The 72,089-nt window shown below is 36.1% G+C and overlaps 3 protein-coding genes across 4 annotated transcripts; all 3 read left to right on the forward strand.

Annotated features, from left to right (window-relative positions):
• The first annotated feature begins 5,561 nt into the window (after positions 1-5,561).
• On the forward strand, positions 5,562-23,139 carry LOC104114941 (N-terminal acetyltransferase A complex auxiliary subunit NAA15). 2 transcript variants are annotated; one of them, XM_009625498.4, is made up of 26 exons: positions 5,562-5,733; positions 8,305-8,383; positions 9,555-9,637; positions 9,746-9,895; positions 10,738-10,853; positions 11,976-12,081; positions 12,965-13,036; positions 13,114-13,229; positions 15,495-15,627; positions 16,073-16,150; positions 16,231-16,284; positions 16,386-16,456; positions 17,239-17,293; positions 17,384-17,479; positions 17,693-17,821; positions 17,946-18,028; positions 18,113-18,343; positions 18,788-18,920; positions 18,997-19,104; positions 19,503-19,634; positions 19,887-19,943; positions 20,108-20,205; positions 20,325-20,383; positions 20,477-20,588; positions 20,692-20,792; positions 22,351-23,139. In XM_009625498.4, the coding sequence occupies exons 1-26, from the start codon at positions 5,683-5,685 to the stop codon at positions 22,545-22,547; spliced, it is 2,700 nt and encodes an 899-aa protein (XP_009623793.1). In that variant the 5' UTR covers positions 5,562-5,682; the 3' UTR covers positions 22,548-23,139. The 2 variants fall into 2 exon arrangements, with proteins under 2 accessions (XP_009623793.1, XP_018632751.1); XM_018777235.3 differs by lacking the exons at positions 5,562-5,733; positions 8,305-8,383 and having other exon boundaries at positions 9,722-9,895.
• A 9,513-nt stretch (positions 23,140-32,652) lies between these two features.
• LOC104114942 (auxin-induced protein AUX22-like) lies at positions 32,653-36,057 on the forward strand. Its single transcript, XM_009625499.4, has 3 exons — positions 32,653-33,192; positions 33,732-33,825; positions 35,634-36,057. Exons 1-3 carry the CDS (start codon positions 32,856-32,858, stop codon positions 35,740-35,742), a joined length of 540 nt encoding a protein of 179 aa, XP_009623794.1. The 5' UTR covers positions 32,653-32,855; the 3' UTR covers positions 35,743-36,057.
• An 11,203-nt stretch (positions 36,058-47,260) lies between these two features.
• Positions 47,261-49,547, forward strand: LOC104114943 (auxin-responsive protein IAA1-like). The gene is made up of 5 exons (XM_070177815.1): positions 47,261-47,712; positions 48,329-48,519; positions 48,639-48,750; positions 49,061-49,122; positions 49,256-49,547. The coding sequence occupies exons 1-5, from the start codon at positions 47,456-47,458 to the stop codon at positions 49,300-49,302; spliced, it is 669 nt and encodes a 222-aa protein (XP_070033916.1). The 5' UTR covers positions 47,261-47,455; the 3' UTR covers positions 49,303-49,547.
• The last annotated feature ends 22,542 nt before the right edge of the window (positions 49,548-72,089 follow it).

The following is a 72,089-nucleotide window of genomic DNA, read 5'->3' on the forward strand; positions in this document are numbered from 1 at the left end:
CACATGCATCCCGTTCTTAAGTTAATAGAGATTTTAGTCCTTTTTCTTAGTCCTCATTTGTTAGGTAGAATATTCACAAATAATTTTTAATTTTTCTTGAAATTTTAATTTGTTTTAATTTTAGATTTTCTTTTTCTTTTATCAAACAGACAATACTATACTTGTTTGTTTAGTAGAAAACAAACACAAGAATGCTGAACAGTATACATTTTTTCCCCAACGAGAGCCAATCCTAAGATCTCAATAATGTAAATTCATTTATTTCCCTTCTTATGTAAACAAATGTGATATTTATCCCATATGTTTCTTCAACAGGCTTGAAATCAAGAAAGAAATAAAAAGTTTTACATGGTTGAAAGTGGTAGGAAAATGAGAATTCAAGAATTATATTTATAAAAATTATTTCAGGTAATTAGTTTAAATTGAAAGTGAACTAAAATATAAATAAATTTGTATTTGCGTTAATTTAGAATAAAATATTATAGTAATCAACTTCTTTATAATGTTAACAATTTTAAGGATATTTAAGTCATTTTAATAAAAAGTGTTTAACAGTACTTTTTACCAAACAATTCAACTGCTTTTTCAGCTTAAGCTTTTTTTATCCAAACACATAACTATTTATTTATAAAACAAACTCTGACACCTAAAAAGTGCTTTTAAGCACTTATTTGTACACACAACGTACTTTGTACATTCTGAGAGCCCGTATGATTGGATTATTGGAAATATAATCTCAAGCAGAACCATGATGATCAAACATACTATTATTTGTTCGAAACTTGAACAAATAATAACTCAAGACGTATGCTCAAGCACGCATTACTTTTGCATGACGTATGCACAATAACTCGTTCCACACGAATATAAATAAAAGTTTTTGCGATGTGTCATCTTATAGTGAGTGTAGATGTTGCATTTTCATACAATGCTTGAACCCCTTGATTATCAATTTGAAAAACTCGAGGCAGATGTTCATCTAATTATTGATCTTATCTTTCTTGAGATTTTATTTATTTTTGGGTCAAATTGGTCTGGGCCCCAAAAGCAAGCCTCAATTTCTTCTTTCCCCCCTTATTTTCTTGTTATGCTCGTTTTATTTTTTAAGTGTTGTTAGGAAGGAAACTTAGATCCCGTTTGGCCATAAATTTAGGCAATTTTTATTCAATTTCTTTTTTGAAAATATTGTTTGTTCATGAAATAAGATCAGTTTTTGATTCCCAAAAATTAGTTTAGGGCAGTTTTTTGGTGAATTTTTTTCATACACTCACAAAATTTAATTTTTTTTCAAATAAAATTTATGTTAAAACACATATTCAACTTCCAAAAAATATTTTTCAATATAACTTTAAAGACTCTTTTTTCAAGTTTTAACCAAATCTATATCCAAATACTAGCTTACTATCACTTCATTAGTTAAGGAAATTGAGACCATTTGAGAGCACGGAAGACCATTTGAAAATAAACTCCAAATTTACCCATTTTGGTAACATCCTTTTTCAGCTACCCATTTGAGTAAACTAGGGGTGGCATGTGGGCCGGGCCCGGTCTTAAGTAGGCTTCGCAGGTCCGGTCCTAAGTGGGTCGGTCCTAAGCGGTCCCGGACTTCGCGGGCTTCTTGTTGGAACCAGTCTGGGACCGGGACCACAAACTAACGGTCCCGGGTTAAGTGGGTCGATCCCGGGCCTAAGTGGGCCCAAGCGGGCCTAAGTGGGCCCAACAGATACTTTCTATTTTTTTAAAAAAATTTATACAAGTTAGAGAAAAAAATGGTAATAAAAATATCTAAGGCAATTTGTAAATTATATTATAGAATTGTCACCTATATATATATATATAGAGAGAGAGTAAGATGTATATATAGTATAGTACAATATATATTATATTATACTATATATACAGCTTAAGATATATAAAAAGACAAAAATATTTTAAAGAGATATTCAAAGCAATGCTTTATAATTTTATTATAGCATTAAATAATTATGGCAATATCTTTCTTGGTCTTCCTCCCCCCTATGGAATGAGCACAATAAGGTGCTAATACTATCATTGAGAAGAAAAAGAAACTAATCAAGATGTGCCAAAATATAAGTTACATATTAATTTACATGGTATCTCTTACAAATTTCATAAATCCTTCAAGGTCCGGAGGAATTTTCGTTGGTGTTGGCGAAAAAGAAGCTTGGTCATCACCGTTTCCAGGCGAAGCATCATCCTTCGCAAGTTCAGCTAGCATTTCTTCTTAAACTTCGTCTACCTCTTGTTGTAATTCAGCAAGTCCAAAATTTCTTCTTTCCGAACGGATCCAAACTCTGAAAAGTACTGATTTTTCTAAGCTCTCCTTCATAGACGCTCTATAATCACCGAGCTGAAGTCTTGCTTGACTGAAAGCGGTCTCTGATGCCACCGTTGAAGCTTGAATAGTTAAAATATCTCGGGCCATCCTTGAAAGAATCGAAAAGTATTTTTCTTTGTCCTTCCACCATTCCAAAATATTAAAGGAGCCGTCGGGATTCACTTCCTTAATTCACTGTGGCAAATAAATTTCAAGCTCATTTAGTTGTGAAAAATCACTAGTACTAGAACCTTGAGAACCCTGAACCCTGCCCAAGCACTAAGTGCTCTTACTCCCGCAGTTCTTTTAGATGATTGAGAACTAGAAGAATAATGAGTTGGAATGTTTGGTCTAGCATGATCTAATGCAACTTGATAAGCACTATAAATTGTTTGAACATTTATTTTAATTGAGGCTATTGCGTCCGGAAGTTTAGACAACTCCTCATCTTCAAGTGCTAAACCATTATAAACAGTTTCATACTAAAATTGAGGACCTCCTAATTTCATAGTAGGATTTAACAATGCAGCAACACCGTAAATAGGGAGAATAGGGAAAAAATATTTTTTAAACTTTTTTCTCATAGAATCAATAGCAAGTTGATAAATTTTCCCACCCTGTGAAATATGATCAAATAAATTTGCAAGTCCTGCAATATAAACTAAACAGTTATAAATAGTAGGATAATATTGCCCAGAAAATTCATTTGTAGCAATATGAAATTTTTCTAAAAAATCTACAAGCATTTTAACACTAGCTCAATCCGCATTTGTAAGGTGCTCATCATCATCACTTACATGAGCATTAAACGTTGAGTTTATGGGGTTTCTATATTCATATGCAACATCTAAACTTTCATACATGTAATTCCATATAGTCGGACAAGGTTTAGGAACCTTTCTTTCTCCTAGGCCAAATTCATCGCATCTTTTAAAATATTCTCTAAGTCTACTTCTATGGTTTGAATAAAAAAGCCAATTAAGAGCCATTTTAACCTTTTCAATTTCAACATTTAAAATTCGCATACCATCACCCGCAATTAAATGGTAACTATGACAAATACATCTAGCATGAAAAATATTACTAAATGCAGGACTTAGTGTAGTGGTAAGCAAGGCTACAACATGTGTGTTACTAGTAGCATTATCTATTGAAACTAACATTATTTTATCATTAATGCAAAAATATCTACAAATATCCGTAATCATGTTAGAAATAAACTGCCCTGTGTGACGTGAATTAATTATTCTATAAGCAATAATGCGCTTTTGCATTATCCAATCCTCATCAATCCAATGACTGGTAACAGTAAGGTAATCACAGTCATTACCACTTCTACCAATATCAGTTGTAATAGCAACACGACAATTTATATGAGTAAATAAATAGCGCAAATATTGTTCATATTCATGTTTATATTTATAAATATCGCTCTTTATGGTTGTGCGAGGAAAACCTTTATAAGTAGGATTATAAACTTTTCTAATATAATGCACAAAGTGAGGGTTAAAAGGAAAACTATAGGGTAAGCACATAACAGTAACCATGTTTGCCAATTCTTCCCGATCTTTTTTTGGATCATAATATAAAATATCACCGGTAACAGTGTTAATTCCCGGTTGAAATTGATTTGATCCGGTACTAAGGTCAGCCTGACTAGGTGCACTTGTCCCCTCGGCCAAAACTTTCATACGAAAATATCTAGCTTTATCTTGAGGGTGTAGCAATATGTGTCTAGTCAAACTCCCCGTCCCCCCGACTTCCAACATATTTAAAAACTAACTCTTTGCCACAAGTTTTACACTTAGCCCTATTTTTTTCTCTTAGTTGAGTAAAAAATGGCCAAACAAGAGATGTTTCTGCCAATTTAGAAGGTTGTCTAGAAAAAGTAGGGGCAATAACATAAGGGTCAAACGGGGCATCATTTGAATTATTATTAGTTGGGTTAACTTCAGGAGCAAGACTAGTGGGTGTATCGTCATCCGGTTGCGTTTCATCAAAATCTATTTCTTCATCATAATTTTCATCAATAGTTGGATTACCATAAAGAACATTCATATATTCATGGTTTAATTGTTCACCGGGTGCAATATTATGGCAAAATTGACTCTCGGTAAATTGTAATAAACTATTATCGCTATCAAGAATAGGAGGTGTAGGATGGGTAACAGGTTTGGGTCGGGGAGCCGGGGGAAGTGGAGGAGGAACAGATTGGCCACTAGATTCACCACTCTTGGATTTTTCCTTATTTTTACTAAATATTTTTTTTAAGGAACAAGCCATCTTAATTAATCAAGCAAAGTAAATAAAACAAACAAAACTATAATATTAAAACTTAAGAGTTGGAACGAGTTTACCGAATTGACGAACAACTTATTGAAAATTAATTATCGTTGAAGACTTGAAGACTTGAATACTTCAATTCACCAACTTCACAATTTTGCACAAAATGTAACAATTAAGTAAGCAATTATAGAAGAATATTATAGAGAGATTGATGATTGTATGAGAAAAATGAAAGAATGAGGGGTATTTATAGTTGAAAATAGGGAAAAAGTATAATTATAAAAAGTTTGGGATTAAAACAAAGTTTGGGGGGTTAAATGACTATTTTGGTAGACCAAACGGCTAGTTTTTAAATGGCCAAACGGTCAATTTCTTTTTTCTTTTTAAAAATTATCCGTTGGGCCCGGATAGGCCCGTTTAGGACCGCTTGAATCGACCCACTTCTCAGCCGGTCCCGGTCCCAAACGGTCCCGGTCTCGCGGGTCTCCCTATAGGACCGGCCCACTACCTAGCCCACCTCTCCACGGTCCCGGTCCTATTCAGTTAGGACCGTTTAGGCCCACCGCCCATTTGAGCTTGCGGTCCTGGGCCGATCCCGGTCCTAACCGGCCCACATGCCACCGTTAGAGTACAACAACAACAACAACAACCAAGTATAATCCCACTAGTAGGGTCTGGGGATGTTAGTTTGTACGCAGACCTTACCCCTACCCTATGATAGAGAGGCTGTTTCCGATAGACCCTCGGCTCCCTCCCTCCAAGAACTACCCACCTTGCTCTTGGGGTGACTCGAATTCACGACCTCTTGATTAGAAGTGGAGGGTGCTCACCTAGAGCAAACTAGTGAACTTCCAAACTAGTGTAAAATTGTAAAGTAAATTCTCCCAAGAGGTAAATACCGCAATTACTCAAATACCCCCTGCGGACTTCCCTACCAAGCCCGAGAGCTGCAACTTGACTATATCTCTCTCTCAGTAGGGTTGCAGCAGATAAACGCCACCATCTCCGTTCTACTTTCTCAATTCAGTCTCACTCTCTAGAACCTTCGCTGTTCAACAATGGGTGCTTCGCTTCCTCCTAAAGAGGCCAACCTCTTCAAACTCATCGTTGTAAGTTCTTCGATTCTCTCACAAAAAAAATTGTTTTTTAATGGAGGCTTGTAGGTCGTATTCACTTTAATTCAATTCCTTTGTATTACTTCCAGTTAAAAATCTAGTTTTTATGCTAAATTACTTCAGTGGCTGTTTTACTATGACGATTGCATTTGTATCTATTGATGCTGTTTATTGAATTCTGACTTTTTAAGAGCAGGAAGCATTTGAGTTGCAATGCTAAATTAGGGACAAATATGGATTCATTTGGTCCAACATACCTTTTTGGGAGGAATCTCTACTATACTGACTAGGCATGTCATTACTATGAGGATTCATGATAAATTGACTCCTTTCATGCTAACTGTCAACCTACCACAATACTCCTCCTTTATCCATCCAAGAAATTTATAAGTTGCATTAAGAAGTAACAAATGAAGCTCAAGGTGTGTCTTGAGGCCTAGAACCACATGCATGGTTGTGGAATGAGGAGTTAGCGCAGAACTACTCAACAAAAAAGAGAGTGGAATATGAAGTTACTACCAACAAAAGAAGGCGATTCACAAAGTTGGACTATCTTAGACGACTTGTACCAAAAGTTACGGATGCGGAAAGGGAAGAAAGAAAATGTATTAGCCACGGATGCGGAAAGGGAAGAAAGAAAATGTATTAGCTAGCACTAAACTAAGTTAAGTGTACTAAGGAATATTCTTAATAAGTTTTGACAGGAGATAGCTGAGATCAACCTTATTAAAATAAAAAAGAGATAGAGATCAAAGAGAGATTGAGAGGCTATTTTGATTAATTTCTCAATACAAGTGTTGGTGATTTTTTTTACCAATTCTAATACATCCGGGATAGACGAAATATATGTATATATAAGGACAAAACCTTAGCTATATTCGTGGAGTTAGATGTGTGAAAAAGAAGCTGTTCCAATTGAAAGACCTTTTCGCTCTCAACCACGAGATTACAAATCATCAAGGGAGTAAAGAGGGAAACAACCATTTTTGACGCCTGGATAAGGTGGTGTTTCGTTTTCATATTACAGTAAAAGAGTAAATGATGACACGAAAAGTATGAAGATTAGAACATAAGAATAAAGGGGATATATTTTTAAAGTTATGCAAACTATAGTGGTGCTAAACTCAAGAGTCATAAAATGAAACTTTAGGCAAAAGTATGAAAGCATATACCAGGGACATTCATCAAAAGCCAGTTCACTTTTGTGCCTGGTGATCTAGAATAGGTGCTAATTTTTGCTAGAAGGATTGGTCGTAATGCGAATTTAAGATGGATGTGCGGTCGTGATGATTGGACAAGGTTATAAATGTTCACATCAGACAGCGTGCAAGTCACACACATAGAGGACAAACATCACTTGAGATGGTTTCACCATGTTCGGCGTAGACCTTCAATTATGCCAATTAGTAGGTGAGATAGTATGAATTGATGATTGAAGGTGATAAAAGGGAACAAAGTAGACTTGAAAATCACATTGGAGGGAAGTTATTTCAAAAGATCTACATCCTTTTTTTTTTCTTTCTTGTTCTGGCTAAGTAGAAAGACCTACAGTTTCTAGACTTGACAGCAAGTTAGGATTAAGGTTTAGTTGTTGTTACTTGTTAGATTTACATTAAGTACGGGTAGCTATAAGCTTGAGATTTAAAGAACTCCTGAACAACAGATTAATCACCAATATTGTAATGAATTAATTTATAATATAGCCGAATAAATAGGGTATGTATACCTTATCAAGAATATATAGAGGATCTATATTGACAAAAACCAACCTTTTTAATTATTTTTAAATATATTTAGTGTAAAAATGTGATTAGATAGTACTTTTGCATGTGGTTTTCAAACATATACTTTTATCTCCAAAGTTAGGAGTCCTTGTCCGAATTCATGTTAAAAATTGGAAAAAGGAGAGAATATTTGCTTGTGTACAACAACAACAATAACAAACCCAGACCCATACGTGGGGTCTGGGGAGGGTAGTGTGTACGCAGCCTTATCCCTACCCTATAAAGGCAGAGAGAGAATATTTGCTTGTGTATGCTGAGTAATTTTGGAAGGGAAGGAATCAGAAATGTTTAAGAGTGAGAAGGAGAACGTAAACCAGCTAAAATTTAGTGTTTCTCTATTGACATTTCAGTGTAAAATGCAATTGTATCTGATGTAGATAGCATACAAGATTTCCTGTTACTTCACCTAGTCTAGATAGGAACTGAATTTTCGCCTGTTATAATTTCAGAGCACAAGCTTAGGCTACTTTTGATTAATAAAACTTTTTTCTTACCATCAGAAAAAAATCACACAGAAAGTTAGATGTTTTGACTTGTATCCTAAATCCAGTCTTTTTTTTGGGTTGTGACGGAAGGAATACTTCCTTTATATAGTAAGATTTGACATATAATCTTTTTCGTACTAAATCATATGACTAACATTAACATGAAATATTCCAGTTAAATCATTATGACTTGTGTACATATTACAATGTCCAACCTTTTTTTTCCCTTCTAATTTCGTGATTACTGAATGGCCAAAATATGACTAATTTGGAGTCGAATTTCTCAATTGCTACAGAAATCGTATGAGACAAAGCAGTATAAGAAAGGTCTGAAAGCTGCTGACACTGTTCTCAAGAAATTTCCTGACCATGGAGGTATGTACAATTCTACTTGGTGCACATCTGGATTAAAAATCATAAAATGTTAGATAGAAATATCAGTTTGTTTGGTTTTGCTATTTTTTTTTTATATATATATATCCTTCAACTGTAAAAGCCAATGTGTACCATGTTAGGGTTGATAGATTGAGTTACTTGCTTCATGAAGTATTGCATTCTTTTCGTAGTGGAAGTGCCTGAAAGCAGTGATACATGAATCACTGTCTGGGAGAAGCTGACGAGTTTCTTTTGGTAACAAATATAAAACCCTATCAAGATAACTTAATTGAGTGCTGCAGTTTCCTCTTCTTTTCCTTGCGTCAATGATATCAAGGTGATGGAGGGACACAATCAACAGCCTCCACTTCCTTGTATTATTGGAGCCAATAAATGCATAACTAGTTATAGTCAAATCTTCTAGTCTGAACTGCTGTGGCTATGTCAAGGTTGGCTTGATATTCCACGGCTAGTATGTTACCTACAGATAGTTTAGTTGCATTGCTTCTTATAGTGGGACTGAGTTAGTTTCCTTAATCAAGAGGAGATTATGGAGTAAAACCAAAGGCTGAGTGTGGGAGATGAACTAATCTCTGGATCTCTATTTCCGCATTCAAATATGATACGGCTAACTCTTTGAATTCTATTGCTGCATTCAAACATGTGTTCTTTGCCTTTTCTTTCCTTCTATTTATTTTGATTGACAATGAATCTACATTATCTTTTGAATGCTTTTGCATATTCAGTAATTTGATTTATAATCAAACATATGTATTGTGTAAAAGGCTTTAAGCTGCGCTCAAAACTCCAATTGGCAAGGGTATTCCTGAATAGCAACCGTTTCCATTTTTAATTGGTCCTTGGCAAGTTAATTTGTAATCTGTAAATAGATGAAGTATTGTGACCTTACTTTTCCCTGATAAGTATGATGGATAACAAAATATATATGAAACCATAGGCGATATGCATGCCAAATGAAATTTATCCTTGTATATTTTAGATCAGTTCTTCAAACTCACTTTAAGACCATTTTTCTGCTGGATGTGAAGTAATCAGGATGAGCTTGAGTAAAGTAGCATTAGTTCTTGTATTCTTGTATCTTAATGACTGTCCTTTTTTCTGAGACTTTCTAAGTTGTTTGCTGTCATTTTTCTTAATGATCTGGTTACAGAAACTCTAGCAATGAAAGGATTAACGCTGAATTGCATGGACCGCAAATCCGAAGCATATGAACTTGTCCGGCTTGGATTGAAGGTAGAGTTAATTTAGTTCCCTTTTTTCTCTTAGGAATGGAACGTTCCTAGTTTAACTTCTACTGTTATGTGTTATGTATATCAGGGTTAACTGCCCTTCTCTTTGCAGAATGACCTTAAGAGTCATGTTTGTTGGCATGTTTATGGTCTACTCTACCGGTCTGATAGAGAGTACCGTGAAGCAATTAAGTGCTACCGCAATGCCCTTAGAATTGATCCGGACAACATTGAGATATTACGTGACCTATCTCTTTTACAGGTTGGACTCATCTTAATAACATTCTTCTTTCCCTTCTGAGAATTTGCCTGCACTTAAGATGTTTTTCATTTAGGGTCATCAGGGTAAGCCTCATACCATGGTTGCTAAAGATTAGAGTTATATTGCGTCTCAATCGCATATCTTAAACTGTCGTTAAATAGCTGCTCCCCAATGAGCAAGTCACAAGAATTCATAAGAAGCTTTCATATAAAAAGGAGGCGAATAAAGAGTTTGCCTTAGTTTCCGCTTAACCTTTTCTTTTGTCTGGTTTTGAGCTTGCACATACAATTAGAGCACATTTATCGTTAGTCTCATCGCTGATGTGTATCTGGAGCATTGGATGGCACTGTCACTGTATACCCTTCATCAGCAAGTGGATTAAGAGGGTTGCTTATGCTCATAAAGTTATATTGTCTGTAGCATTCATGCAACTCCTTTTTCTTGTGTTCCGTGCTTAAAGCTGTATTATATTTCATCATGTGACATTCGTGTGGTATATTCTCTTGGATCACTTGCTTAATGCTTCTTATGTCATGGATCCGATGATCCCAGTAACTTTTGGCATTCCAAATTAAGCTGCAACCCTGGCATTAAAGGTTCCTCCTATGCTGTTGTAATGTTTGCTTCAATTGCTCCGGGTCCTTGATATCATGATTTTCTACGCCAAAGCGTTTTTTGCATGGTTAGCATCTAAAAATTTTGTTAGATTGGTGAGCAAGAGCTTTTCTTGTATAGTGTAGCAGCTCTGTTATTTTACTTCTGTCACGTTCATTATGTTTTGTTTTCATTTTCCATTGGCGTGCTTCTTTGTCCAACTTATGGGTTATGAGTATTCTTTACAGGCACAAATGCGTGACTTGTCAGGTTTTGTTGAAACGAGACAGCAACTACTCACTTTGAAACCAAATCATCGCATGAATTGGATTGGCTTTGCTGTTTCTCATCATTTAAACTCCAAGTAACTTGCTCTACTATTATGGAAATAGCTAGTACAACTGGTAGATGTGTGTTTTTCTCCTGGCGATTCTCTATATTGATGTCGGATGCAAATCTAGTTGAGGAGTTGCAGAACTGCTGCATTACGCAGTTATTTATGTGTGTGAGATGTGGGACATCCATATTGGGGAATTTGATTTAGTTTGCAGTTGAAATAGAGTATGACTGATTGTTGGCTGACTCCTTAGTTCTTTTTGTCATTTCTTTTCCCTTTTTTTCAACTATGGTTGTTGGCCATAGTAACACATTGCAAATGTTTAGGATAAGATTAGTTTACTTCAGTAGAACAGAAATATTTGTTTACTTCAGTGATTTAGGGAGGAGGGGGGTCTTGGGTGAGCGAACAGGAGCAAAAGTTGTATTATCTGCTTACTTCAGTAGAACAGAAAAGCAAATGAGGTAATATTTGTTTACTCAGTAGAACAGAAAAGTTAACTCTTAGGTTTCGTGAAATTTGAAGATGCATGGCTTTTGTCCTTGTTATGTAGTCTCTCGAAGCGCTAAGGGGTTTTCTTGGGTTTACTTCAGTGATTTAGGGAGGTGGGGGGGTTGTCTTGGGTGAGCGAACAGGAGCAAAAGTTGTATTATCTGCTTACTTCAGTAGAACAGAAAAGCAAATGAGGTAATATTTGTTTACTCAGTAGAACAGAAAAGTTAACTCTTAGGTTTCGTGAAATTTGAAGATGCATGGCTTTTGTCCTTGTTATGTAGTCTCTCGAAGCGCTAATGGCATGCTTTCCTAGTAATAACCAGCTTCTTGAGTTGAGAAACAGTAAATAGAACTATTATTAATTGCTGAGAGGCATCACAAGAATCGAAGTTTGGTATATTCTAATGGAACAATGTGAAGATATTGTGCGATCAAACTCGTGTTTATTGTATTTAAAATAGAGTTAGGCTATTCTTTCATGTGATTTTCTGTTGCTGTTCCCTTGACTGAATATGCTTAGTTGCATACAATTGTCCTGTGCTGGTGGTAATGGTACTTTATCTTTTTGTTTGACTGTTTTATAATGAATGTTGCATTTCAAAAAGTAACATTGACTTCTAACATCAACCCGCATTTCATTTTGTTGTATGTTAGTGGATCAAAAGCTGTTGATATCCTTGAGGCATATGAAGGGACTCTTGAAGATGATTATCCTCCAGAAAATGAACGTTGTGAACATGGGGAGATGCTTCTATACAAGGTAACAATCTGCTGGGAGTATCTATCTCATGCTTCTGGTGATTTTGTTCTTGCTAATTTTTTCATTTATTTGGGAAGTGTGTTTGATTAGTGCAATGACAGTTGTACATATACCAGTGCTGTTCTGCTGCTCGATACCACCTAGGTTTTGTACCTTGAGGCTTAAAATTTCCAGTAAGGTTAATGTACTTTTATTTTATTACTGCCCAAAATGAGCTGGAATCTCATGAGAGTAGTTTTTCGGGATGGTGCTTTCCAGCGCCATACTGTCAGCAAGCTGAAGGTTTTTCCTGCAACCAACACATCTGGTTCTTTTTATTTTGGATCATTGTAGTGCTAGTTTAGCAACACATTCCGAAAGCCTGACCCTGAGATACATAATTAATCAATAAAAACTGACTCTGGATAAATGGTTGTTTCCTTGTTTCTGATATAGTTCTATTCAAAAAACCTGAAAGGCCCTCAGCTCCTGTAAAATGTTTTCGGATAAAAGCTGCTATGCATAGCTTTGAAATTAAACATGAAAAACCATTCACTTGCTTTACTTAAACACCCACAAGGAACTAATTTCTTAGATCTTCCCGATTTTGACATTTCTGCGTCCTGCTTGAGGATATAAGTAGAATTTGGGTTTTGAACTCATTTTCGTCAGGTTATGCCTATTTAAGCCAGACTTCAGTGGTCTTATTTCAATTAAATTACAATTGCTTTTCAACTCTTTAATATGTGAAACAAATTACTACTTTATATGGTGATTTATGCATTTTGCAAGTTAGACCAATGAATGCCTTTTGTTTTTGGAGCACTTTGTTATCAACTGCCTTAAAAATTATCTTATTTTTGTTCTGAAAGTTTCAACTTCACTTGGTTGTAATCTGTTTCAGATCTCTCTGTTGGAGGAATATGGTTTTCTTGAGAGGGCCCTTGAAGAGTTGCACAAGAAAGAGTCTAAGATTGTAAGTTCATATAATGCAGTCTTAAAGAAATCAGTTTGAAGTTACACCCGGATGTTGACTTTATTATGCCACAATAGGTTGACAAATTGGGCTACAAGGAGCAAGAGGTTTCACTTCTTTTGAAGCTTGGCCGCTTTGAAGAAGGTGAAAGATTATTCAGAGTGCTGCTCTCAATGAATCCTGACAATTACAGGTGCATTATTATCTCAGTTTGTTTGTCATAAATTACTGAGACGTTTCGGTGATGCTGTATATAATAATAAAATCATTTTTACAGGTAACCTGTAATTTCTCTGTGTGCACATCTTTTCGCTTATTCTAGGATTAGGTCGTTCTTTGGTTAATAAATCAGTATTCATTTTGGTGCTCTTTCCTGTAAATTCTGATAAGTAGGAGTCTTCATAATTTAGTTTTCTGTTGTTTAATGCAAAATGATAAGAATGAACTCGAGTTTTCACATTTCTGTGTATGTAAGTTTTTTTTTTTTTGAGAAAGATAACCGTTTTAATTGAATAATTAGCACAAAGGCTATGCTAAGAGCTGACGAGCGCAAAACACAACACAAAATTATTACTCGCTAGTCAAAGAAAGTATAGCTTAATTATGGTCTCCACATGGATTGGATTTGAATAGTGTTCGAATAATCTTCAGTTAATTACTATTCAAGAAAATTAACACTTGATTGGAATGATTATCAACTATAAGTAACTACTAGTAAAATTTAAGCAATTATCAATTGATCACGGAAGACAAGAGTTGAGCAACACAAAAATATCAGTAAGAGAAATAAGGGTAATTGACTAGATAGGTGCAAGACACTTGACTCGGGATCCAATTCTTGAAGGAGTTCACTCTATAATACTGTTGATTCTCGCGAATTCACCAGATAATTAGATTACACTTGAAGTTAAGGTTCCTGTTTATTAAACCCCAGAAATAATCCAATTGAAGCACTGTAAATACTTGCTATGAACATAATGATGATTTTAGTCTAAAGGGTAACTTCTCACGAATATTTTCCTATTTTCCACATCGATTAATAATTCAAAAGGATCTTCCGATTACCTAGTTGAATCACGAATTTAAACTAGAGCTTAAGTTGTAAAGAAATTCAATATGAAACTCCTCTTTCGATTAAGGAAAATAATGAACGACTTCACAATATAATTCAGAACTCCATCAATTAAGCCAAACAATTGTCAAGAATCGAATCCCTAATCAAATTATCAATACACTATATCTGTCAACACCCTAACGGAAAACTACTCCATAGCAATGGAAAAAATCATCTCAATAAGGTTTAAAGACATAGAAAACATCAATGATATGATTCGATACAAACTCCCGTATTGCACCGATCGTTGGTTGAAATCTTGATGAAATCTCGTGTCTTCTTGCTTTAGCTGCTTCCCAAATCTTTCGTAGATCAAAAGTGCCTTCAAAAACGTGTTTTCAGTGTATTTATACCAAGTAGGAACGGGCCCGAACGAAACTACCCTCTCTCAGCCAAAGTAGGAGAATACACTGACAAAAATGCACAGACGCGGCGCACCCGCGCCTGTGAGACTTATCAGAGGCTTGTCCAATGTCAAGCTCTGCTGCCGCTTTCTCTGATTCGTTTCCGCCTCACGTTATAGCCTTTGGAGTTTTAAATCGAAAGCTCAATCCTTTCCAATTCTTTGTACTTGTCTTCCATTATTAGTCTATATCTCTTTCCTTGTGCTTCATCATGACATAATTATTGGTCCCACCAAAGTGACTTGCAATTTTACATCTAGTAACAGTGAAGCCACCGTTGAATGTACATGTTCCACGTCTCAACAGCTTCCATTATTTCTCTTACTTCTTCACTTCCTGGTTTGCGTTCAACTCGTCATCTTTTGATCAACTTTCATCCAAACTTGCTCCTACACATAAGAAACACCTAATTAGTATAAATTCTTTACTTTTTAAGCTCAAACACGATTAAAATATAGCAAATAATAGGTGAGGTAAAGCCAAAAATTCATATTTCTAGCCTACCATCAAGAGCCATCTTTACAACTTACAAAAAGCAAAAAACCCCAAGAGTAAATCTTTGTTCTTCTTACGGAGATTCTATAATGCCCAACAGAGATTCTATGTCATTTACAAACTCACCTTTGCACCAAAAATAAAACAAAAGTAGGCAATTCATCTTGAGTCTCTGGATGGGGGGTGTTAATTCCTTCAGAACCCTCTATGTAATGTTCTCTTTGTTTACTTCCATTCAAAGTGTTTGATTTGTCTTGTTGTGTCTTTTTGTCCTTTGTAAGTGGAGATCAAAGTAACCAAAATAATGTGGAATTTGGTTAGGTTGTTTCGGCTAATGATTCAAGGTCCAGTTCTCAAACAATGTGTTTAAGAAACTTGTTATATAGTTATTTTCTTCTTTTAACTTCAAGTTACCTTGTAATATGTTCTTTCTTTTAACTTTCAGATACTACGAGGGGTTACAAAGATGTCTGGGACTGCATTCTGAAAAAGGGCAGTATAGTTCTGATGAAATTGATAAGTTAGAATCTTTGTACAAGTCACTTGCCCAGCAATATAGTAGATCATCTGCCGTAAAGGTAACGTGTGCTTTATCCTGCCTACTCTCAAGATAATAGCTGTCTAGCTCTGTCCAATAATTTTTGAATTGATCCTGTTGCCAATGATTGTTGGGCAGTGGCTATTTTTCTTTTCCATATCCTGTCAATTCGTTTTAAGGAAGTTCCTTAGTTATATTTGCTGTCAGCAAAGTACTGTATATTTTTGTGATGGCTGATCTTGTTACCTTGCTTTGTTGTCTCTTTGGACCTTATTACGGTTAAAGTATAAGCTATACTCTCTCATGATTACTGTTTTTCCTTTTTAAAATGTTAAAAGGACATTAACAGATTTCCTGTTTCTGTCTTCAGCGACTTGACATGCAAACATTTTATTACTAGTCTATCACCATTCTTCTTACCTTTTGCTATCTTGTGGAAATATCATAAGCATCCGCAGTGAACTTTCTTTTCCTATTTTTTTCAGAGAATTCCACTTGATTTTCTCAGAGATGACAAGTTTCGGGAGGCAGCAGCGAATTATATTCGACCTCTTGTAGCAAAGGTACTTACTGGCTAAAATACTTTTTGGTCTCCGTGGTCTTTAGAGCTAAGCTGACATGTCTTTTGGTGATGAATATCTAGGGTGTTCCTTCGTTGTTTTCTGATCTTTATCCATTGTACAATCACCCTGGCAAGGTTAGCTTATATCTTCCTTCATGTACTATTACGGGGGATGCATGGGTTTAGTATGTTCCTGCTTATTTTGGTGTTTGAAATTATTTGCGTATCTGTTACAGGCCAGTATTCTAGGTGAATTGGTTCTGAGGTTGGAGCAGTCAATTAAGTCTACTGGTGGATATCCCGAGAGGTAAGCAAAGTCTTTCTGTACTTACCGATGCATGTTGCACTTATTGCATGTCACTTAAACTCACAATAGGCTTGACCAAACTGCTGGTCAAACCGAATAAACCATTTACCATGAGTTGATTTCCTTTATCTTATGATCAGTAAGAAGTTCTCGTTTGCTTTTCTTCTTGCACTACCTTGACCTTCTTGGAACCAGTTCAGGGTTTGACAGTTGCTAGTTTATAGGTTTCTTATTACTAGGTAGATTCAGGTTACATTTTTACTTGAAAGAGCTGCAATAAATAATTCATTTTTTGCTAGTTTCAGGCTAAGAGATGATATATATATGCTTTCATATATGCTTACATATATGTGTTCATATGTGTATGTTAATTTGTTTGTTTTAAACTTACAATCACCATAATCAAAGTGATTCTCATGATAAAATTGCTTGTATCACAATAAAACGTCAACATCAGAGCTGATTTCTCAAATTTGACTAATGCACTCTCAATACAACTTCAAGAAATGAATTTTGAGGAGCTACTATTTATTTTTTCATGCATGATTATTTGGTTTTCTTATCCTGTATCACGCTCTCAGTCTCTTCTAGCAATCAAACTAGATGCTCTTTGATTCCATTGAGATCAACTTAAGGGTATTCAGTCTTAGAATTCTATGAGGTGTAATCAGTGCCTACCTTGATGCTATGGTTTCTGTGTGATTTTGATTCATTTATTTATATATTTATATGTTGGAATATACTCTTCTACTCTACATGTAACATTATTCTCCCTGCTGCAGCGAGGGAAAAGAGCCTCCTTCAACACTTATGTGGATATTATTTTATTTGGCTCAGGTTTGCTCACATCTTCCATAAATATTCAGAGCTTTCATGTCCATTTCTTTGTTCCTTTTCACCTTATTGCTGAAAACTTTCTTGTTGCAGCATTATGATAGATGTGGACAGTATGACATTGCTCTTATAAAAATTGACGAGGCAATAGAACACACTCCTACTGTTATAGATTTATACTCTGTAAAGGTATATTTGCTCATCTATCTTATCAAAATATTTTCTAATCTGTCATAATTCATTCCTGTTGCCGTTACCATTTGTTTGTTGACTTTGATATTTGGCAATATCCCTGGTAAAATCCACCCACATACTATCTATTAAGTACTAGTTTATCAAGAAAAGTTCCTCTTTTCATGCGTCTGATTAAGTTCTACTTGTCTTTGGTTCTCTCTGACACAGAGCCGCATAGTAAAACATAGTGGTGACTTGGCTGCTGCTGCAGCATTGGCTGATGAAGCCAGGTGTATGGATCTTGCGGATCGCTATATTAACAGTGAATGCGTTAAGCGTATGCTTCAGGCCGACCAGGTACAAAGCTTTGTTATGTTCGTTTTCTTTAATTTAATCTCTCTAATAGTTGCTGGTAATTTTCAATTCCTATGCGTTTTCCTAAATTTGTCTTTTCACTTCTTTATGCTGAATGTCTTTGAAGGTAGCATTGGCTGAAAAGACGGCTTTATTATTCACAAAAGATGGGGATCAACACAACAACCTTTACGATATGCAGTGCATGTGGTAAGTCTCTTCACAAAGCTTGATCATGATCTGCTTGGGTTTGGGATCCTTTTAGCAGCTTTTGTTTGATGAATATTTGAAAAGGTATGAACTGGCATCTGGGGAAAGTTATCTGCGCCAAGGCGAGCTTGGACGGGCCTTAAAGAAATTTCTGGCAGTGGAAAAGCATTATGCAGATATAACAGAGGACCAATTTGATTTTCATTCTTATTGCTTAAGGAAAATGACACTACGCATGTATGTGGAAATGCTGAAACTTCAAGATCGGCTCCATTCACATGCTTATTTTCGCAAAGCAGCAAGTGGTGCTATCAGGTACTGATTTTGACTTCGCTAAAATTGTCAGAGGTTTGGATCTTCAGGAACCTTGGATTTTAAATTTGTTCTGCTATTATTGACCTTGATTCAGCTGTTTTGCTATCTTCCCTTGAAACTTATGAAGTATTCCTATGAAAGACATTTGCCAATCTGATTACTGGAGCGATTCTGCTCAGCATACACATTTTGTCCTCGGTGGTCTACTAGCTCACTTAACGTTTCTGTGACTGAAGCTTATTATGTTTCCTTGGGCAACCTTGATTCAGTTGTTATTGACCTTGATTCAGCTATTTTGTTATCTTCCTTTGAAACTTGTGTTTGGATAGACATTTGCTAATCCGATAACTGAATGTTTTGTCCTAGATTGTCGGCTAGTTTACTGAACGTTTCTCTGACTGAAGCATATTATGTTTCCTTGGGCATCCTTTTGCTTGTAATTAGATGTTACCTGAGGCTGTATGATTGTCCTCCAAAGTCAGCAGCTGAAGAAGATGACGAGATGTCTAAGTTGCCTGCCTCTCAAAAGAAGAAATTAAGGCAAAAATTGAGGAAAGCGGAGGCCCGAGCTAAGAAAGTAATCAAATCTGCTTCCTATTGCTTTTGGAAAATTAACTTAGTGTGAAGTGACTTAGTCTTTTGCATGCTTTTAGGATGCAGAAGTTAAAAATGAGGAATCAAGTTCCACTAGCTTTGCAAAATCGGGGAAGCGCCAGTTGAAGCCTGTAGATCCTGATCCACATGGTGAAAAATTGGCTCAGGTACTTTTTGTTTGTAACGTGCTGTCACATCTTGTATGCATGGTGAATTTGGACTTCATAAACTCCTGTCTGATATATGCACAATATGACTAAAATAAGTAGTACTGTATGACCCTAGTGATGTTAGAAGACACTCGAAATGATTTTATATGGAGTCTAGTATGCTGAGGAATAACTCCATCACCATTTGAATTTGTACTTTCCATGAAAATTGAGTTCATGAAACTGAGTGGTTAACATCGTATATCTGTGAGGTGATGTTAAATATTTGGAGTCTATTCCAGAAAACCAAGTGTTTCCAATAAAATGAGTGGAACAAATCTTTATTAATTTGAGGCTATTCCAAATTTTGCATATTTTGATTGAATAAAATCTTCTCAATATCGAGAAACCTTCAGATTGAAGATCCTCTGGCCAAGGCTACGAAGTACCTGAAGCTGCTCCTTACGCACTCGTCTGATTGCCTGGAGACACATTTACTGTCCTTTGAAGTAAACATGAGGAAACATAAAATCTTGCTTGCCTTGCAGGTAAGATCCTTTGTAACTCAACAGTTAGAAAAGTTCCTCTTCCATTTTGCTCAAATTTCTATCCATTTATATATCATTTTGTATGGTATATCTTCGCCGGGTACTGGTTCCAGTGCATTTTAGCGGACTTCTTGAATTACCGCCCTTTTCTTTTTTCTGGTGTAATTATATATCTAATGCTCTATCAGGATTCTCCCTTTCCTTTCTGTATGACCATTTATAAACATTCTCTTTGATTTTTATCTTTTCCAGGCTGTAAAGCATCTGGTGAGGTTGGATGCAGATAATCCAAAATCTCATCTCTGCTTGGTATGTTTACCTTGTTTAAGACTTTTGAATAATATATTCTGCAGTAGTGTAGATTATATTCGTTTGCCTCGCCAACTGTTTGCACTGGGTTCAAATTCTTGTTGAACTCTTTGCAACTCTCAGGATTCTACATCTTTCTTGATATAGAATGTGATCTCTTGCAGATAAAATTCTTCCATAAAGTAGGAGCATTGCCTACTCCAGTAACTGACGCTGAAAAACTTGTGTGCCGTGTCTTAGAAGTCGAGCGACCTACCTTTAGGTTCCCTTGAACCATCCACTTTCTGTCTATCTTTAACGTTTTAGATATTCATTAATTACACAGTGATTTATCGTTGTTATTAGACTGAGTTACCTATTTGTTTCTTTTGGCTTTTTCAGTCAGTTGCACGAGAAATCTCTAATTGATGCAAACAATATTTTCCTTGAAAAGCATCGAGGTCCATTTTCGGCTGGCATTAATGGATTTGTCATTCTCGGTCCATGTTCCAGTTCCAAGCAAAAGAATGACTTTCTTTGTTGTATGTGTGCAGAATCATTGATGCACAGGGCTGCAGTGGCTGAGTTGATGTATGTTCTGGAACCAAACAAGAAGGCTGAGGCTGTCAAGTTAATTGAAGACTCGGTTAATGATCTTGTTTCTTTGTAAGGACTTGCAGTACTGGAAATTAATTAGCAGTCTATCACATAGCTCTCTCTGTTATCAAAACTTTAAGGGTTCTGTTTTAACTTCTCTCCAAATTATTAGAGATGGAGACCGAGGAGCTGATAGTACATGGAAACTGAAAGACTGCATTTCACTTCACAAACTCCTGGAGACAACCTTTAATGACCATGATGCTGCATTGAGTAAGTTCTTCACTCTTTGTCATCTCATGCTGTTCTGATTCTTCATATCATGCATACTATTCTTATTTCGTTAGAAGATAAAGAAAATACATACATAACATTTCTGCAATCTGAATGGGGCAAACTAAATTAGGCACTCATTTTGTTTTGCATTTTGTGACCAATACACCTTTGTGGAGTGAAAAACGATACAGTCCATGTCAAACTGCTAAATTTTAGGTGGTGAGTGTTTTTGTTCTGTTCCTGTTCTTTTATGTTTTTTTGCAGAGATGTTTCCTTTTTGCTCTATTCTGATTCTTCCATCTTTTTAAAGAGATTTTCTTGATGGTTCTTTAAGAAAGGTAGAGGAGAGTTCAAATTAATTCATCCTAGGTCAGATGGGACATGCATCATTGACTCGATAGACATTTTGCACTTGACTGGTCATATTCATGTTTCTCCTTAATGTTCTGCACCATGAAATTCATGGTTTCGTTATGGGACATGCATCATTGACTTGATAGACATTTAGCACTTGGCCAGTCATATCCATATTTCTCATTGTTGTTCCACAGCAAGAATATCAGGGTGTTGGTGGTGTTCTCTAGCATCACGAACATTTACGAGATTTTAAGTCAAGATAACTGCACTCCCCCCCCCCCCCCCCCAGTTTATCTCCTTGAACTTTAACATTGAAATAGGAGTAAACTTCTAAAAGGTGCATGTTATTCGAGGAAATTATTTGGCCCGTTTTGTGAACATGCTTCTTTTTTTTCTGCATTTTGGTATTATATTGAATGCTTAATTATCCAACAAACTATTCTAACTTGTAAGTTCAACCTCGTGCTAGTCAAGTGTGGCCATCCAGGGTGGCAGCAGTGATAGATCACCCAAACTTGTTCATTTCAAATAAATACATCTTCAAATGTAAAAATGTCTTTTTTTTGTCTTCTTCTTTTCTCTGATTGATTTTAGGTATTTATAAGCAATTACCCAAAGAGAAAAATAGGTAACTATCCCATTCCCATTAAGTGCGACACCTACAGGAAATGACTTTTAGCTGTAGTCGCAACTTCTTCAAGCGGACTCTTCAAAAATGTTGTTGGGTGCGTGTCGGATCCTCCAAATTTAGTGCATTTTTGAAGGATCCGACACGGGTGCGGCAACACTTTTGTAGAGTCCGAGCAACATAGTTGTCCCCAGACTCCACTTGTGGGATTCCACTGGTTGTTGTTGACATGCTTATTCTTGTCTTTCATTTTCTTGTCCCCAAAAGAGAGGAATATTCTTGTCCCCAGACTCCACTTGTGGGATTCCACTGGGTTGTTGTTGTTGTTGACATGCTTATTCTTGTCTTTCATTTTCTGTGTCTTTTAGGAATAGTATGTCCCTTCATCATTTTATGCCATTTTCATTAGGGTGTATGGGTCCCGAGTGATAGTTCGGCTATGCTACTTACATATATGTGCTGACATTTTTTAGCAAAATAGAGACCCAAAATCCTCATTTTTCTTTGACATACAATTACATTTGATAGTTAATAATTCTCTGGAGTGATGTGTTCGATGCGCTCATGTAGGATGGAAAGCGCGTTGTGCCGAATACTTTCCGTTCTCAACATATTTTGAAGGCATTCGTAGCTCAGTTGCTACACATCAGACACAGAAAACCCCTGAAAATGGAGTCGTCATCTTGAATTCTGGTGAAAATTGTGCTTTGCCTTCGCCAAATGGGAGATTAGATAAGCTGGACAAACTGAAGGATCTACACATCTAATTGTATTTCATGCTGAAGTAAGTTGTCCACAAGAGTACTGGAGAAGCTAACTGGAACCGCATGTTTAACCTCTGAGTGTCTACGCACACCAATGCGAAGGTTCCAGTTGAATATATAAGGTCCTACCAGGGCTGTGGGAGACATCAGATGATTTTTTTGCTTTGGATGGACTTCCTTTTGCGGCAGTTCTCCACCCCTGGATTCAATTTTGTTGGCTTTATGTGTAAATTTGATCTGATATTGTTACGATGGTATAGCATTCTCTGGTTGCTCAAGGTCTGGTCAGATACCAGAAACAGAGTTTCTCTGGCATAGTACAATGCGATTTCAACAACTTATAGATTGAAGTGAGCTTTCCGGAGGTCTTTCAAGTTTGATCTTGTATACCACTAGCATAGACGTCTGCAAAGGCGCGTGTATTTTTCCATTTTGTCGAGCATTTTTTCATGTATAAACACAGTTCTATGTTAAATTTTTTGCATTAGTACTCAGAGAAAATGACAAATTGATAGAGTTGCTGGGATGATGTTCCGTGATTTATTTGACAAGTCGAAGGTCATGTCTGTCTATGCGAAGCTTTAACTAGACCTAAGTTTCTTCTCCCTTTCTTGTTTTTTTGTGTGTTTTTTCTAGCCTGTTCTATGCGGTGTTTAGGTGGCTTGACCAGAAGTGCTCCTTTTATTATTTTTTATTTTTTTGTTAGTAAGGGTATATATTTATATTTTACATTTATATATAAGAGAAATAAGAAAGAGTTATTATAAACTGGGATTTTCTAACTCCTAGAGTTCTCGAACATTCCTTATTGAAAGCATGTAAAACATAGGGTGGGGGAGCTAAATTATGCAGGAGATGCGATGGTTGTTGGCCATCCGAAAGAGGTAAGTTCAGGCCAAACGTTACCAGAATATCTGCCACATTGTTTGGGATGCAATCAAGAATGATGTATAAGATTATTTCCATTTTGTGATATATAGAACACATTGCCTGAGAATCAGTTTCTTATGATGAGCAGTGTGCGGAGGGTCCTGGAAAATGGAACGATGAGAACAGAGCAACTTCATAGATTCAAGTTTCAAATATGGGTTCAACAATTAAATGGTAAATTTAATTGAACTCGTACTTGACACTCTAAATCCGCCACGATCTCTACTTTATAATGAGTGTGAGGAGTTGTAAACCTATTTGGTTTCTACTATCAATTATAGCACGCACCAGCACAACGGTAGAAGACAAGCAGAGATCTCAATCATTTCGTACGTACTATATATGCATGTCTCGCAACACAACAAATCCATGCAATTTTACGTACTAGACACTTCGTGAATCATCTGTAAAATTATAATTAACGTTATGTCGTCATTATGTACGTGGATTTCAGTGAAAACGAAAGGAGATTTTACTATCATTTTCTATGTTTACGTACGTGAATGGACTCAGGTCTGTCTCAACTTTTATTTGTGACAATTTTAAAGTGATTTCTCTTCCTTTAACCACAAGCTTCTTTTGACATATTGCTAACAGCTAAAGGCTAAAGCAAACCCATGAAAAGACCTCCATTATTTCACTCAATATGGCATGCAATGCAAGAGTACCTCCTCACGTGTCATTCACGTGCTTTGAGGGCCTAATAACTTGGCTTCCCAACATTATCTTAGCCACACATTTCATATACTCTTTCGTTCGCAATTTATGTAGTATACTATTTAACTAGGTACGGAGTTTAAAAAAAAATAAATTAAGAAAGATTTTTGAAACTTATGATTTGTAACAAGTAATAAATAATTGTGTGACAATAAATCATTTCACTAAAATAAAAAGTATAAAAATCAAATTACTTTTTAGTACAGAAAAGTATAACTATTCTTTTTCCTACATAAAATGGAACCGAGGAAGTAATAAATTAATCGGCAAAGGGCCAAATATACCCTTCTACTTTCGAAAATGGTCTAAGAATACCCCCTCGTTATACTTTTGGGTTATCTATACCCCTGCAGTCATACTTTGGGTTCAAATATACCCCTCATTTAAATGGAAGGACATGTGTCATCGTCCTGTTGGTCAATTCTAAATATCTCCTAATTAATAAAAAAGACCCATTATCCATGCCCGAAAAATAATTTTTTTTTGTAAAAACTGGAAAAAACTAAATTTTTTTTACTCAAAACTGAAAAAAACGAAAATATTTTTTTTCCAGTTTTTACAAACAAAACTGCTTTAAAAAAACTGAAAAATATTTTCTAAAACAATATTTTTGTAAAAACTGAAAAAAAAAAGATCTGTAAAGCAATTTTATTTTGTAAAAAGTGGAAAAAATTGAATTTTTTTTACTAAAAACTGAAAAAAACGAAAATATTTTTTTTCCAGTTTTTATAAAAAAACTGCTTTAAAAAAAGCTGGAAAATATTTTCTAAAATAATATTTTTGTAAAAACTGAAAAAAAACTAAAAAGCAATTTTCTAAAGTAATGTTTTTGTAAAAACTGAAAAAACAAATATTTTCTTTTTTTTCAGTTTTTAGTTAAAAATATTTCAGTTTTTTTCAGTTTTTAATTGCTTTAGAAAATTGATTTTTAGCTTCTTTTTTTTTTTTTTTCCAGTTTTTACAAAAAAAATATTATTTTTCGGGTATGGGTAATTGAGTCTTTTTAATTAATTAGGAGATATTTAGAATTGACCAACATGACGATGACACGTGTCCCTCCGTTTAAATGAGGGGTATATTTGAACCCAAAGTATGACTGCAGGGGTATAAATAATCTAATAGTATAATGAGGGGTATTCTTAGATCATTTTCGAAAATAGAAATGCATATTTGACCCTTTGCCGTAAATTAATTGATGGTCTGAAGTCTTGAACTGAAATCGAAAGAAGAGGTTAATTTCCCCAATGTGATATATTACACTATTTATCAAATTACGCTGCGTTGGGCACGTCAAAGGTTTTAATTAATTTAATTAAAAGTTTAATCAAATGTAAAGAATATTTACACACCCAGTAGATTTGAAAGGGGTATAGAAGAATATATGATGTACTATTTAAGTTACAAACTTAAGATTACTCTGCATATTGTTATAGCTCAGATTTACTTGAACGTAAAAACTGTACATTGTCTGCCCAGAAGTTAAACTCTTTAATTGACTCTGATAGTCGGGTAGGGGCCTCAAGTGGCAGAATGGGTATTTGATTGACTTGGAATGGTTACAAAAAACATTATGATTTGGGTCAGTGTGTTAGGGACAAACTCTATATTACGTGTGTCCTTATGTAGGACGACGTTATTAGTATGTTTCATTGCCTTGTCCAATCCTAAGGAAGCGTATGCTAGATTAGATCTCAAATGGAAAATAGTTCACTTTTAGCAAAAGAATATTAATCAATTCGGAAATTAAATAAGCAGATGCAAGGGAGAAGGAGTTATAATTAATGCCAAAGAAATTGCATGAGGATCTGGTGAAGGGTTGAAATATCCGAGAATAATTAAGGCACAAGCAAAAAATTCAACAAAGATTATATAGAAGAAATTTATTAAATTAGGGAGAGAACGTGATAGGAGGCTTTTTCGCAACTCATAAATTATTGAATCTCTCTACATCATAACTACTTCTCCATAATAAAAAATATGTAGTAACACCCCTATTTATAATACTACAAACCAAATTTGACTAGACTAACAAAACCTATTCCAATATGAACTTCGTAAACAAAACCTAACTAGACATGAATTAATTAAAATAACAAATATCAAATCTTAGACGATATAAGAATACTAATTAATATTGGTTTAATTTCCAACAGCCTCCCTTAAACCAAGATTTTCAAACTTGAACATGTCATGAGTAATATCAAATCGTGTAGAAGTCAAATACCTTATGCTCTTTACTAATTTGCTAAAATATGTAGCATCAACAAAGTCGCGAGTATCATATTTAGTCAATTTCAATTTCTCTTCAATATTGGTCATACTTGATTTAGCTTTACTCATGGTAGATCCCTTCAAATTATCATCAACATATTTTTTCTTTACTTTAAAACTGTCTACTTCTCTCGTTGCCTTGTGGTTGGTCTTGTACATCCATTCAACTCCAATTGGCCATCCTATAGGTTGTAGAGTAATGGCATCAATAATCATTTCGTCGTACTCCTTAAAACATGTAATCTCGAATAATGGTACAAAATTGATTGTATCTTCACTATCTATGATCATACGTTGTTGTGCATGGTTCTAGATTCCAAGCTATTTCCGCCTCAATCTTAGGAGATTATCAGAAACTTTCTCTTGATGAATCATCTTACTTCTTTCATTATTATTGGATTCATCTTTAATATCATCAGATAATTTTTCTTGTGAAACACCAACCTCTTTTGGACGGGCATCCGTTGCAACTAAATCTTCCCTTTTAACAACTGGAGAAATTTTTGATAGATCAATTTGAATTTTTTTTGACTTTCCTTCGCATTCACTAGAATCTTTATCACAATAAAAATTATATGTACCTTCTCTACTTATCTCGACTGTTTCTAAATTTTGGTCTTCTTGATTTATTTTCGTCAGATTTGGTGTGTTTTCTTTTTCTTTTGGATGATAATCCTTTTCTTGCGATGCCTCCTCCACTGTCCTATCTTTATGTTGATTTAATAATATCCCGTATGTCACTGATTCGATTTTTAAATCATCAAGTCTGAGCGTGCTAAGATCTTTGGTAGCCTCAAGAATAACTTTGTTATTGTGAAACTTTAAACTTAGAGACTGCGATAGTTTTTCAACAACTTTAACTTCTTCCAATACTTCTCCGTTGGTCCTTAGACCATTGACTATTTCTTCAATTCTTGTAAATAATTCTTTGTCAGACTCTGTTGGTCTCATATAAGCCAACTCAAATTGACTCCTAAATTCTTGTAGTTTCTCCTTCTTTATATCAGCAGCTCTTCGATATGACTTTACCAAAATTGTCCAAGCCTCCTTTGATGACTTTGCATGCAAATATTATTTTAGATACATACAATTCGACCTTGATGGAGAGATAATAGCGTGCCCTATAATCTAAATGTCTCTTCTTCTCCAATTACATAGCTGCATCACCCGTCAATGTTGTGCCTTCTGGGGGTTCCTCCAATTCTTTATCAATGGTGGACCATAATCCAATAGCCTTAAAAATAATTCTTCATCTGTTGATACCAAGTTTCATACTTTTGCCATCAAATACAAAAAAGGGACAATTAGGTAATAGAGTATCCATATTTTTTTTTGAGATCTTTTACCGGTTTCGACAAGATCTCACACAGGCTCTCATACCAATTTGAAGGATTCTTTTACCGGCTTTGACAGGATCTCACCCAGGCTCTGATACCAATTTGAAGGATTGTAATAACCCGAAAAAGAATTTAGGCACACGCAAAAAATTCAACAAAAACTATATAGAAAAAATTTATCAAACTAGAGAAAGAACGTGGTATGGGATTTTTTTATTCAGAACATAGAAACTCTTTAATCTTTCTACATCATAGCTACTTCTCGACAATAGAAAATATGTAGTAGTACTCTATTTATAATACTACAAATCAAATTTGACTAGACTAACAAAATCTATTCCAATATAAACTTGGTAAACAAAACCTAACTAGACATGAATTAATTAAAATAAAAAATATCAAATCTTAGACGATATAAGAATACAAATTAATCTTGATTTAATTTTCAATACGAGGGGAAAAAAGATGCATGAGGATCATGAGTAGAAGTAGGAGCGACAAACGTGCGCATGGGATCAGATATGAGCAGGTTGAAAACAGATAATGAAAAAACAAATAAAATATTTGGCCCGATCTATATTTAATATGAATAGAAAATGAGTTAACCGACAGATAACATGGCATCCTGAATATTATCACTTTTGGGAGAATTTCTAGTATCACGACCCGAAATTCCCACATTCAAGGACCGTGATGGCGCCTACCATTTCACTTGCTAGGCAAGCCAACATTAAAATAATCTTAACCATTTTAAAATAAATCAAATTAAACGGTAGTCGATTACTGAAATAAAGTGCGAAAGACGATAACAACCGAATCATCCAAATACATCCCCGAATCTGGTGTCACAAGTGCACGAGCTACTAGAATAATACAAATAAATATCTGAATAAAATTTAAGCTGTTTAAAAGATAATACACAGCTAAGATAAGATAGAAGGGGACTTCAGAACTGTGGACGTTGTGCAGTTATACCTCAAGTCTCCTCTAGGTGGTTGAATCCGAGTAGGTCTATGGTACGCCACTGGGACCAACTCTAAAATCTGCACAAGAAGTGCAGAGTGTAGTATGAGTACAACCGACCCCATGTATTCTGTAAGTGTCGAGCCTAACCTCGACGAAATTGTGATGAGGCTATGACAAGACACGTACATAAACAACCTGTACGAGTATATACAAATACGAAGCAACAATAACACAATAAATAATAATTTATAAATTTGGGAGGGAACATGCGAAGGGGAATGATATAGAAACTTCAGCAGGAGAAGTGTCACGTAGCAGCCAATTAATTCATCAACAATAAAATGAGCAGCTGATAATATGAAAATGGCACGACACCACCCTTCGTGCTTTTACTCTCATTCTTTTCATAAATTAATAAATAAATAATAAGATTGGCACGATATCAACCTTCGTGCTTTAACTCTCTTCTGGCACGACATCACCCTTTGTGCTTTAACTCTCTTCTGGCACGACATGACCCTTTGTGCTTTTATACTCTTTGAAAATGGCACGCCATCACCCTTTGTGCTTTAACTCTCTTCCTCACTTCATAATTCAATAAATAATAATGTGAAATTGGCACGGCATTACCCTTCGTGCTTTTACACTCTTCCTTACCATAAAAATAATAATATAAATTCGAAAGAGTATTAAAATACGGGGATATATACTTATCAATCAATTCAATACCAGAATACCGATCTCACCTTCCAAAATATTCAACAATAATTTCATAAAAAATGATCAAATAAATAATAATAACTTAAGCAGGAATATCTTAATTAAATAGGCAATTATTCATAATAAACAAATTCTACCCGCATGCTTTGACTCAACCACAACGCATAAGTACTCGTCACCTCACATATACATTGTACTCGCACATTAAATCACGTAGCGAATAGACAAATAAGTCCTACTCCCTCAAGTCAAGGTTAACCACGACACTTACCTCGATTTGCAACCAACTCAAGATTCCAATACACCTTTGCCTTGCGAATTAGTGTCCAAAAGTTTCAAATCTAGTCACAAATAATTCAATATACTCAACACGATTCGTAGGAATTAATTCCACATGAAATTACTAATTTTCTGAATTAAAACCCGAAATTCATCTCAAAATTCAACAGTGGGACCCACGTCTCAAATCTCGAAAAAACTCACGAAATCCGAACACTCTTTCCGAGACGAGTCTAGCCACATAAAAATTATCAATTTCCGATGTCAAATGGGTCTCCAAATCCTAAATTTTTATTTTTGAAAAGTTTTACAAAAATCTCACCTTTCTCCATTTAAATCCGAAATAAACAATGAATTTAACCATGGATTTATGAAATATAATCAATATATGATAAAGAACACTTACCCAGTTTGAAGTCATGAAAAACCCCTTTAAAATCGCCCAAATCCGAGACTCAACTCAAAAATGAGTAAAAATGGCTAACTCTCGATTTTATGGGTTTTGTCCAGGCTTTTACGCATTTGCAGGCACAAATGCCGTATCTACGAGCTCGCATTTGCGAAGTGAGGCTGCCAGAAAAAATTCTGCATTTTCGGACTTCAATGTCGCACCTGCGACATCGCAAAAGCGACCAAACGACCGCAAAAGCGGTCTCTTCCGCAGAAGCGCTTGAGCCTTCGCAGAAGCGGTCGCGCATCTGCGCCTCATTTCTCTGCAAAAGCGAAGGAACTGGCCAGTGCCCAAGTCGCAGAAGCGACCAGCTTCTCGCAGAAGCAGCTGCGCATCTACGACTCCTTCTTCGCAGGTGCGAAACACCAGAACCACACACGCATATTTTTATAAAAATAATCCGAAACACGTCCGAAACTCACCCGAGCCACTCGGGACCTCGTCCAATTATACCAACCAGTCCCGTAATGTAATACGGACTTACTCGGGTTCTCAAATCACATCAAATAACATCGAAATTACAATTCACACTTCGATTCGAACTTTTGAGTTTCAAACATTTCAATTTACAAAATTCGTGCCGAAACGTATTAAACGAATCGAGAATGATTTCAAATTTGGCGCACAAGTCATAAATGACATAACAGAGCTATTCTAACTCTCGAAATCTCAATCCGAGCCCGATATCGATGAAGTCAAATTCGCGGTTAAACTTTGGAATTTTTAAGCTTTCAAACTTTCAATTTTCAATAAATGGCGATAACTCAAGCTAGGGACCTCAAAACTAAATTCCGGGCATACGCCCAAGTCCCAAATCACGATACGGACCTACCGAAACTGTCAAAATACTGATCCGGGTTCGTTTGCTCAAAACGTTGACCGAAGTCAACTCAAATGAGTTTTGAAGTAATATTTTATATTTTAATTAATTTTTTCACATAAAACTTTTCGAAAAATTTACGGACTATTCGTGCTAGTCGAGAAAAGCTGAATGGTGCTATTTGAGGTTTAAGAACACATAAATAATTATTAAATTTAAAGATGACATATCGAGTCATCACACCTAGTTTCTTAAACTTGAGAAAACACCCAATTTGAGTCTTTGAAATGTTAAAGTTAAACCCATTGGTTAGCTATAAGTGGATAATATGAATTTTATTCATATTTGATCCATTTTTGAAAAGTTCATTATCCAGCTCATTTTTAATGAATAATACGGTTGTAAAACTATTTTCCTATCCATTTTGCCACCACTAATCAGAAGTAATCAACATCGGAGGGAAGTGCCCATTTTTCTGGTTCTTTTTCTCTTTTGGGAGGAAGAATGTCAAATTTTTCATTAATTTGCATAAGTCCTACTACTATATCATTGCTAAATAATAGACTGATTAGAGCAATTATGTGGATTCAAGGATATATTATTCAATGCATGATTTTATGTACCAATAGCGGTGGTAGATTAATCATTTCTTTTTAAACAGAATTGCATGATATTCTAATTGTTCTTTGACATAAACTTTTTGCTTCCTATATCTTAGAGATACTATGGTTTCTGAATTTTGGTTGTCGCTGTTCTTTGATAGGATATTGTTGGAAATGTTCATACAGATTTGTACTCGCCACAAGAAGCAATTTTCCATAAGTTGCATTTAAAATTCTATTAATTTCAATATGTCAATGTGACTAGGAAATGATTTTGTAAGGCCTATAACTTATAATAACTTCTATAAGTTGCGTTGCTAACCTCTCTCATAAGTATATACACATATTATATATAGGGATTAATATAACATCATGTGTTGAAACAACCTACTTTTAATTTTTGATATGTCTCTTTTAATGCTTATCAGGTATATTTTCATTTCCTTTTGCATTCTGATAGCATGTTTACCAAGTTTCTTTGCGGACAAAAGTGCTATTTTTGCCAAAGTTGTTTGGTCAAGTTTTTAGAAGTAAAAGAGTGCTTTTGAGTGCATAAACGGTTTTTGAGAAACAAAAAAAAGTATAGCTTTTTTTCAAAAATATTTTTGAGAAAAATACACTTGGAAGCACTTTATAAAAGTTTGGCCAAACATTATTTAAAAAAAAAAATATTTTTGAGAAAAATATTTTTCAAAATAAACTGATTTTAAATGCTTGGCCAGGTTATAATTCTCTATGATCTCCAAAGCCAAACGGTTCACTATTTATTTTCCATGAATTTTCTCCAAGCCTCACTTTACACTTGAAACAATTACACAACATATTCGGTGTATTTTTTTTGCAGACATATACACGCATGTGTGTGTCTAAATATGCACATAATTCATAAATTGACGAACCCTTCAATCAGGGAGATCACATGGCATGTTTTCTGTTTACAAATATCAAACACTACTCACTAAATCTCCAAAATTTATAAATTATAGTATAACCCAACGTACGATTGTGCTCCCATATAAAATTAGGAAGTTGCCGGTCCATATTAGTGTTTTAGGTAACATATAGTTCCCTACCATTTTTATCTCATGTGACCGACCATTTAGCCTTCATTGACCTGGCATTGCTCCTCTATTTACTATAAATTAAAACTACTACCCCTTTTGCTGATCAAAACAACTAACTCAAAAAATTGACTCTTCAAAAAGAGCAAAAGAAATAATGGCGACAGAACTTGAAATTACTGAGCTAAGATTGGGAATTCCAGGGGAAAAGAAAAGGGTGTTTTCAGAGATTGACAATGATCGAAGTAGCAGCAACGTTAACGACGATGATGATGTTAAGTGTCACAACAAAAACCAAGTTGTTGGTTGGCCGCCGGTTTGTGCTTATCGGAGAAAGAATTATAGCTTTAATAATAGTTGTGAAGGATCGAAAATGTACGTGAAAGTTAGCTTAGATGGTGTCCCTTTTCTTAGAAAAGTTGATTTGGGAACTCAAAAGGACTACTCTGAATTTGTCATGAATCTTGAAAAGCTCTTTGGTTGCTATGGCATTTGTAAGTTTTGTTGCTTCTTCGGTTTATTAAATTATGCCATGCAAAATTGCAAAACAAAAACTTTACTGATATACTTTAACCGCATTATGAAATTTATCATGTCACTTAAGCGACATTAAGTCCCAAGTATCTTTTTATAGCAAATGTCAATTGATAACTTGTAAAATACTAATATATTATTACAACAAGTGAAAATATATTGATAGTAAAAAATGTTCTTTTGTACTATTTGTGTAAAAATTAAAAAAGAAAAACATGAGGAATATTGGGAGTCAATTGATTTTGTGATTTTTTGCAAACTTATTTTTAGTTTTATGACTATTTTTTATTTTTTGTTTACACATAAAGATTTACTTTTACACGTAAAAAATCAATCATTTACCCACAAGAGGTATAAAAATATTATTTTTTCAAATTTAAAATTGTAAAAATACATAATGTACTAATAGTTATAGTGAAATTAGTACATACTACTACAAATATTATAAAGAAGGTTTAGAAAGACAAAGGGAATAATGAGATTGGGAAAATATGGACAGGCGAAGCGGTGAAAGATGGAGACAGTTCAGAGTACATTCCTATATACGAGGACAAAGATGGAGACTGGATGCTTCTCGGCGACGTTCCCTGGGAGTAAGTTCAGTTCTCTACCTCTACACTAAAATTAGATACTTACCTTAATTAACTGACTCCTACTACTGAACCTCAATTAATTTATATTTTATACTAACTGTTTCTTTTAAGTTTTTACTATTCCAATATATTAAAAATAAGTTTTTTTTAACTTATTATTTTGCTTTTTAACTTATTATTTTGCGACAGTTAAAATGGGAAGGACGAAGTATTACTTTGTTGGTAAGATTTTAGTTACAATTAATAAAGATAATTTAGTAAAACAAATATCGGACTGGAACTTCATTATAATATACTGGAGTTCCAGCATAATATACTGGTCCAACATAATATGCTGGAAGTTCATACACATGTGCTCCAATCTCCAGTATATTATGCTGGAACTTTCCGTGTGCTGGAGCGTTCCGGCATAATTTGCTGGAAGTTCATACACAAGTGAATCAATCTCTAGTATATTATGCTGGAACTTTCCGTGTTGCAGCAAAATAGTGGCTATTTTTCAATGACTTTGCAAACGCTGACTATTTTTTAATTACCAGTCCGAAAACTGGCTAGTCCGTGCTATTTTTACTGCAACATGAAGGTACCGGGTTCATTTGAGCCCAGTACTTTTAGCACAAATTATAAATTTATGTGTAAAAATCTATTATATTGCAAAAATTAGTAGATATGAGCTCATAACCTTAAAAGTAGAATAATTTATATGTTAAAAATCTTAAGATTGAACTGATAAAATTTAAATCTTAGATTCGTGTCTGGTTACGTGTATATATTAGGTTTAAGTTTCCTTTGCTGACTTGAGCAGTACGACTGAACTAGCTTGTTATAGAGAGAGAAGAATTGATTTAAATGACAGGTTAGAAACCAATTTTTTCGTAGGAAACAGTGACAAAGATGAAAACGACCACCATTATATCCTTTCTTTTTACGGTGTTACCAAAGAAAACCCAATTTTTAGGAAGAAATCCCTGAATTGTAGGAGCAATTTTTTTAAAAATTGAAGCAACAAATTATTCAATCATGTGTGATAAGTCCGATCCTAATTTAAACTACTTAGCATATAAATCAAACTCATAGAATAAAAAAAAAATTAATAAAATTTCAATAATATAGTCGAAGAAAAAGACCGAAAGTCTAAAGTATCCCCACACAAAAAGTGAAAGGGCAGAGGGAAACTGAGTTTGTACAATGATTTTCACCAACCACAGTTTCTTCTCCAGAAGTCAGAAATTGCCGACAAACACGTATTTTTTCGAAGAAATTGTTGAATCAGACAAGACTGTCCCATAGGACAATATATAGCAGGTCAAGCAGTAATTATCACATTGAAAGCTTTTCTGGACCACGTTTTCTCTTGGACTATCATTTAACTGTTAGACAACTTTGCCATCTCGTCCTAGTACACAATCAATTATGTTTTCAATATTTTTTATTCTATTTTTTTTCTATATTTTCTTTTAACTGATCTTTTCGTATTATGATATATTGGAAATAACTTTTTTAACTTCACAAAGTTAGAGTAAGGTCTGCGTACATATTACCCCTCATACCCCACTTGTGAGATTACACTATTTTTTTTTTTGTTGTTGTTTAGTATTATTTGTAGGGGAGCCTCAGAGCAATGCGGTAAAATTATTTCCGTGTGATTTATAAGTCACAAATTCGAACCGTGAAAGCAATCATTAATGTCTGTATTAGGATACTTTTCCCCTGCCCTGCGTGAATGCGGGATGCTATGTGCATCAGACTACTCTTATCTCGGGGAAAAAATAGAAAATCTGATGAATATATTAAACCGTGATTTACAGGATGTTTACTGAATCATGCAAAAGGCTGAGGATCATGAAGAGATCGGATGCAAAGGTGATAGGGATTCGAACAAAGGACTTTCTCAAGGGAATGTACAAAGAGAAATGAGGCTTTAATTTGCAATCACTGGATTAGTGAGAAATAGAGAGATTAACCACTGGACGAGTGGCCTCTCATATAATCAATTACGTTAATATTTTGTTTCGTATGTTTGTTTCAGATATACACTACATCAAATGTCGCTGTAATTTAATTTTAGGTGTTGTATAAGTATATGATTTCCTCTTCTAGTTATTTTGTTGCTCTATTATTGTTATGTGTAATCCAGATTCTGGATAATGTGCTTAAAGCTCGCAGCTACTGCATTAACTTTTAGGACATGTAATTTCTCTTTTTAAAAAATTTCGTTTCGTTTTTATCTCATTATATATTATTGGTAACTATGTTTTATTGCAACGTCGAATATGGTGATCAGCTTTAGTCAAGTTTCCGAGACCCCATATTTGAAAAATTAATCTGCAACACAATTGTTTACAAATATATCTCTACATGAAAAATAGGAAAATAATGATGTAAGATACTGTGCCATTAAAATTTACATATAGTTTTTGGGACGCTAAGGTAAGTTTGGACACTATTGAGATATCAGATTAGAGGATATTTAGAAACAATGTAGTAATATATTATATTCTCGACGTGCGAGCTTGATTTATTTTAGACAAGAACATGTAAATTCATTTTTTATAGCGGGAGACGATAATACTCGAAGACTCATGGATTTCCGACCGCTACACGAGATTTTGCATTATTGATTGCAAAAACAGATTAATTAGAGAGACCTACGTACAACAACAAATATTAACTGTTTTTGATAAACTTAATTAATTTGATAACTAAGAAAATAAAATAAACAACTTGTTGTACTAGCTAGATACAAATACACTGATAATTTTAAAAAACTTATACTATCAATGTGCATAATTAAATCCTTTTCTATTCTAAAGCAGGAGCAATAATACATTGACCCCCGATACGCAAATATAGCTCTAAAATAGATAATTTTGATTAATGTGGTGGCTAGGTTCATTCTGTTGTTTATCTGTTCAACATAATTAAAGCTTGGATCAATCAAACCCCTAGAATCCAGTGAAAAGTTTACAATGCCACATGGTATAATTGGCCTAGTTAGAAGAGATACCAATTGAATATATATATATATAGAGGTTCATGCATATATATCGGGTAAAACGGCAAGGTTCCTGTATCATCCAACTCATTTCCCATGCATTATGTATCTTTCTCTTGGGAATATGAAATACAGATGAACAATGAAAGTTTCCAGTATAAGCATAACTTAATTTAACGTTTACATGCTCTCAGACGTCTATCGCAATCCAAAAATTTATCAGTCAAACATCCATTTTTGAACAAGATAGTAGTTACTCGTCCCAATTTCAGTGATGCATTTTTCTTTTTAGTTTATTTTTAATATTTTTATACTTAGAACTAATTTAACTTCAAACTTTTTATTTTATCTTTAATTAATAAGATAATTATAATCATACAAATAGAAATGGATTGCTTTAGACCATAAATTTTAAAGTCTTTCTTTCTTTTTAAACTCCATATTCAATCAAAGTGCATCACATAAAAGACCAACATAAGTAATTATTTCTAAGGCACACGAGAAACCATGGGAGTAAGGGTGTTCATAAAAAATCGAAAAATCGAACCAAACCGAAAATCGAACCAAACCGACCGATACTTTTTAGGTTTGGTTTGGTTTTGGTTTTGAATTTTAAAAACCGATCAAATTTGGTTTGGTTTTGGTTTTAATAAAAAAATAACCGTAAAACCCCGAACCAAACCGACTATAAAGTAGCTATTTAAATTTATTATTACACCTATATATATGTATATTTTTATATAAAGTTTCTAAAAAATTATGGTACATACTAGTCATTTATATTTTTAGTCTAGTTCTTTACTATTATAATAATCTAATTCTTTGCCTTTACATTCTAGTTTGATTGGTAGTTTTCTTTTTCTAAGTACAAGAATTTATTTCATGTTAAAAATAATCGATTTTTAATTGAGTACTTTAATTATTCATCACTATTTGATTCAATTATCATCAATGTATCTTGGTAAATGATAGATTTCTCAAAGAGCAATTGATTTGATAGTGTTACGTTGAAAATATAGTCGTCGGAATGTGCGTTTGATAGTGTATGTCTTATATTTAAGAAAAAAACCGATGAATAACCGAAAAAACTGAAAAACCGAATCAAACCGAATCGATAAAAAATCGACTTAATTGATTTGATTTGGTTCCAAAATTTAAAAAATCAACTTACTTGACTTGATTTCTTTTTCGGAAAAAACCGACCAAACCGAACCATGAACACCCTTGCACGACAGACTTGTAAACCATGTTCTCAGGTCAAGTTTTCAGTTCTCATGTCCAACGTGAATTAGGGGGGTAATATATTATACAAGTCGAAAAAGAGAATCAAGAATATAATATTATTCAGTCGAATAATATAATGAAGAATATTATGGAGTATTCAGTTTTTTGCTATGATCGATGCAGGTTCTTCAATAGATGCATAATTTAGTAGTAACGTACTATTCTAATATATACCAACCAACTAAACTGCCATCCATTATCTCCTCACAGATACGTCCGACAGAAGGCATTCTTGTGATTGATGTTTAGGGAATAACATGCTTTTAATAAAGCTTTTTTAAATCTTAAATCGGATTCTATTAATTGATCCATAATCACATGATTAAGACTATGTTCTGCTAGAAACTGTGAATTGTGTAATTTGCACTCATTCTCTTTTCTCTTCAACTGCAATAAGTACTTTTTGCCTATTTGCATATAATGGTATCTGTCGGTTTGACTTCATCTCCCTGCAAAGACTTATCAAAGTGCAAATTCAGTATCATGATCTGGAGCTTTTGATTATTACTCATCAACTAGGTAGAAATCAATGTCAAATCCCCTACCATCACCAAAAGGTGAAAGTCTGGGCGAATGGCTTAATTAAAAAAAAAGTATCACAATCCGTTCATAGTATGTCATTAGTCCCAAAAAAAAAGGAAGATCTAAATCAATGTCATCTATATATATTTTTAAATTTTTATTTATTAAAAAATATTATTTATATGAAATTATAATCCTGCACTAGTAATTTTGCTCTTTCAAGAACTAAAAGGTACATGCAAACCGATCCAGACAAAACGATTATCAAAAAAAAAAAAAAAAAGGAACTCGAAGGATATACAACTTCTAGTTTAAAATCTTTCAGATTTTTTTACTGAAGTAGATCATACACGAAGTGTAATATGACCAAATTTTCATGACATTTGTCATGACGTAATATTCATTATAACAAATTTGTAGTTCATGACATTTGCCATGACATAATATCCATTATAACAAATTTGTGGATCATGACATTTGCCATGATATAATATCCATTATTAGGCCAAGGATTTCTTGCTATAAATAGAGGAGTTTCTCCTCATTTGAAAACACACCAATTCAAGAGCTTTTCACTCTAATCTTTCTTTCTCCTCCTTTATTTCATTATAGAGTATTTTGTAAGAGAGTGAGTGTTGAAAAACACTTGTGTGAACCCTTTCTTTGGAGTGATCTTGTGAGGTTATTCTCTTGGGGTATTTGGGATTAAGTAGAGTATTTACTCTAATTTTGTACTCTCTTTTATACTCTTGTTGGTATAGTAAAATTGCTCCTCTCCGCTTGTGGACGTAGGTCACCTTGACCGAACCACATTAAATTTGTGTCTTCTTTATATTCTTTAATTGCTGTTATTATCAATTTTCATTGTCTTTGTTATTGTCATTATACCGTTGTTTGGCTAAATTCTGCACTACCCGGGTTCCCGATCCCAATAAATTAGTATCATAGCCAGATCTAACCGGGTTAGTTTAAATAGACAAAATGACTCTAACAAAGTGTTATGTTAAAAAATTTGACCGAAGTGCAAACTTCAGAATGTGGCAATTAAAGATGGAAGCTATCCTAATTCAGGATGGCTTAGATTTGGCACTGCAAGAAAATGAGAAGATGCCGGATAAAATGACGGACGAAGAGTTTGCCGTCATAGACAATAAGGCAAAAGTAGGTAATATTTTAAATATTTCAAATGAGGTTTTGCATAAAGTTGCAGCAGAAAGCTTAGCCAAAGGCATATGGGAAAAGCTTAAAACCTTATATATGAAAAGAATAGTAGAAAACAGACTTTACCTAAAGCAAAAACTCTACACTTTTCGTATGCTGAAGGTACCTCTATACTTACTCATCTTGATACTTTTGATTCTCTTCTTATGGATTTAAGTAACATAGATGCTGAAATCAAAGATGAGGATCAAGCTGTGTTATTGCTTATTTTCTTACCCAGTCGTTTAAACATATAAGCGATACTATGTTTTATGGAAAGGATAATATCTCTTATAAAGATATCAAATCTATTTTGAAATCAAAAGAATAAATAGATAGAGATTACTGGAGAAACTAGTGGGAACCAAATGGAAGGCTTATTGATAAGAGGTAGATCCAATAAGAAAGATTCAAGTAGTGAGAAACCTAAATCAAGGTCAAAATCTAGATACAGAAATGTCATGTGCAAATATTGTCATAAGAAAGGTCACATTATTTCTGAATGCTTTAAATTGAAAAATAAAGAAAAGCATACAGAAAAGAAAAATGAGCACAAAAATACTGACACTGCCGAAGCAAGTGTAGCTGCTGATGAGACTGAGAGAACTATTTTTTTAGCAACTAATAATAGTTTCAAATCTAACAATGAGTGGATTTTAGATTCGGGTTGTTCTTATTATATGTGTCCCAGTCGGGATTTATTTACCACATATGAATCTATTAGAGGTGGAGTTATCTTGATGGGCAACAATGCTGCTTGCAAAGTTATTGGAAAAGGTACAGTCCGAATCAAAATGCACGATGGTGTGGTAATAACTCTCACTGATGTTAGACATGTTCCTGACTTGAAGAAAAATCTCATCTCTTTGGGCACTCTAGAATCTCTTAGGTGCAAGTACACAGGTGAATGTGGAGTTCTAAAAATTTCTCATGGTGCTCTTGTGATCATGAAAGCACGCAGATCTGGTACGTTGTATACTCTTTTGGGATCTACTGTTACAGGTGCTGCTGCAGTTTCAATATCAGATAAATCAGATTCTGACATCACCAAATTATGGCATATGTGATTGGGGCATATGAGTGAAAATGGTCTTTCGATCCTCAGCAAAAGAGGTCTCTTATGTGGCCAAAGTACCGAAAATATGGAGTTCTGTGAACATTGTGTGTTCGGGAAACAGAAAAGAGTTAGCTTTAAATCTCCAGCGATTCATAGAACAAAAGGTACTTTGGATTATATTCATTCAGATCTTTGTGGTCATTCACGTACCCCATCAAAAGGTGGTGCCAGGTATATGTTAACTTTCATTGATGATTATTCAAGGAAAGTTTGGGTTTATTTTCTGAAAAATAAAAGTGATGTTTTCTTAAATTTCAAATAATGGAAAATTTTGATTGAAAAACAAACAGGTGCGGCTTAGAACAGATAATGGCTTGGAATTTTGTAATAATGAATTCAACGAATTTTGCAAGAATGAAGGAATTGCTCGACATCGTACTGTGAAAATGACACCTCAGCAAAATGATGTGGCAGAAAGTATGAATAGAACTCTTTTGGAAAGGACTCATTGCATGATTTCAAATGTTGGGTTGACAAATGCCTTTTGGGCAGAAGCTATCTCTACAACTTGTTATATTGTCAATCGAGCTCCTTCTGCACCTTTGAACTTTAAGACTCCAGAGGAAGTGTGGTCAGGTACTCCTGCTAATTATTTTGATTTAAAGATTTTTGGTTTCCCTGCATACATGCATGTAAATGATGGAAAATTAGAGCCAAGGGCTAAAAAGTGCATTTTCCTTAGGTATACATCTGGGGTGAAAGGATACCGACTATGGTATACTGATCCCATGGCACCATTATTTATAATTAGCAGAGATGTAACCTTTGATGAATCCTCTATGTTACATTCTAGAAAAAAGGTCTTCTAGTTCTTGTGATACAGATAAAGGAAAGCGTACACAGAACCAGGTGGAGATTGAGGTTGGCATTCCTTCTGAGCCAAGCTCATCAACTTTGGAGCAAAATACAGTTGAAACTCCTAAAGTTGAGACAAAAGCTGAAATTTCTGAAGTTGAGACTCCTGAAGTTGAACCAGAAGAAGAGGAGTATTCTATAGCCAAACATAGACCAAGAAGAGAAGGTAAACAACCATTAAGGTTTGGAGATTATGTTGCATTTGCTTTTTCAGTTGCACAGGAAACTGAAGAAATTGGAGAACCATCAAAATATTCAAAAGCAGTTTCTGGTCCTGGCACACCCAAGTGGCTGATTGCAATGAATGAAGAAATTGAGTCTCTTCACAAGAATAGTACTTTATCTCTTGTGAATCTGCCACCAGGAAAAAGAATTGTTGGTTGCAAATGGGTCTTCAAGAAAAAGTATGGCATTCCAGGGGTTGAAGATGCGAGGTATAAGGCACGATTAGTTGCAAAGGGCTATAGTCAGGTACAAAGATTTGATTTTAATGATATTTTCTCACATATTGTTAAACATAGCTCTATTCGTGTCTTGCTTGCCTTCGTTGCCATGTATGATTTGGAATTAGAACAACTTGATGTTAAGACAACTTTCTTACATGACGAACTTGAGGAACAAATATACATGCATCAACCCGAAGGATTTGAAATTGAAGAAAAAGAAGATCGTGTTTGCTTGTTGAAGAAATCCTTGTATGGATTAAAGCAGTCTCCAAGACAATGGTATAAAAGGTTTGATTCCTTTATGTTGGGTCATGGTTATTCGAGGAGCATGTATGATAGTTGTGTTTATTTCCGAAAGTTAAATGATGGTTCATTTGTGTACCTATTATTATATGTTGATGACATGCTCATTGCTGCTAAAGATTTAGCAGAAATTCATAATTTGAAAAGTCAGCTGAAAAGTGAATTCGAGATGAAAGATTTGGGAGCAACTAAGAAAATCCTTGGCATGGAGATCAAAAGAGATCGAAAAGCCAACATGCTAAATCTGACCCAGAAGAAGTACTTGGAGAAAGTCTTGGAGAGGTTTGGCATGAAAGATGCTAAACCAGTTAGTACCCCTCTTGCTGCTCATTTTAAGTTATCAGCTGCTCAGTCCCCGCAGTCAGAGGAAGAAGAGAGGTACATGGCACATGTTCCTTATTCCAGTGCAGTTGGTAGTATTATGTATGCAATGGTTTGTACACGTCTAAACATTTCACAAGCAGTGAACGTGGTAAGCCGGTATATGGCTTGCCCTGGTAAAGCACATTGACATGCTGTAAAATAGATTCTCAGATACTTGCGAGGTACTTCAAATACATGTTTGGAGTTTGGGAGAAATACTAACACTTTGGTTGATTTTGTAGACTCAGATTATGCAGGTGATCCTGACAAAAGAAGATCACTAATAGGCTATGTATTTTGCATCGGTGGTTGCGCTATTAGTTGGAAAGCTACATTACAACATGTAGTAGCTTTATCTACTACCGAAGCAGAATATATGGCAGTGACCGAGGCGATCAAAGAAGCTTTATGGTTGAAGGGTCTATTTGCGGAACTCAGTTTACACCAAAGTGGTATTACCATTTTCTGTGATAGTCAAAGTGCCATTCACTTGACTAAAGATCAAACGTATCATGAGAGGACGAAGCACATTGATATAAAGTATCATTTCATCAGAGAAACCATTGCTGAAAGTAAAGTCTCTGTTCAGAAGATCAACACTAGAGACAATCCTGCTGACATGTTCACAAAACCTCTTCCAGTGTCCAAGTTCAAGCTTTGCCTGAACTTGATTGGCATTTATGAAGAATGATTTTGCCCATTGGGGTTTTTGCGGAGAAGGTGGAACAAATGTACTATCTATAAGCCGAAATTAGGCCAATGTGGAGACTTGTAATATGGCCAAATTTTTATGACATTTGCCATGACAAAATATCCATTATAACAAATTTGTAGTTCATGACATTTGCCATGACATAATATCCATTATAAGTCCAAGGATTTCTTGCTATAAATAGAGGAATTTCTCCTCATTTGAAAACACACCAATTCAAGAGTTTTTCACTCTTGTCTTTCTTTCTCCTCCTTTATTTCATTATAGAGTATTTTGTAAGAGAGTGAGTATTGGAAAACACTTGTGTGAACCCTTTCTTTGGAGTGATCTTGCGAGGTTATTCTCTTGAGATATTTGGGATTAATTAGAGTATTTACTCTAATTTTGTACTCTCTTTTGTACTCTTGTCGGTATAGTGAAATTGCTCCACTCCGCTTGTGGACGTAGGTCACCTTGACCGAACCACGTTAAATTTGTGTCTTCTTTATATTCTTTAATTGCTGTTATTATCAATTTCCATTGTCTTTGTTATTGTCATTATACCGTTGTTTGACTAAATTCTGCACTACCCGGGTTCCCGATCCTATCACGAAGTCTAGACAGCGCATGTGGAATTATATTGTTGTATGTCAAAATGTACAAGTTCTTGTCCTTTGCAATCGATTTTAACCTTTGAGTACGTAGTCTCTGTCCTGTCGTCGTAATTTTAATAATGAAATCCATGCCATTTCCAAAAATAACTTACCCACGCACGAGAAAAGTTGATATAATCATCGTCCCTTTTTATGAGAGGTCAATTTAAGTATGCATTCCTTCAGAGAGAAAATGGATGATACCATCTAACTGCCAAATATGCAATGTTCAATCAATTCAAGAAAAATAACCTTAAATGTTGAAACACATCAAGAAGACAGGTCCACGCCTAATGTTCATCCCCAAAACTCACTTTAATATTTTTTCATGTCCAACAATTAATGAAGAGTCTGTCCACTAGGCCACTGTACTGAAATTATTATCAATACTCATGTTTAACCGGAAAGCTACGGATTATATATGACTACATATGCATTAATATATGTGTTCAACCTAAATATGGAGTCATGTGTGGCATGTGCTATTAGTTACACTGTTTTTTACGGTACGAACAAGTACCAAATTACAATTTACGTATAGTTCATAAAAATTTGAGATTAATAATAACTTAAAATAAGATAGATAGGTAATGTTTAGAGGTGGACTCTCGATTTTTATGCGACGAGACACAATATTCTGCTCAATCAGAACCTGCTAAAGACTTTTAGTGTTAAGGATGTCAAGTGCTTTAAATTTACTATTTTCAAGATATATATATATATATATATATATAAATACAAGATTTTTGCCGAAACTTACGGTCCGATGACCCTTCACTATAAAACACAGGTCTGCTTCTAGTAATGTTGAACTAAATAATGCCCAATCAAAAAGGACTGCGGTACCAATCAAAAAGACATCTATAGCTACTGGACAGCGACATGAATTTATTACTTGATATTATATGTAAAATTCATAAAGAATGTGAAAAAATTATATTAGCGGTGTTTATAAGTTAATTTCATTCAATTACTTCTACTCCATCATAAATTCAGTACTGTAGTTTAGTACTACGTGTTGACGAGAAGAATTCTACATACTGCGAAATAATTAGTACTATTTCCTTGATTTTTTTTTTTTTTTTTGTTTTTGTTTTTGTTTTTAGAATAAATGGTAGACATAAGTAAACATACAATAAAGAGTGGACGTGTCCGTTGGCGTGATAAAGGTAGTCATAAGTCAAAACCCGACAAAGCAACAGGGTCACATGATTATCCTTTGTGGGACCCTTTTTTCTTTCTTAATTTGAGTTTGGGTATTGCACATGGACTCTTCTAGGTTGACCTGTTCCCTAAACCTAAAGTACCCCAGACATGTAGGGCCCACCATCTCTTTCATCACCCTTCTGTACACACGAGCGCCATTGTTTTGCTTCATTCAATCACTTGTTCGTGCACTGAGTTAGGATATAGAATTCTTTGACTAAAACATATACTCCCCCTTTATTTTTAATCGTCCAGTATTATAAAAATAAATTTTTAATTTTATATGTCACTTTTAAAATATTAAAAAATAATAATATAATTTTTTTTCCTATTATACTCATAATATTAATTATTCATTTCAAATCATTTTATTAAATTCTTTAAAAATATGCATCAATTAATATGTGTGTCATGATAAATTATGCAGTTCAATTATTATTTCTTAAGGGATATGCAAGTAGTGGATAAATAAAAGTGAACGGAGGGAGTATTATACATTTTTTTTTTCTAGAAAATTTGGACACGTAGAGTTTTATCATTTTAAAATTGGAGCTTTGGTAAGACAAAGGGTAAATACGAAATGATTTGACGACAAATTTGATTTTTTTTCTCTATTATTTAACAAAATTTATCCAGCAAGAATCATGATTAGACGAACAGATAAACTTTGGATCTAATATGATTAGATAAAAAGAATCTCTCGTTCCAAGAATGACTAAACAGCGCAAACAAAGAGATATGGGCGCATATAATCCCAGTCCTTTTCAATATGGTTAAAAGACGAATCATTTTCTCAATAAGTTCCACCATTAGATTTAGTATAATTTTTTGGGAGAAATTCAAAAATAGTCAGATTTACGAATGGTAATTAAAAAATAGTCACAGTTTCAAAAGTAATCGAAATTTAGTCTCTTTTTCTGTAAAGATAAATTTGAACGAAAACACTGCTCAAAATTCGGAAAATATTCCAGCATAATATACTGAAATTCTAGTATAATATACCGGTCCAGCATAATATGCTGGAAGTTTATACACATGTGCTCCAATCTCCAGTATATTATGCTAGAACTTTCCGCGTGTTGGAGTTCCAACATAATATACTGGAGATTGGAGCACCTGCGTATAAACTTCCAGCATATTATGCTGGACCGGTCCGTATTACAGTAAAATAGTGGTTATTTTTTAATGAATTTGCAAACGCTGACTATTTTTGAATTACCAGTACGAAAACTGGCTAGCCCGTGCTATTTTTACTAATTCTTTTGTGAGTCTTGTTTATAAAATTAGCCACTTCTTATTGCCAGAGTAGCCACTTATACTGAGAAATAGAAGTAAACACTAATCTGCATTAAAATTTTAGGCCAATCTTCCGCGCAAAATACTTTTATGCGGTAAGTGGAGTAAAAAGTGAACATACTCTATTCGGTCTACTATAAGTGATCATTTTATCTTTGACACACCCATTAAGAAAATACGAACTTCTAGAGAAAAAAAATATTTTTACTAAATTAACCATAATTAATTGTTATCTTGACATATTGCAATATGTAAATAAGGACAAATTTTGAAAAAATAAAATTAATTCCTTCTTAATTATGTACATGAATACTTATTTTTGATTAAAATAAAAATATAAAATTATCACTTATTATGAATCGAATAAGAAAAATATTACTAGTAAATAAAAAAAGATAATGATCCACATGGGACCCAAGGTGTGGAAGTAACCAAAACGGAGAGATGCATGATTTCCCATAATTTACTCCCTTAATTACATGAACCAAACGGAACTGCCCATCTGTCTAAACGTGTTGAGAGGAGAATGGTTAAAATGATAGCCTCCTTCCACATTCCCAAGCTTATATAGTAGCCAAAACATCAGACCCAACACTTCTCGTAGCCCATTTTTCACTTAGTAGCCACTAGCCAGGACTAGAAGATTTTCTAACAAAAGACTAGGAATCTTATTAACACCTTGTAGCCTACAGAAGTAGAATGTCATCGGAAAAAACAAAAACAAAGAACTTGTCGGAATCCGATGATTCCAGTCTCAGTTTCGAGGAAACTGAGCTCACTCTTGGGTTACGCCGAGATTCAGAAAGACAAATCTGTGGTGCGAAACGTGGACTCTCATCTGAAGCTGTTGAGTTGAGGCTAGGAAGCTCTACTTCCAGAAATCCTCACGATCAAAACTACGAAGATGATCATTATTGCAACAACGAAATCTCCATCGCAACCAAACCTTCGGCAAAGTAAGTCCCCTTATTAAAACATATATAAAGCTCAACTTCTATATGCTTATATTATTAACCACGTGTAATTAACCAGATTAGTAACCTGAAAAATAAAATTTTACACCGACATGTATAAGTTAATGCATAAGAAAAAAAAGGCTATTTCATTCTTATTTTTTAGTATTTTCTTTTTTGTTGGTTAATCACATAAGTTAAGGTGAATAGGTTAAGAAGTACTACGTCACCATAGTTGGTTGTATTTAGGGTTCAGGGTACTATTTTTTTTTCCCCAATTACATCAGAGAGGGGATGGAGAAAAGGAAATGAGTTGCTATGCTTATGATGGTGTTTGAACTCAGTAGCTTTGATCCAAATCATGTATTTATCTTAAGAAATTTATTAATTATGTACAAATTATTAATTTAGGAATTTAGTAACTTAAAAGATTTAGAATTTCGAACCCATAAATTTCATCCTAGTTCCGCCTTGTTCTTGGAAGACATGGAGCTCACCGAATGAGCTGGCCATATATAAACCCCTAGAATGATCGTATAAATCATAATTGTAGAGTTCTTTTTTTTTGGGGTATTTTTAGTGCACTAAAGTTTGACAAAATTTTGAAAAATAATATTAGGACACAAGTAATTGGATGGCCACCAGTGAGATCAAACAGGAAGAAGATAGGAGTAGTAAAGAAGTGCAAATACGTGAAGGTGGCAGTAGATGGAGCTCCCTACTTGAGAAAAGTTGACTTGGAGATGTACAGCAGCTATGACCAGCTGCTAATTGCTTTGGAACACATGTTTACTTGCCTAACAACAATCTGTAAGTATACAATATAATCTTTCATAGTTTCTTAACTTCTTTTAAAAGAGAGTAAAATAAACAGTGTCCTCTTTCGGTATAATCATGATGTTTGGCGTAATATTACTATGGATTTTTAGGTAACTTTGTAAATGAGAGGAAGCTTATGGACCCTATAAATGGTGTCGAATACTTGCCAACTTATGAAGACAAAGATGGGGATTGGATGCTAGTTGGAGACGTTCCATGGAAGTAAGTATGTTTTACATCAATTTCCCTCTTCATGTCCACCTAAAAATATTTATAAATAACTGTTCGTAATAAGTGAAATTGATAACTTAGAAAATAAGGGGAAGCAACTCCAGTACAAAATTTCTCGCGTATTTATAAGCATCATGCATACTGAGGTCCTTTTCTCTAATTAAATGCCAAATTGATATAGTATAGTGCCTTAAATTGTACTGTAAATAAATTTAAATCCTGTTTGTTATTATAGACGTGGGGTTTCTTTTAAATGTCTATATTAGTAACATTTCTTTTATGATCTTTTTTCTGTTGCCAGAATGTTTGTTGAATCTTGCAAGAGGCTCAGGTTGATGAGGAGCTCGGAGGCCATTGGATTAGGTACATTTAATTTATCTTTCTTCTCAATTTGTTATTCCTGCTTCATATAAAAGTTGCGAAATTAGCTTTATTCTCAGATGCCATAGTAATTTACTAAGTGGACGAATTATTTTGTTAATGGTGTGTACTGCAGCTCCAAGGACTAACGTATTAATGGCGAAATGCTCGAGTACAAGTTGATTGAAGAAGTTTTCTCATCTTGGCCTGTACATTGGTAGAGGCAGATCCACGATTTTGGAAAAAATGGGTGCACTAAGAGAAGGATCTAGAATATTAATGGCGAAATGCTTGCTTTTGGAATTATAAGTTTAAAATTAATTTTTTTAAATAGTAATTTTCTTATATAATTATATCTATATTCTGTGTCAAAAATGTTGGGATAAGTAAAATCCATTGACTATATATTACATCATCAATTGATAGTAGTTTAATATATATATATATTCCATTTAATTATATAAAATTTTACGGTAACAAAAAAAGAATATAAATTTAAATATATTAGGATTAGAAATTTTAAAAGAATAAACCAACAAATAAAGAAAGAAAGAAAAAGAAAAACATATTTGATTAATACAAAAAAAGTAACACTAGACATGCTCATCGTCATGTTGGGAATTAAACACAAAGAAGCGAAGTTGAGACAGTATTTTGAAGTCTATCAAATTGCATAAGAAAAGCTACAATAGAGGCCTTTTAAATAGGCTTACAACCAACTGACTTAAGCTAAAAATAAGCAATTAATAAACATGTCATGAGGCGCTCGGCCTCTTCTATTGGCTTGAGGTTCAAGAGGAACCTCATCAACTTGATCATCCTCGACGTCCACATCCCCCAAAGGTAAATTTTTGAGCTCATTGTTCGTCATGGTTGTACCTACGATTTCTCAAACAAATTAGTAATACGGAAGGAAAAGAAGATATTTCAAAAACAAACACAAATATATAGCTAACACCGTTTTAACTCGCCGGCACCGACGCCAAAAATTGATCACATCCACAACACACCTCAATAAGAGATATGACACGGTCGTATGCAATAATAATTACCCAACTAGGAGTCAGGGTCGAATCCACTGGGAGTTATGATGAGAGTTAGGAGTGTATATTTGAAGCAAGCAAATAGGTTATCTAAGATTGCACTTCCACAACAAGGTTTTGTTTTCTATTTCTAATGTTACTCTAATGAATGCAAGATAAAGAAAATAGATTATAAATAAATATTTTTGAGGTTTTCCAATTGGATTAATGGCCTAAAGTTGTGACCTTAACCTAGGTGATGCCTAATGGGATAAAGGCGTTAATGCTTATTTTGTTGATTGGGGTGTCTTATAGCTCTCAACTCTACGTTACCCACTCAATACCTCTCGGTCAGAGAGTGGTTTTGCCCAATTTGGCTTACTCAAGTCCAAATGGGTATCAACCAAAACAGTTGATAAGAGCTCAAGTGGGGTTATTACTATCTCTAGGTTGTACCCTCTAATTGGGTTAATCAATCTCTCAATTAACCCAATTCCTTATTAGCTAAGTTACCATAGACTGGGTCTCTCTTTCTCAAGTAGAGACTAAGTCAAATAAGCTTGAATCAATGTTTGCAACCATTAATTCTAAAATTGAAGCATGAACTAAGCTAAATAATCAACACCCAATCATAAACAAGCACTAAATTAGATACCCATAAGGTTTACACACTAGGGTTGGGTCACAACCCTAGTAAAGGTCTAGCTACTCATAATGAAAATTGCAGAAAATCGAGAAGAAAAGAAAATTAAACTCATAATGGAAGATTAAAATGATGAAATCTAATGTTAAAATACCAAAATAATGTATAACTTTCTAAAGTAGTAAAGAAAAACGGATACAGCAGCTTCAGATGTTCCAACTTAACTTAATTTTGTGAAACTCGTCTATTTATACAGGGCCGAAAATCTCGGACAAAATGCCCCTCGGGAGGTTCTGCGGCCGTACAATTCCATGTGCGGTACGCAAATTTTTTCAGCTGGCAGGAAGTGCAGTTCTGCGGCCACGCATTTCTGAACTGCGACCGTGAGGCAATTTTCTATGGCCGCATATTTCTAGCGCGGTCCGCAATTCACAAAGTCTCCTGGACTTGGTCTTTTTTCATACTCTCTGATCTTCGACTCTTAGCCTAGTTCTGCGGCCGCACAATTCATGTGCGATCCGCACATTGCTGAACTTCTGCTAAATGTTTTTTCTTGGTTTGCGGCCGCAGATGGAATTCTGCGGTTCGCAATTTCTTCTGCGGACCGCACATTTGTGCTTCTGCGCCCTTTATTACCTTGTGCTTCGGAACACTCCTTTTTTAGTCTGATTTCATCTCGGGTGACCAAACTTCCAGCATTCCTATAATTTTGCACAATTTCATTAGTTTCGGGAACACAATTCAATACTTTCGTACAAAAGGTTCTAATAAGTAGTCAAAATTCCCACTTATCAACTCCCCCAAACTTAAGTCTTTGCTTGTCCTCAAGCAAATAAATTAGTTCCCACCTCCAAAAGTAAAGGGTCATTTTAGCGAGTGAAAGATGAGCCATCCACACATCAGTTGGGACCAACAATTACCCACACTACTCATGTATTATCAACAAGGCGACAAGTTAAACATTCATGCACATATAGTTCTAATGTGACATTTGAGCTTCAAGAATTGACTTTACTCATCAAGGACTCTTGCTCTATCATGTGGGTCATGGTGGACTCTAAACACTTCCTCTTCTACTTTCTATTTTCTAGGCTCACTTAAGAAATTTAGCACTCAATTCAAAGATTTATGAGGTTCACTCATCTCTCTCAAGAGAATGTAACAAGTACGGCTTCAAGTACCATATGCTTGCCCCTCATGTAGATCGCCACTAATGTAAGCTCACTCGGCTTGAAATCAAGTAGTACTTCTTTCGGGAAGTAATGAAGGCTTTTGGATTAGGGTCGGATATAGTATGGGTGAGTAGTTACACCTTTCCTTAAGCACTCCATCTTTCATTTCTCGACACACACTTTGCCAATTCTTAGAGGTATTTTCTTTTCATTGGGGACTAGAGAGACTTAACATCACTCTTTCTTGATTATTTCATTCTTTTTCTCCCTTTTTGATTTCTCCATGTTTGGGATCATTAACTCTTTTTGAATCCATTCAACCATTCTACTTATTCACTTTTTTGCATTTTTCTTTTTGTTCTTTTCTTTTCTTGCCTTCTCTTCTCATAGAGATCATTTATTTTTTCTTTTTGTGCCTTGATACCTTTTCAAGTTCCTCGTATCTCCCCCAAACTTATGTTTTAAGCCATTTGTTTCACGAGAGTATTAAGGAAAGCTCGGGTGCCAAGAGAGGGTCACGACCAAATGGGTAAAGACTTGTAACATGGTTATCAAATGAGAAAGGTTAGAGGCTGAAAGGGGTTGACTAGGGATGATGACATTGGTTGGAAAATAAATAACCCAAACGGGCCAAGGAGAGCCTACAATTACTTCTCAAACCAAGCAAAAATTAGGATTTCGCCTTGAAACACATTCGGGGCAAGTTCTAGACCCTTCGCACGGATACTTGGACTAGCAACAATTCATCTCACCCCTCACCCAACTGGATAGTTAAAGAGGACAGAGTCGAGGGCCCACAACGACCACATTCAAGTTTAAAGATCACTATGGTCCAATTAAACCACTCGATGCATGCCAAAGTCAACACAAGTGTCACAAAGTCACTGACTAGAGCTATTTCTTTCAAAAACCTTGGCTCTAACCATAAGCACGTAGTTAAGTGTGTTGGTACCAATTGAAGCATGGTTGACTCTTCGAGCATGACTTAATTAGGTCTTTTTATTCATTACTACTACTATTATTACCTAAACACAAATACAGACTCATTCCCTTAAGAAGGTTGTCATGCCATGCATCGCTAGGACGAGTCACCCGTTTCACACAAAAACTACCTTTGGAAAGAACTGTGATATTAAGAAAACCAAAGGCTTATTATCTACTAAAAAATAAAAAGAAGCTACTAACTGACACAAAGAAGCTACTAAATCAAACAAAGAAGCTACCAAATCAAACAAAGAACTAATAAAGAAGCCAAAATAAAGAAGCTAATAAGCAAAAACTACTGAAGATAGAATTAATATACATAATGAGAGAAAGAGAGAGAATAAATACATAATAAGAAAAGAGAAAATAATATAAAGATATTACAAGCCAAATGTCTCAGAATGTATCAAATATAATCAATAAACTCCACCCCCCAATAAAGATAAGCATTGTCCCAAATTCTTAACAAAATAAGAGTAAAAGAGGGGAAAGAGTGAAGAAAACTCACTATGAATCCTTGGACATCTCTGTGTCCCCAGCAATGTCACTGCCCGCAGGCTCATCCAACTGAATCTCATCATCCTCAACTCTGGGTGTGGCTAGGTTGGTGAACATCTGACGCACTGCCTCGACAGTGTCGACAACAAGGTGTGGCTCCTCAAACTGGCCAAATAGTGCCACCGGTGCTGTTGGTGTTGTAGGATCTGGGCCTGAATGGCGTGGGTCAATCAATATGTCAAAGGGGAGATCTACGGCTGTAGAAAGACTGGTCACCTGCCTCTGGAGCTTGTCCACTGACTTCTTGCTGGCATGGTACTTTCTCATCTTCTTTACTATTTTTCCTAACTCTTCGATCCCTGACCCGTGCAGTACCAAGGTAGCCATAATAGTGTTATGGTTCTCAAGGAGCTTCTTCAATGTCTCTTCAACTATCGAGGGAAACTGAGGTGCCTGAATAGTAGACTGCACTGCAACAGTACTGGATAAGTCAGAAAGCTTTGCAGTGGCTATCTGCATCCAGTTGTTGAAACTCGCTAATATATGGGAGACTCGCAGCTCAGAAAGTGGGGGCAGTAGACATAGGCACTGGCTTCAAAGCCGAGGTGGGAGTTGGGGCAGGAACTGCAGTAGGGGCAGTAGACGATGGCGGAGGCATAACTACGGCACTGGAGGAAGGCTCGACTGAAGTGGATGGAATATCAACTGCCTCAACAACTACCGTAGCTGGCTCATCAGACTGGCCTGTGGTGGTAGGAGGCTGGACTTTCTTCTTTGGATTGTTCGCATCCATCAGTGAATACCAAGTAAAAGGCTTCTTTGGCCTCACCTTTGTGTCATAATCCCTCGGCTCTACCCTTGTATCCGTGAGATATTCTGTAATAGTGTTGGGATACGGGTAGGATGAGTCATCTTGCCGAGCAATCACTGAGATATTGGCCGACATCAAGGCCCCCACATTGATAGGGTACCCGACCATAATAGAAGAAACCAGAACTACATGAGGAATCAGAAGGTAAGTCTCATTCTGGCTCGAGTCCAGTCTGCTGCAGACAAAGGTTTGCCACCCTTTCGCCTCGAAACTTAGAGTGCTTATGTGGATAGGGACCCCAGAGGCAATCCATGGAGATAGTGGCCCTGGTGCTGGTAGAATCTCCGCTAACCAAGGTCGGGATGCATCTCCCAATGTATACTTCTCCAAATATTCATTTGGCTCAATATCTTCGAAGCCTAAGTGCGTGTTGAGTGTATGTTGATCAAATCTCACTTTTAAGTTATGTACTTTAGTCACTTTTGCCCCCTTTTTGATGTGAGCCACATTTGCATAGAATTCCCGGACCAGGTACTCTTTGGCATCCACTACACTTTGAGTGATCCACATCTACCCCTTGCGTTCCCTGAACTGTCTCAACACTGCTGGGTTGTGCCTCTCCAAATCTTTCAATAGAAACTATTCCTCGAGAGTTAGCAACCTCACTGGACACCATATATGAAAGCTGGTGAAGGCAACCAAGCTGACAAATCGGTCCTCCCAAACCTCTTTCTTCTTCGACCTTTCAAGGCCGGCAACTGTAGCATCTCCCCCTCTGCCATCATCGGGGATATCCTGAATTGATGTATCTTGTGCCTCAGGGACAGGTGTAGCCGATGGCTCAGAAGCCTGAGTAGCACTCTTTGAGTCCTCAGAAGTACTATGAGATGAGGACGGCTCGTCCCTGAGTTGGTATCTCCGTTGTAGCCTTGGCTGAACGGCCGACTGCTCTTGAACAGAGGCTGAGTTGCCCTATGATGCTTCCCTAGACGGGACATATGAGCTCGTTCGGAGAGATCTGTACCTCTCCCTCTGTCGGCTATAACTTTCTTTGTAATTGATTTTTGTTGGCCAAGAGGTAAGGAACTCTTGCCTCGACACCCGAGAAGGTTCACCCTTCCCTTTAGACGTATGGCCTTGTCCCCTAGATCGAACCATTGTCCATATCAAGCAAAGGCGATTGTTAGTTGCAATTCAGTATTCGAACATACCCAGGAGACATGCAAGTAAGATATAAACCAGAAGACACAGTGATGGTACACAGTCAAAGCATGATTGCAGGAAACCAGATCTACGGTCCGCACAATTTTCTTGCGGTCGCAGATTTGGACTTGTGGACCGCACAATTTTGTCTTTCGGCCGCGAAAGTGAAGTGCGGTCTGTATAATTTCACTTGCGGCCGCACCTCTGAATCCCAAAAAGTACCAACTCTCTAATGACAGAGAATTGGCTGATATGCGGCCGTAACCTATTTTCTATTGTCCGCACAATTGGACATGCGGCCGCACAATTGAGTCAAAAAGTATAGACTCTTTGATGATAGTTAAAGGGCTGTTATGCGGATGTGATGGGAAATATGCGGTCCGTACATTTTATATTGCGGCCGCAGATCCCTTCTTTCGCTATGTTGCCTTAAAATCATAATCCGTGGACCGCAAAATTTCAGGTGCGGCCACATAATTTAAAAACTACGAACAATCTAGTTTTTTCTATCTAGGTTTTGCAATTTTGTTCAAATTTTGACATGGCAACAACAGAGGCATGAAAATATGTTGGCCCAGTCCCCATAGAGCACATATTAGTTAACCCATTACAAATGTACCCCCACATGAATGAACAATTGAATCCTATTGACAAATGGCCTAAAAATGACTAAAAATCTACATACCAGATGAATGAGTGTGATGAGTGACTGAACAAAGATGTTGTGTGTGTGGACAGATAGATTCACCAAGAATTTTCAAGATACTGCTAGTTTTGTGCTTAGAGAGTGAAAGCCGTAACCCTTGCCCCTGCCCTTCTATTTATACTTATGGTGTATGAAAGGGGAAGAAGGTCGAGTGCGGCCGCAAATTTTCATGTGCGGTCCGCACTCAGTTACCTGGGGCTTTATATTCAGCATCTCATCTGTGGTCTGCACAATTTTATGTGCGGCCGCAGATCTCATGTGTGGTCGCAGATTTCCTTTGCGGTCGCACATCGACCTCTTCTCTGACAGGCTCAAACTTCAGAGAGTTTGTATTTTCTGTTTCTCATTTGTGCGGCCCGCAAGATAATTGTGCGGCCGCATTGCTCTTTTGCTATAGCATTCCAAATTGTGCGATCCTCACAAATCAACTGCGGTCTGCACTTCTTTCAACACTTAGCCACATTTTTGTCCACAGTTCCTGTAAGTCACACTTCAAATCAAGTTAGAACAAAAATAACACCTAACTACCAAAGGAAAAAGAAAAGAAACATGGGTTGCCTCCCAAGAAGCGCCTGATTTAACGTTGTGGCACGACGCAGAATACCATTAATTGAAATGAATGACCACGACGTGGCTATCTCCATCTTTTCCCAAGTAGTGCTTCACTCGGTGACCATTGACTCAGAATACTTCATTGTTTTTATTCTTCAAGTCCAATGCACCAAAAGGTGTCACACCCACAATTTCAAAAGGACCACACCATTTAGACTTTAGCTTCCTGGGAAACATCCTCAACATTGAGTTAAACAACAATACAAGATCGCTCACCTTGAACTCTTTGTTCCAAATGTATTTGTCATGAAGATATTTCATCTTTTCTTTGTACGAGGACGAACTTGCATAAGCATGGTACCAGAACTCATCCAATTCATTCAAATGTGCAACCCTCAAGTTAAGGGCTACATCCCAATCAAGATCAACTTCTTTAGAGCCCACATGGCCTTGTGCTCAAGTTCCACCGGAAGGTGACAAGCTTTCCCGAATACCAACCGATATGGTGACATTCCGATAGGTATTTTGTAAACCGTCCGATTAGCCCATAGTGCATCATCAAGCTTATTGGCCCAATCCGTCCGATTAGCATTCACCGTTTTGGACAAAATAATCTTTATCTCCCGGTTGGAAACTTCCACTTGACCGCTAGCTTGTAGATGATAGGGAGTCGTGACTTTATGAGTAACACCATAATTGATAAGTAAAGTGTAGAAAGCCTTGTTGCAAAAATGTGACCACCCATCGCTTATAATTGCCCGCGGAGTACCAAACCTTGTGAAAATATTCTTCTTCAAGAATGCCACCACACTTCTCGCCTCATTGTTGGGTAGAGCAACAACTTCAACCCATTTGGACACATAATCCACCGCGACCAAGATGTAGGTGTTTTCACTAGAGCTCACAAAAGTACCCATGAAGTCAATACTCCATACATCAAAAATATCAATCTCCAAAATGGTAGTGAGAGGAATTTCATTTTTCTTTGAGATTCCACCGGCCCGTTGACATTCATCATATCTTTTCACTAGCTCACTAGAATCCTTGTAAAGAGTGGGCCAATAGAAACCACATCTTAGCACTTTGGCCGCCTTTCTTGCTCCACCATGATGACTACCATATGGCGAAGAATGACAAGCCCCAAGAATTTCACCTTGCTCTTCTTTCAATACACATCTTCTAATCACCCCATCCGTATAAATCCGGAAGAGGTATGGTTCATCCCAATAATAATCTTGACAATCCCGTTTGAGCTTCTTCCTTTGGTTTAAATAGAACTCATCCGGGATGATTCCACACACAAGGAAATTTGCTAAATCCGCGAACCATGTCACCTCTTTCATTGAAATAGCCAAGAGTTGCTCATCGGGGAATGAGTCATTGATTTCAAGGCCATCATGCGGCCTCCCCTCCTCCTCCAAATGAGACAAGTGGTCCGCCACTTGGTTTTCACTCCCTTTTCTATCTTGGATGTCAATATCAAACTCTTGCAACAAAAGCATTCATCTCATCAACTGAGCTTTGGAGTCCTTCTTTCTCATAAGATAACGAAGCTCCACATGATCCATGTGGACAATGACCTTTGCACCCATCAAGTACATTTGGAACTTCTCAATTGCAAACACAATTGCAAGGATCTCTATCTCCGTAATAGTGTAGTTGACTGATGTTTGGCATATTTCGATATGTGTTAATGTTACTTTACCCATGCTTTAACCACTTTTTGATGTTATTTAATCTTTAAAACACCCAACATGGTGTAATTATTGGTTTGATGACTAATTAAGTTATGTGTGACGATTTAAGGTGTTCGGAGTGCAAAATATGAAGAAAAGGTGGTTTAGCTAGAGGAAGAAGGGTTGGATGCGTCGCATCCAACCTAGGAAAACATCATCCTGCATGCAACCTTAGCAGTGAAGTTGTGCCATCGCGTCCACCATCGCATGCGAAGCTGAGAAATAGAGGACAAGGTGGATGCGTCGCATCCGCCTTCGCAGGCAAAAATTGAAATGGAGGACAAGGTGGATGCGTCGCATCCACCTTAGCATCAATCCCTGAAGCCGAATTGGACTAGGAATGGGAGAGCTTTGGCCCACGACTTTTGTACGCAATATATAAGCTAAAAACGCCTCTTTTAGGTTATCTAACATATTGGGAATAGGGAAAAAGCCACGACAAAGCTGTGGAGGCCGGAATTCATCAAGTTTCATCTTTCTCCCACCAAACTTAGTAATTTTTATGTTTCTTTATATGATTTGTTGTTTGGCTACCATGTCTATGTGGAGCTAAACTTCACGTTCTAGGGTTGTGGTTCTTTCATGACTATTGTTATTCGGATATTGATTTTGACTTCTTGATTTATCATATTAGTTTATTTATTCAATCTTGCGCTTAATTATTTAATTGCTTGATCACCAATTGAATATTATCTACGAATCTAGAATTGAACTCGAAAGTGGGAATTCTATATTGCATATAGGATTGAATAGGGCAAGTTCTTGAACTCGGGCATCGGGGAACGGATTCGTGGTTAGGATAGACATATACCTAATTACCTTGCTTGGTTGATTTACAGGAATTATAAATGCGTTCTTGTTGATTCTAACTCCATAGACATATAGGCGTTAGGTTAGCTTGAATAGGCGAGTAAGAACTCGACAGATTCTTATGAGCAATATTAACCCTGTCAACCAATAAGCTAGATAAATTAGTCGGTCAATTCAATTGAAGAATACAATAGGATTGTTAGATAGCCCATAACCCTAGATCGTTTTCATTACATTGATATCATAAAAATCTGCTCTTTCTCTGTTCAAAGTTTATTATTTATATTTTTTTATTTAATTAGTTAGAATAAAATATTTTTAGATTTAATTCTTGTTTAGATAATTAAGATAGGCTAATTTAGTTAATAGCTAATCATAAGTCCTCGTGGGTTCGACATCCGACTTTTAGTCACTTTATTACTTGACGACCGCGTATACTTGCGTGAGTGTGTTTGGTCGCAACAAGTTTTTGGCGCCGTTGCCGGGGACTTAGAAATTAGCTACGTGACTAAGTTAAGCTTTTATTAGATATTTGTTTTCAAGTTTTAATTTTCAGTTTGCCTGGTTTGTGTCAACGCAGGGTCTTCTCTCGAATGCAGAGGAGTAGAAGTGCAAACAACCTCATTCCTCTTGATCCAGGTCCATATTGTGGAGGACCCCACTGGTGGAAAAATTGTCAGAATGTTTCCGGGAACGAGTTGTGCGCACAATCTCAATCCTTCAAGTGGAATATTTGTAATATGTGTGGTGGTCAAGATAGCCATTGGGATGGTTGTCCTAATTCTTTTCATCCTTCTCAGAGCCCTTATTATGATCTTTCTAACAATGTTTGTGAGTTTGATAGGGGCAATGAAGTGCAGGATATGGAACATGATGCATATATTAGGTATATTATGAGGCAAGTAGCAGAGCAACATGATGAACTCAAAAAAGATATGAAAAGAATGACGGCAACAATCACAAGAATGAAGGCTAATATGGAAGAATTGAATGAAGAGAGCGAGTTTCAAGAAAAGGAAAATTTTGAAAAAGTGGAGATTTTGAGCCAAACATGGCTAGTGGAACAAGCTGAAAAGTTAGAAATATATGAGGCTCAACGTGAGGAAATTACTGATAGGACGAGACACTTTATAGAAGGAAGAGCTGAACTGGGACAGGAGATTGAAAATTTTGGCACTGATATTCACGACTTGGGAGCTAAATTAATTACAAAGGTTGATGCGTCTAACGCCCAACAAAATAGTTCTGAGTTGTGTGAAGCTGAAAAGGAGCTTATACGCCAAATTGAGGAGCTAAAAAGAGAGAGTAAATCATTCGTCCATACTTGTATTGATGATGTCCATGTCGAGGAAAGCACTCTAGAGTCATGTGAGGAAGTAAATAATATTATATGTGAAGACTCTAGTGTTTGTACATATGAGGATGTAAAGAGTAATACAATTCTAAAGTTAGGGTGTATTGGTCCCCATTCCATACATTTTTCAAAATTGTGTTTGGATGATGACGTGGAAATCGAGTCATCTGAGCCTTTGGAGGAGCCAATGGATGAGGAACGGGGTGCTTACATTCTTGAATTTGTCGTGCCAGAGAGACAAAATTACATACCTCATCCGAAGGCCGAGAAGTGTAAAACGCGATATTGGTTGCTTGGCCCAATTAAATTTGTCTCACCGCCTTGGGAGCATAATAGAAAGCTTGAAGCCAAATTAGGGGTGCAATTCATAAGTTCGAGGTGGAGGCAAAAAGTAGCTCATGTCGTGCTGCGACGTTAAATTAGGCGCTTGTTGGGAGGCAACCCAGCTTTACTACCTTCTTTTATTTTTGTTTTTATTATATTATTTTTGTAGTATTTATTTTTGTTTTGTAGGATTATGAGCATAGGAAGCAAAGCCATTAGAAGAGTGCAAAAGCGAGCTAGATGGTGAGGACTAAGTGTGGGGTGCCCACACAAAGGACGATGCCTGGGGAAGTCTGAGTACCTCGTGAGCCGCTATTGCTTCGGCCTTTGGCCTACCAGGGAGTCTCGTTTACCCTCTTATTATTTATAATGTGCATTGAGGACATTGCAAAATTTTAAGTGTGGGGTGATGAGATCGTTTGGATGAGTTTCTGTACTATTTTAGCTTAGTTGTAGTACTCATTCTTAAGTGTAGTAGCTTTTGTGAAAAAAAAATAAAAAAAAAATAAGTATGATCTCCTAGACAGTTTTCCCGACGATTGATCTCCTAGACAGTTTTCTTGAGGGATTAAAGTCTAAACAAAAAATTCAAAATATATCTTTTAGCTTTCTTTAGGTAGTAATAATCCCCTGTGGTTTTTCTTTGTGCCTCGGTTCTTTTCCATGGGATGTAGTTTGAACCGGGTAATTTTGTTTTCTTTTTAGAGTAGAGTAGGAATGTAGGGAATAAAAGGAGGAAGAATGATGAACCTAGGTGACCTTGACTTGGTTGATACTGGCATATTTAAGCGTTTACATATGTAATATCTTCCCTTCTCACTCTGAAATTATTGATGATGCCTTGTTAAAACGGATAGCATGTTTTGTTGCAGCCTATTTCTCATTTTTCTTGACTTGTGTTCACTTTGCGTTTAATGCTTAATATCTCGTTGCTCCGTGAATACTTGCATTGTTTGAGAGTCGGAATGTGACCGTCCTTAGCGAGTCATGTGCCATGTGTGGTGAGGTTTTTGTGTAGTCCATGTAGTGTACTTGTGTCTAGAACTTGCCCGGTATGTGAATTGAAGCGAAATTTTAGGTGATGCTCGGTTTGAAAAATGATTTTAGGCTTTCTTTGATCTTTTTGAGCTTATTGCTTATCACAAATAAAATCTATCCCTAGTTAACCCTTTTGAGCCTGTAGACCTTTTATTTGGTACCCACATTACAAGCCTATACCCTTTTTATTCTTAATTGACATTGTTTTGATCCTTTTACCTCTTAAAGCACTTTAATTGTTAGATGAGCGCTAAAAGAAGTAAGAAGGGACTAAGTGTGGGGTGACTTTTGAGTGGAACCAATGAAAGAAAGAAGGGTGCACTTATTTTGTAAAATAATACGCCACTAGCGAAAAAAAAAAAAAAAGAAAGAAAAAAAGAAAAATATAGAGGAAAAAATTGTTGTCTTATTCTTGCTAGTGGGTATGAATTAAAGTAGTGCTTAAAGAAGGAGGAAATATTGTTGGGGTGATATTATTTGTGGAATTGAAGTGGTGTTGAAGAATTTGCGCTTAAGTTATTTGATGATGTGTTAAAGTGCTTAGGAGGGTGAGTCACTATTCCTAAAATATATCCTACCTTTCCCTTAGCCCACATTACAACCATGAAAAAAGTCCTAATTGATTTTAGATCGAGCGAGCTTACATTAGTAGAGATTTACATTAAGGGCAAGCCTATGGTACCAACTGCATGCATGCGACTTCTTTTTGTGAGAGTGAGCGATTTTCTTTGTGAGCATGAGATTCGAATGTGTGGATTGATTCTACTCTCTTTGCTTTTGTTGTGAGGGCACATGGTTTCACGAGGGATAGGTAACGTTATTAGACTTCTCTATGATGTTGGTTGTTCAAGCCATGAGTGCATTGTGACATTGAGTCGGTTTTTGAGGTTAGGATTGTTGTGAGCATGTTGTCTTTGTTCGAATATGTTTAAAGAAGGGCATAAGAAAAGGGAAGTGTGTTGATGCATAGTCTAGAGCCTAATTGTAGCAAATAACCACGGTCATAGGTGCAGTGTGCTTTGAACGATAAGAGTTTAATTTTGTTTCGTCTACTATATGATGGTTTGTTCGAGGACGAACAAAGGTTTAAGTGTGGGGTAGTGATGTTTGGCATATTTCGATATGTGTTAATGTTACTTTACCCATGCTTTAACCACTTTTTGATGTTATTTAATCTTTAAAACACCCAACATGGTGTAATTATTGGTTTGATGACTAATTAAGTTATGTGTGACGATTTAAGGTGTTCGGAGTGCAAAATATGAAGAAAAGGTGGTTTAGCTAGAGGAAGAAGGGTTGGATGCGTCGCATCCAACCTAGGAAAACATCATCCTGCATGCAACCTTAGCAGTGAAGTTGTGCCATCGCGTCCACCATCGCATGCGAAGCTGAGAAATAGAGGACAAGGTGGATGCGTCGCATCCGCCTTCGCAGGCAAAAATTGAAATGGAGGACAAGGTGGATGCGTCGCATCCACCTTAGCATCAATCCCTGAAGCCGAATTGGACTAGGAATGGGAGAGCTTTGGCCCACGACTTTTGTACGCAATATATAAGCTAAAAACGCCTCTTTTAGGTTATCTAACATATTGGGAATAGGGAAAAAGCCACGACAAAGCTGTGGAGGCCGGAATTCATCAAGTTTCATCTTTCTCCCACCAAACTTAGTAATTTTTATGTTTCTTTATATGATTTGTTGTTTGGCTACCATGTCTATGTGGAGCTAAACTTCACGTTCTAGGGTTGTGGTTCTTTCATGACTATTGTTATTCGGATATTGATTTTGACTTCTTGATTTATCATATTAGTTTATTTATTCAATCTTGCGCTTAATTATTTAATTGCTTGATCACCAATTGAATATTATCTACGAATCTAGAATTGAACTCGAAAGTGGGAATTCTATATTGCATATAGGATTGAATAGGGCAAGTTCTTGAACTCGGGCATCGGGGAACGGATTCGTGGTTAGGATAGACATATACCTAATTACCTTGCTTGGTTGATTTACAGGAATTATAAATGCGTTCTTGTTGATTCTAACTCCATAGACATATAGGCGTTAGGTTAGCTTGAATAGGCGAGTAAGAACTCGACAGATTCTTATGAGCAATATTAACCCTGTCAACCAATAAGCTAGATAAATTAGTCGGTCAATTCAATTGAAGAATACAATAGGATTGTTAGATAGCCCATAACCCTAGATCGTTTTCATTACATTGATATCATAAAAATCTGCTCTTTCTCTGTTCAAAGTTTATTATTTATATTTTTTTATTTAATTAGTTAGAATAAAATATTTTTAGATTTAATTCTTGTTTAGATAATTAAGATAGGCTAATTTAGTTAATAGCTAATCATAAGTCCTCGTGGGTTCGACATCCGACTTTTAGTCACTTTATTACTTGACGACCGCGTATACTTGCGTGAGTGTGTTTGGTCGCAACATTGACTTGGGAACTATTCATGGTCTTACTAGCATAGTAGACCGGATAAAATATCTTGTTGATGTGTTGCCCCAAAACAGCCCCAACCGCTACGTCACTTGCATCACACATGAGTTCAAAAGGGACACTCCAATTTCGAGCGGTGATGATGGGAGTAGTTGTCAATTTGAACTTCAACAATTCAAAAGCTCTCATGCAATCATCATTGAAGTTGAACTTAGCATCCTTTTCAGGAAGCTTGCACAATGGATTCACCACCTTAGAGAAATCTTTGATGAAGCGCCGGTGAAAACCCGTTTGGCCTAAGAAACTCCGCACACCCTTTACCGAAGTTGGAGGTGGAAATTTAGAAATCACCTCAATCTTTGCCTTGTCAACTTCAATTCCATTCTTTGAGATTTTGTGGCCAAGGAAAATGCCTTCCTCGACCATGAAATGACACTTTTCCCAATTTAGCACCAAATTTATTTCTTCACATATTGCCAACACTTTATCCAAATTGGAAATACAATCATCTAAAGAATCTCCAACCACCGAGAAGTCATCAACGAAAACTTAAAGGTAGTACTCCACCATGTCAGTGAAAACAGTCATCATACACCTTTAAAAAGTCACTGGTGCATTGCACAAACCAAATGGCATCTGCTTGAAGGCGAAAGTATCATAGGACATGTAAAGGTTGTTTTCTATTGATCCTCTGGAGCAATACGAATTTGGTTGTAGCCTGAATACCCATCAAGAAAGCAATAGAAATCATGGCCGGCCAATCTATCAAGCATTTGATCTAAGAAAGGAAGTGGGAAATGATCCTTCCTTATGACTTGGTTGATCTTGGGATAGTCCATACACACTCTCCAATCGGTCACCGTTCTCGTAGGAATAAATTCATTATTGTCATTGGTGATCACCGTCATGCCCCCTTCTATGGACACATTGAACCGGAGAAATCCATAAACTATCGAAGATGGGGTAGACAACCCCGACATCCAACCACTTGATAATCTCCTTTTTGACAACTTCTTGCATAGCCTCATTGAGTCTCCTTTGATGTTAAATAATGGTTTGGCATCTTCCTCCAAGTTGATCTTATGCCTGCAAAATGCGGCGCTTATCCCCTGAATATCCGCCAAAGTCCACCCAATAGCCTTCTTCCTCTTTTGTAGCATTACCAAAGTGGAATCTACCTGTACGTTAGTCAAACAAGAGGAAAGAATAACCGGTAAAGTAGAACAAAGACCAAGAAATTCATACCGAAGATGTGGAGGCAATGGATTCAATTCTTAGGTAGGAGGTTCTTCAATAGAAGGCTTTGTAGGATGAGTTGTCCTATTTTAAAGATCCAAGGATAATTTTCGGGGTGCATAGTTGTACGACCCCATTGAATGCACAATTGCACTCACTTGATGAGTTACTTTGATGGTTTCAAAAATCATTGACCGCTTCTTTGTCACAAGATCTTTCATAAACTTTGCATAGCCGGGCATTTGTTCCAAAGCTTCAACTAATGGAACATTGATTGAGAGACTCTTCATCATTTGAATGAACTTCTTGAATTGATTCTCGCCATTTTTCTTGGCAAGTCTTTGAGGGTATGTAGGTGGAGGTTTAGGCAATGGTGCCTTAGTCTTTTGCACTACCGGCTCCGGTATGTCAATATTGTGATCCCTAGACGGGTTCACCTCCTCTTGAGAATATTTCACACTATCATCAATATCAATCTAAACTTCATCATTTGATTGCACCACATTGCTCGATACCTCTTCTTCTTGTACCACTTGCTTATTATCCACAAGTTGCCTTTGACTTGAGGTGGGTGCATTCCCACCTCTTCCACTTTTTGTAGTAATGGCCATGGCATGCCCCGTGTTGTTTCCACCCTTTAGGTTTACTATCGTGTCACTTGGTAGTGCCCCTTAGGACGAGAATTTAGAGCTTGAGAGATTTTCCCTATTTAAACTTCTAAGTTGCGGATTGATGTGGTATGTGAGGCAAGTTGGGCATCCGAATCGGCATTGTTTTCCATCATTTGCTTAAATATATTCTCAATATGCCCCATCTCATTGTTTGAAGAACTTGGATCAAGGGAAGGATAAGGAGGCGGGTTGCTCGGTTGTTGATACATCGGGGGACTTTGAAAACCCGACCCCCAGTTGCCTTGATTATTGTTCCATTCGCCTTGATTGTTACCTCCCCTCCCCCCAAATTTTCTTGATTATTACCACTCTAATTTCCTTAATTGTTGTTGTTATGCCAATTCCCTTGATTGTTGCCACCACTCCAATTTCCTTGGTTGTTAGAATTCCAATTGCCTAGATTGTTTTGAGGCTACCATTGTTGTTGGTTTGGGCCTTGGAAGTTGTTTCTTTGCCTTTGAAAGTTTTTCACTTATTGCACCTTCTCTTCTTGTTCATTGTAAGAATCATCTTGATCAAAACCACTATCCTTTTGCACATAATTCTCCACTCGATTTTGCACTGCTGGACCCTTGGTCCTTCTTTTGTTTACCATCATGTTCACCCCTTCCATGGAATTGACTTGCTTAAGATTTTGCACTTGTTGAAGTTGAGCCTTTGCTAGTTGATTCATGGTGGTAGTCAATTTGGAAATGGCTTGCCCATGGTCATGCAACTCTTTGTGAGGGTGGATCACGTTCAGATCACCCTGTGGAACATTAGCTCGGGATTGCCACGCCGATGATGTTTCCTCCATTTCATCCAAAATCTCAGATGCCTCCGCATACGGCATAGTATTAAAGTTACCACCGACAAGTTGATTCACTACACATTGGTTGGTTGTGTTAATCTCGCGATAGAAGGTTTGTTGAATCATATTTTCCGTCATTTCGTGGTTGGGACATTCCTTGACCATTGTTCTATACTGCTCCCAAATCTTGTGTAGTGGTTCATTCAGCTCTTACTTGAATGCCAATATCTCATCTCGAAGTTTAGCCATGTGCCCTGGAGAGAAGAACTTAGAGATAAACGTTTTCCCCAACTCATCCCAAGTACGAATGGAATGGTTCGGTTGTCGTTCCAACCAATCTAAAGCTTTCCCCCGTAGAGAGAAGGGAAAAAGCCTTAGCCTCAATGCATCATCGGAGACATTTGTTTGTTTGCTCCCCCAACAAGTGTCCATAACCCCCTTCAAATGCTTGTACGTATTTTGACTTGGAGCATCAGTGAAGAAACCTCATTGCTCTAGCAAAGTGAGCATCACATTGGTGATTTGAAAGTTTTCCGCCCTAATACGGGGTGGGACTATTGCACTAGCATATACTTCATTGGGTAACACCCGGTATGGAGCCACTCATGGTGGAGGTGGGTGTGGAGCGGGGACATTGTCATGAGGCACTCAGCCTCTTCTGTTGGCTTGAGGTTCAAGAGGAACCTCATCAACTTGAACATCCCCGAAGTCCACATCCCTCAAAGGTAAATTTTCGGCTTATTGTTCGCCATGGTTATACCTATAATTTTATCAAACAAATTAGTAACACAGATGGAAAAGAAGATATTCCAAAAACAACCCAAATATATAGCTAACACTATTTTAACTCCTCGGCAATGGAGCAAACAATTGATCACATCCACAACACACCTCAATAAGAGATATGACACGGTCGTATGTAGTAATAATCACCCAACTAGGAGTCGGGGTCGAATCCACTAGGAGTTATGATGGGAGTTAGGAGTATATATTTTAAGCAAGCAAATGGGTTATCTAAGATTGCACTTTCACAATAAGGTTTTGTTTTCTATTTCTAATGTTACTCTAATGAATGCAAGATAAAGAAAATAGATTATAAATAAATATTTTTGAGGTTTTCCAATTGGATTAATGGCCTAGAGCTCTGACCATAACCTAGGTGTTTGCCTATTGGAATAAAGACGTTAATGCTTGTTTTGTTGATTGGGGTGTCTTATAGCTCTCAACTCTACGTTACCCACTCAATACCTCTCGATCAGAGAGTGGTTTTTCCCAATTTGGCTTTCTCTAGTCCAAATGGGTATCAACCAAAATAGTTGATAAGAGCTCAAGTCGGGTTGTTACTATCTCTAGGTTGAACCCTTTAATTAGGCTAATCAATCTCTCAATTAACCCAATTCCTTGTTAGCTAAGTTATCATAGACTAGGTCTCTCTTTCTCAAATAGAGACTAAGTCAAATAGGCATGAATCAATGTTTGCAACTATTAATTCTAAAATTGAAACATGAACTAAGCTAAATAAATAACACATAATCATAAACAAGCACTAAATTAGATATCAATAAGGTTTACACACTAGGGTTGGGTCACAACCCTAGTAATAGTCTAGCTACTCATAATGAAAATTGCAGAAAATAGAGAAGAAAAGCTAATTAAAGTCATAATGGAAGATTAAAATGATGAAAGCTAATGTTAAAACACCAAAATAATGTAAAACTTCCTAAAGTAGTAAAGAAAAATGGCTACAACAACTTCAGATGTTCCAACTTGACCTAATTTTGTGAAACCCGTCTATTTATACAGGGCCGAAAATATCAGACAAAAATGCCCCTCGGGAGGTTCTGCGGCCGCACAATTCCATGTGCGGTCCGCAGATTTCTTCAGCTGGCAGGAAGTGGAGTTCTGCGGCCGCACATTTCTAAACTACGACCATGCGGCAATCTTCTGCGGCCGCACATTTTTGGACATCGACCGCGAGGCAATCTTCTGCGGCCGCACAATTCTTGTGCACTCAGTAATTCACAAATTCCCTTGGACTTGGTCTTTTTGGATACTCTCTGATCTTTGACTCTTAGCCTAGTTCTGTGGTTGCACAATTCATATGCGGTGCGCTCATTGTTGAAAGTTCTGCTAAATATTTCTTCTTGGTTTGTGGCCGCGGATGGAATTCTGTGGTCCATAATTTTTTCTGCGGTCGTAGAATTCTTTCTGCAGACCGCACATTTGTGCTTCTGCGCCCTTTATTGCCTTGTATTTTGGAACACTCCTTTTTGAGTCGGATTTCAGCTCAGGAGACCAAACTTCCATCATTCCTGCAATTGTTCACAATTTCATTAGTTTCGGGAACACAATTCAATACTTTCAGACTAATACAAAAGCTAAAAGGTTCTAATAAGTACTCAAAATCCCCACTTATCAATGCTCCCACTACTTCTACCATTCTCATCCAACTAAATTATCATGCTAATTAACTGAACAAGTACTAACTTTACAGATGCTAAAAACTAGAAACTAAATAAGTTATCACTTTGAAGCATTAACCAACACACCCCCTTGCTTCAAAGCTTGTCACTCCCATTTGTGATATGAAATACTCATACTTGCCAACGGGAAGTGCTTTGGTTAGAATATCAATAACTTGTTCATTTATGCCGCAATGCTTCTGCATAATGCTTCTAGTTGCTACTAGATTTTGGATGAAATAGTACCGAATGTCGATATGCTTTGTCCTGCTGTGAAATGATGGATTCTTTGTCATCGCAATAGTTTCTTTATTGTCACAGAAAATTTCAGTTGCTGTAGCTTGCTCTTGAAATAGATCAGTAAGTAACCTTTTCAGCCAAACCGCTTGACAAGCTGATGCAGTGGCAACAACATATTCTGCTTCAGATGATGACAAGGCCACAATTTCTTGCTTCTTTAAGATCCAAGATATAACACCTTAACTAAGAGAGAATGCATATCCAGAGGTACTTTTTCTATCATCCTGACAACTTGCCCAATCACTATTTGTGAAACCAAATAATTTAAAATCTGGCACATTAGAGTACCAAATTCCAAAATCAATAGTTCCAACAACATATCGTAAAATTCGCTTTACTGCCCCAAAATGATGCTTTGTTGGGTTATGCATGAATCTGGAAACCATACTAACAGAAAATGCCATGTCGGGCCGTATGTGCGATAAATAATTTAGACCACCAACTATGCCTCTAAAGCATCGAGCATCCGTCAAACCCGTACCATCATCTGATATGAGCTTCTCATTCACATTCATAGGTGTAGAAGCTATCTTACAACCCAACATATTGAATCTCTTAAGAAGATTAGTTGCATATTTTCTTTGCGAGACAAAAATACCATCTAAACTTTGTTTAATCTCAAGACCAAGAAAATAGTGCAACAACCCCTAGTCTGTCATTTCAAACTTTTTCATCATGAAAGACTTAAATTCAGCAATAGGGGATTCACAAGAGCCCATATAAATCATATCATCTACATAAAGGCACACCACCAAGAAATCAATTTACCTTGCTTCTTTACATAGAGAGTTGGCTCATTTTTACTTATTTCAAATCCATTATCCTGGAAATAAGAGTTGATCTTGCTATACCATGCTCGCGGCGCTTGCTTTAGGCCATATAAAACTTTCTTCAACCTATACACTTTACTTTCATGTCCAGTTACAATAAAATCTTCAGGTTAAGCAACATAAACTTCTTCTAATTCTCCATTTAAGAAGAAAGACTTGACATCAAATTGGTAAACTGGCCAAGCAAGTTGAGCAACAAAATCTAAGAGAGTTCTCACCATTTCAAAGTGATCTACGGGAGATAATATTTCATCAAAATCAACTCCTAGCTGCTGTGCATATCCTTTTGCAACTAGCCGAGCTTTGTGCCTCTGAATAGTTCCATCAGCATGGTACTATCTGTTACACCCTATATTTTCGTATGTAAAAATGCGTCGTAAGCAAACTAATGTAGGACAAAAAAATGAGATAATATTTAAAAGTATATAAAGTAAGTTAATCATGTTACCTCTGAGGTTACAAATATTGAAGATCATGAACAGCAAGTACAAAGAGGGTTGGACAGTTCAGAAGCTAAAGCAATTAAATAAAACAATGTTTCATCGAAAGTCGACAAGTTGGGAATGTTATAACATGTACCTTTGGGGTGAGACTAGGGTGATTAATATGATAAAGAGATTATGTTATGATTTATATTAGTCGTATTACATCCGTGTGTTATGTTTTTAAGTCAAGCGAGTTGTGGAATAAAAGTCGATGAAAGTCATCACAAGTTACATTCATAAGTTTTACTGAAACTTTGGGTCAAATGTAACTGCAATTTTCTCCCAATATACTTAGAGTTATGGTGTGTTCCACACATAAAATTAAAGATCTATGAGTCTATTTTCCAACGCATTAAACCATTTGTCAATACGACATCGGAGTAGAGAGATATGTGCATTTTTGCGATACTACGCAAGCTGCTAGGTGACAAGTAGGTGTGTCACCTACTTGCTTAAATGAAAGCCCAAAAATGGGCCATTTCGGGTCGTCCAAAGAGGCCTTTTAAGGGCCTATTTTCTTCATATATTAGACTTAAAATAGAGCATAATAACCAGACATAAGCTCTGCAAAGAATCCTCCCAAAAATTTCTCACAAACCCTAATTGATTTTCTCTCCCTTTCAAGTTCCAATTGGAGGTAAAACTTAGAGTTTGAAGAACCAAGATAGGAGCTGAGTTATCCAACAAATAAGGTGAGTTTACTGCTCTCTTTCATCCATTTTTTCTTCTGTAAATTCATGGTAAGTCGTTCTATACTTGTAAGAACTCACGGGATGGTGATCGGAAGCCGTGAGTTCGAGTTATTCACTTGTAGCGGACTGTTTTGTGGACTGTTTTGTGTTGCTGTTGGGCTGCGTGTTTTATTACTATTTTGTGGAGTTTTGGAGGAGG

The sequence above is a fragment of the Nicotiana tomentosiformis genome, chromosome 6 (genome assembly GCF_000390325.3).
Source record: "Nicotiana tomentosiformis chromosome 6, ASM39032v3, whole genome shotgun sequence".
NCBI classification, from domain to species: Eukaryota; Viridiplantae; Streptophyta; class Magnoliopsida; order Solanales; family Solanaceae; genus Nicotiana; species Nicotiana tomentosiformis.

Coding starts and splice junctions, on each gene's coding strand:
- LOC104114942 (XM_009625499.4), top strand. CDS start 32,856: ATGGCGACAGAACTTGAAATTACTGAGCTAAGATTGGGAATTCCAGGG. Junction 33,193..33,731: donor CTTTGGTTGCTATGGCATTT/GTAAGTTTTGTT, acceptor AAATATGGACAG/GCGAAGCGGTGAAAGATGGA. Junction 33,826..35,633: donor CTCGGCGACGTTCCCTGGGA/GTAAGTTCAGTT, acceptor CGTGATTTACAG/GATGTTTACTGAATCATGCA.
- LOC104114941 (XM_009625498.4), top strand. CDS start 5,683: ATGGGTGCTTCGCTTCCTCCTAAAGAGGCCAACCTCTTCAAACTCATC. Junction 5,734..8,304: donor ACCTCTTCAAACTCATCGTT/GTAAGTTCTTCG, acceptor CAATTGCTACAG/AAATCGTATGAGACAAAGCA. Junction 20,589..20,691: donor GTTAATGATCTTGTTTCTTT/GTAAGGACTTGC, acceptor CCAAATTATTAG/AGATGGAGACCGAGGAGCTG.
- LOC104114943 (XM_070177815.1), top strand. CDS start 47,456: ATGTCATCGGAAAAAACAAAAACAAAGAACTTGTCGGAATCCGATGAT. Junction 47,713..48,328: donor GCAACCAAACCTTCGGCAAA/GTAAGTCCCCTT, acceptor AAATAATATTAG/GACACAAGTAATTGGATGGC. Junction 48,520..48,638: donor TACTTGCCTAACAACAATCT/GTAAGTATACAA, acceptor ATGGATTTTTAG/GTAACTTTGTAAATGAGAGG.